This window comes from Rutidosis leptorrhynchoides, chromosome 10, assembly GCF_046630445.1.
Source record: "Rutidosis leptorrhynchoides isolate AG116_Rl617_1_P2 chromosome 10, CSIRO_AGI_Rlap_v1, whole genome shotgun sequence".
Taxonomy (NCBI): Eukaryota; Viridiplantae; Streptophyta; class Magnoliopsida; order Asterales; family Asteraceae; genus Rutidosis; species Rutidosis leptorrhynchoides.
In genome coordinates, this window is record NC_092342.1 from 132,290,629 (window position 1) to 132,362,717 (window position 72,089).

The following is a 72,089-nucleotide window of genomic DNA, read 5'->3' on the forward strand; positions in this document are numbered from 1 at the left end:
TTACCTACCGAGTCTTACTGATCATACCGAATCTGCCTAATCTACCGAATCCGTTCCTCTGTTTCTTCAAATCTTTGGTATAATTTCATTTTAATCATTGCTTTAGATACATACGTGTAGATCTGAGATAATTAAATGTTTTTCAACCAGAAAAGATCAAAATAATTAGATTGTGATTCTTAATTTTGAAATTCTGTTGTTTATACGGAGTCTGAGTCATATTCTTTTAATCTTTGATTAAACTCAATTGATTTGGTTAATTAACATGAATTCTTGTCTACTCTGAGTTATATTGATTGATCTATCATTTGACCAAGCTTGATTACATGTTTAATTGATTGTTTGATGGATTCTGTATCTACCGAATATGTTCTATCTACAGTATCGAGTCTGTTCATACGATTAACATGTTCTACTTCTAATTGAGTGGTTAATTGATTATGGTTGTGATTTTACATGATAGAATATGCATGTTTAAGTGTCTTTATGTTAATTTTGGAGATACCGAATCTGTTCTTCTCTTGATACCGAATCTGACTTTTGGTACCTTGAAAATTTCTGATTTTTATCTTCAAACACTTAACATGTTTATTCTATATCTTTCTGATCTGAAAACTCAAGCTTATTTGGTTACAGAATCTCAAGTTTTCATGTCTACCGAATCTGCTTGAAATGTGTTTAAAAATTGACCAAGTGTTGTTCTGATTCTTTGTGTTATATAATTGATTTTGCATGATGAATTTGTATTGTGATAAATATCATATGAATGTCATGATTGTCAATTACTTGTTCATATTTGAGAATAAAGGATTTTTATATCTTAGAAAAACCATAAAAATCATAAAATATAAAAGATAAAACATATACAAATGATTTCAAAAGGCAAATAAGAGTAGAGATATATGCTTAATATTAAACATCTTGTGGTCTTTTATTTCTTATTTATACAGCTAAATGACGAACAATCACTTCATCAACTCTGAAACCAACATTCCCTACAATTACTGGACTGCAATTCTAGAGAGGTACACTCTATGGCCTGCTCTAAACTCTACAGTCAGTGTACCTGTAACAGATCTGGAGCTACTTAACAGAACAATTAGGTTTGTGGAAGCTACACAACCTACTACTGAAAATCCAGAGGGAACATAAGCTCATTTTGAATTTCAACTGAGAGGAGTTCAAGGAAAGAGGAGTATCACAAAAGATGATATCAGGAGGATATTCAGACTTCCTGTTGTGCAGAATGCTCCTGCTTTTCCTGCTACTCAACAGATGATGTCATCTGTCTTTGATCTTGGTTATATTGTAGCCCGCAATGTTCCTCCAGCTAAGTTTCAGAAGAAATATCTGCATTCAAGGTGGTACGTGATCTTCTCAATCATCAACCGATGCTTGCTGATGACAAGGAGTGGATCCGACAGCCTGATTGTGCCAATGCTGAAGTTGTTCTACTCTTTCATAAGAGTAGAAACTCCTGACTATGCAGAACTAATATGGGATTTGGTTCAAGCTCAAGTTGATAAACCAAGGGGTTCATACATTCCTTGCGAAAGGTTTTGCTGTATCTTTATCCATGATGCTATAAATGCTTGCAGAAATGCAAATATATTTGTACCAGGTACACATGGATTACAGATGAAACGATTTGCGGAGCTGAAGATGAATACCTCGATGGTATCTGATAATCAATTCACTGCACCGATTCCAAATTGGCTAGTGAGGCTAGCTGAACCCCAAGACGCTCGTATGAATTCTTATTTTGAGGCTGTAGGAATACCTCTTCCGAATCTGGTACAACAAGAACAAGTTGAACCCGCCGCGGTTCCAGCCCCAGAGGTTGTAGAGGAACCTGTAGTTCAACCACCCGGGCCAGCTAATCCTCCACTTAGGGTGAACCTTAAACGATCTAGGGCAGCACACCAAGCTCAACCCGTGAGGATCAGGGAACCTAGTCCAACTAGGATTGAACCAACCCTTTCCACAACACTCGAAGTGAGCAGTGACACCGACACTTCTGCAACAGCATCTGAATCGTCTCCCGAACATTCTCCTAAGAGAACTCTATATATACCTGATGAGATGATTCAGACTCCGCCAACCCAATGAGTAACTAGATCTAGGACTTCGACACCTATCGTTCGCCAAACTGTTACTACTACCGTTGGTGATACGGACCATGACCTAGAACCAATTAGGTCACCCTCACCCATCTCCGTATCACATCCAATAATAACAGTAAGCCCTACGCTAAATGAAGTGCATGTTTCAGTAGGCAAGAGATCTAAACGCACGGATGGTAAAAAGACCACTAAGCCCATCCAATCTAAACAGGACTTAATAATAAGTCCTACAAAGCAAGGTGCTTCAGCATCTAAGGAAGTAAAGTCTTTCTCTGCAGAAAAGTCTGCGTTGACTCAATCGATTGAGGAAACTCAATCATTGAAGTCCAGAACGGCCGAAGGGGAGCCGAAAAGTCTTGAAAAGGCACCCTGCGTATCAGCTGGAAATCCTCCTGTGCCTCAACGTACAACAGGGTCTCGAGGTCCGGCTTATGTTGATGAGGAAGATCTACCGCGTCCTATGGAAACGAGTCAACATGACAATCCTTCGGGATATTTATCAGACTTCCAGCAGACTGATCCCTTGGTTCATGAAAGTGATCCATTGGATCAAACCACTTCTCTTCCGGATTCTGAATCTCAGGGTCTGGAGGAAGAGTTTTTAATTGAAAGAGATTTACCACCTCATGGTATATCAATGATTTCAGGAGTCGGAGATAGCAATATCTCTGCGAGAGCTAAACCGATGGGTAGTTCTGCTACTCTGTCAGAGTCCCATGAGACTTAAGTCATGGAGGCAGATGCTTCGAAAGAAACTTCTCCGGTGACAACTCCGGTTGTTACCCAACCTCCATCAGAAGGGGATATCATGAATCTGCTGTTCCCATTGTTACTTTTCCATCATCACCCTCTCGTTTACCACATTTCTATGATGCTTTGGAGCAAGAATATTTCAGTCGTATGATTTCTAGAGTCAATCTTGATGTTCTTCGATGCACTTCGCTTCAAGCATTGTTTCATGCTCGTGTTCGATATCTACTTACTTCCTGCTCTTCTCCTTTAAGTCCTCACCATGATGATGAACATGACGATTCTGATCCTCAGAATAGTCATGAGGGGGAGATAGGAGTAGATGGAGAATATCTATAGGTGAACATTTCAACCAAGGGTGGTGATGTGAGATCTTCATCAGCTTCACAAGCTCAACGAGTTCAGACGGAATCAGAAATGGTTTCTGTACATGATGAAATTGATGATAAGGAGCCTGAGCAAGTTATAATTCCAATTGTTCATAAAGAGGCTGATAGTGGACCAATAGATGAGGATTTGAACTTAAGTGATTTTTATCTTGAAGAGACGGATGATGATGGGTTTGTCATCTTAAGCTAGTTATCTTCAGTATCTTCAATTCCGGAAGATGTAGAGATTGTAGATGAAGGGAATCCTGATCCTGTAATAGAAAGTGATGATGAAATGGATTCTTCTGATGACGATGAAGACAATCTTTATGTTGATCCAAATGAAGATGATATCTTTGATCATATTGAAGATGATGATGTTCCAAATGATGATGCAACAAATCCAACTGATCATTCATCGAATTCTACACCCTCATCGAGTTCACATCCAACAAATGCTAATGAAAGCTCAACTTCTGGTACATCTACATCAAGTGAAACAGTAAATTCCAGATTCAAATACAACCATGGAATATTCTTTAAGAATCAGAAACAAAGATTGTTATTGGGAGTTGAACATGATTTTATAACGTTACGAAACACATTCATCGAAGAAAATGCTTACAAGATCTTTCGCATCAAAGATACACCAAGGAGTAAAAGGTTTACTTATATAGGTTCACGATTGCTTCCAACAAGTGAAAGGAATTGGTATGAGTTTATGTGGAGGAAACATATCAACAAAGATGAAGATGATTTGTGGCTTTGATGTTATGCGAGGTGTATATGAAATAGCTTATATTTTACTAGGAAATACTATTAAATATGATACAATTTTACACAAGATATTTATTTATTTATAGAATGGATATACCTAAACCTTGCTACAGCACTTATAGGCAGTGTACCTAATCGTACAGTAGTGTAGTTTTTAGTAAGTCCGGTTCGTTCCACAGGAAAATCTTTAAACAAAGCTTAACGCTATATTAGTTTTAATTTATAAAAATACAAATATATATATATATATATATAAGTAATATTATTGATGTTATGAGAGGTGTATATGAAATAGATTTATTTTTACTAGGAAATACTATTAAATACGATACAATTTTACACAAGATATTTATTTATTTATAGAATGGATATACTTAAACCTTGCTACAACACTTATAGGCAGTGTACCTAATCGTACAGTAGTGTAGTTTTTAGTAAGTCCGGTTCATTCCACAGGGAATCTTTTAGACAAAGCTTAACGCTATATTAGTTTTATTTTATAAAAATACAAATATATAAATAAGTAATATTATTATTATAAAGGGGGGTTTTGACCGTTTAATGACCGGTTTGTCGATTTTTAAAACTTAAGTCGCAGTTAAAACCAAATGTAAAATATTAAATAAATAAAAGACTTAATTTAAAGCGTAAAGTAAATAACGATAATGAAATTGCGATAAATAAAAGTGCGATGAAATAAAATACAATAAAATAAAGTGCGATAATTAGAAGTGCAATTAAATATAAAATAAAGGAAATTAAATATGAAATAAAAGAATTATGCTTATTTAAACTTCCGTAATCATGATATTTGACGTGTTGATTTTAGTTTTATGCCCATGGATTAATTGTTCTTTGTCCTGGATTATTTAATATGTCCATACGGATTTGTCCATAATAGTCCATCAGTCATAAATATAAAGAGCGAAAGCCTTCGTCAAATTATTCTTATTCCCGAAGTCAAATATTCCAACTAATTGGGGATTCGAATTGTAACAAGGTTTTAATACTTTGTTTAATGAATACACCAGGTTATCGACTGCGTGTAAACCAAGGTTTTACTACTTTGTTAACAATTACACCAATTACCCTTGAATGTAATTCACCCCTATTTCAATAAGTCTATTAACTATTAATCCAGTTCCGTGTCCGGTATAATGAATAATTATTGGTATTTATAGATATCCCGCCCACCGTACCCAGTCAAGCGTATGTGGTTATATATAAATACGTCGAATTATAAGTTTGTATATTAAATTAACAAGGTATTGTTTAGTCAATATAAAACCCATTAATAGCCCATAGTCTAATTTCCACAAGTGTCGTTCTTTTATCCAAACCCCAATTATGGTACAAAGCCCAATTACCCAATTTTAATAATTAGCCCAACATCATGATTACTTCAGCTTAAATAAGCATAATAATAACTTAGCTACGAGACATTAATGAAAATAATATAAACATAACTTACAATGATTAAAAATAGCGTAGCGTTACACGGACAGAATTTTGACTTACACCCTTACAACATTCGCTAACATACCCTTATTATTAGGATTTAAAATTAAAATATAATATATATATATATATATATATATATATATATATATATATATATATATATATATATATATATATATATATATATCTTACGTATAAGTAAGAAGAAGAAAAAGATTATGGATATTTTTACTCGTCGAATTGCGCTGGCTTTTATAGGGATTTTGGTCCAGGGAGTCTCCGCGACTCGCGTAATTTTTTCACTACAAACTCCGCAACTCGTGGAGTTTGTAAAACCAGCTCACACAAGTTTGTCTTTTAATTTGCCGACGGTTTATAATATATTATATAATATATAAATAATTATAAGAATTATTTAAATATTATATTATATTTATGTGCATAGTTGACTTGTAATTTTTAGTCCGTTGCGTCGAGCGTTGACAGTTGACTCTGGTTCTGGTTCTGGATTTTCGAACGTCCTTGCGTACAATTTAATATCTTGTACTTTGCGTTTTGAATCTTGTACTCTTGTAATTCTGAGACGTTTCTTATCAATAATTGGAACCTCTTTGATTGTATTTTGTACTTTTAAGCTTTTTGGTCGTTTGCATCTTCAATTCGTCGAATCTGTCTTTTGTCTTCACCTTTTATTATTTAAACGAATATCACTTGTAAATAGAACAATTGCAACTAAAAGCTTGTCTTTCTTGAGGAATAATGCTATGAAATATATGTTCGTTTTTAGCATTATCAACTATTATTATAAAAGGGGGTTTTTACCGTTTAATGACCGGTTTGTCGATTTTTAAAACTTTAGTCGCAGTTAAAACCTAATGTAAAATATTAAATAAAAAAAAGACTTAATTTAAAGCGTAAAATAAATAACGATAATGAAATTGCGAATAATAAAAATGCGATAAAATAAAATTATGATAATTAAAGAGTACGAAAATTAAAAGTGCAATTAAATACAATGACAATAAATAAAAGTGTGAAAATTAGAAGTGCAATTAAATACGATGACAATAAATAAAAATGTGATAATTAGAAGTGCAATTAAATATGAAAATAAATGAATTATGCTTATTTAAACTTCCGTAATCATGATGTTTGACGTGTTGATTCTAGTTTTTTGCCCATGGGTTAATTGTTCTTTGTCCTGGATTATTCAATTTGTCCGTCTGGTTTTTGTCCATAACAGTCCATCAGTCATAAATATAAAGTGCGAGTATCCTCGTCAAATTATCCTTATACCCGAAGTCAAATATTCCAACTAATTGGGGACTTAAACTGTAACAAGGTCTTAATACTTTGTTTAATAATTATACCAGGATATCGACTGCGTGTAATCCAAGGTTTTAATACTTTGTTATCAATTATGCCAAGTGTCCTTGTACATAATTTCACCCCTGTTTTAATAATTCTAGAGACTATTAATCCATTCCCGTGTCCGGTTAAATGAACGATTATTCGTACATATAAATATCCCGCCCATCGTGTCCGATAGAGTGTATATGGTTATTTATAGGGACGTCCAATTGTAAATCTTTATATTAAAATTAACAAACTATCATTTAGTTAAACAAATATAAAGTCCATTAATAGCCCATAGACTAATTTCCACAAGTGTCGTTCTTTTGTCCAAACCCCAATTATGGTACAAAGCCCAATTACCCAATTTTAGTAATTAGCCCAACATCATGATTACTTCGTTTTAAATAAGCATAATAATAACTTAGCTACGAGACATTAATGTAAAAAGGTTGAACATAACTTACAATGATTAAAAATAGCGTAGCGTTACACGGACAGAATTTCGACTTACACCCTTACAACATTCGTTAACATACCCTTATTATTAGGATTAAAATTAAAATTAAAATTAAAATATAAATATAAATATAAATATATATATATATATATATATATATATATATATATATATATATATATATATATATATATATATATATATATATATATATATATATATATATATATATATATAAGTTTACGTATGAGTGAAGAGAAAAAGATGTGTAAAAATCGGCCAAATGCTCGGCCTTTTATAGGCCCACGTTTACTGTTTGACCTCCGCGAGTGCGGTGGTTGTTGCCTTTATAAGCTCCGCGAGTGCGGAGCAGTGGAATCCAGCTCACACAAGTTTGGATCTTAGTCTGCCGACGGATTTTATTATATAAATATAATATAAATATATAATTTATATAATTAATTATATATTATATTATATTTATATACATAATTAATTTGTAACTTTTGGTCCGTTGCGTCGAGCGTTGAGAGTTGACTTTGGTCCCGGTTCTGGATTTTCGAACGTCCTTTCGTATAATTTAATATCTTGTACTTTGCGTTTTGCGGCTTGTACTCTTGTAATTTTGAGACGTTTCTCATCAATAATTGAAACCACTTTGATTGTACTTTGTACTTTTGAGCTTTTTAGACGTTTGCGTCTTCAATTCGTCGAATCTGTATTTTGTCTTCACCTTTTATTATTTAAACAAATATTACTTGTAAATAGGACAACTGCAACTAAAAGCTTGTCTTTCTTGAGGGATAATGCGATGAAATATATGTTCGTTTTTAGCATTATCAGGCTTCAAAGAAAATATCGTATTACAGAAGTGTTGAATATTGCTCGAGTCGGAGTAGAGATAAGTGAAAAAAAAGACGTCATCAGTCAGTTCCACGTTATAAGAGAAGATGAGAAAGAGTACAAATTCACAGAAGAAAATTTTCATAATCCTGATATGCTTGACATCATTCACATCTACAACTACCTCAGTATCATCACCATTCGACCTTTTGCTAAAGCTCAAGCTTTGGAAGCTGTGAAAAGATACATGATGGAGACAATTGAACTGATGAGATGTGAAGATTTTCAAATAGGTCTCGAAGCAAATAAGAAAAAGATTCGAATAACGTGTCCGAATCAATTTACGGAGGGACTGAAGGATATGAGGATGTTTCAAATGCAATTCGAACCCGAAGGGTTTGTATTTGTAAATTTTCAAAAGGAAAAGGTGTTCATTCGTACTGAAGAGCTGAACAAATATTCAGATGGAACACTTAAGGCTGCACTGAAGTATCTTAAAATTCGTCAAAGCAAGGTTGATGACTTTGATACAAAAATGGGTCTTGGAGAGTTTATAAAGCATATCAGAGATTGTTTAAAGCTCCAAATCCGTACAAGACAGTTTGAGATTCTTCGTGGCCAGAGAAAGAGAAGGTATTTCAAGGAAATGGATGAATATCCATTACATGAGGGAGATCCAAGGAAAACGTGGGGAGTCTGGAAAACTTATAAGCAAATTTCAGAAAATCAAGTAGAAGTTTCAAAACCAGATGGCTCACGATGGAAACTAACGTTTGGACCTCTCAAGATTTCACAATAGGATTATATTGTAAAGTTCACATTTAACACTAAGGGGGAGATTGTTAGGACCCCGAAGTTGTATAGTGTTAATGTGAATTAAGCTTAAATGAAGGTTCCTTAGAAGAGGGCTATATAAGGAACCTATGTAGTCCTAATTAGATAGCCATTGTATTGTAACTGAGTTCTAGAAGCTGTGGAATTTAATTTGTACCGATTCTCTCTCATACCGAGTCTTCTTCCTATATACCGAATCTCACTATATCTTATCTTTTCTCTCAATCTCAACATGATCTGACCTATCAATTACTAGCAATTAAACAAGTTTCAAATGACATTTATATCAATTTAATCAAGTTCATGAATTTTAGACCTAAAAAGTCTACTTTAATTCTCAAAAATCATGTTTAGGATATGATGTTATGCGAGGTGTATACGAAATAGTTATATTTTTATTGCGAAATACTATTAAATACGATACAATTTTACACAAGTTATTTATTTATTTATAGAGTGGATATACCTAAACCTTGCTACAACACTATAGGCAGTGTACCTAATCGTACAGTAGTGTAGTTTTTAGTAAGTCCGGTTCGTTCCGCGGTGAGCTAGCCAAGTTTAACGCTATATTTTAAAACTATAGTTGTATATATATATATATATATATATATATATATATATATATATATATATATATATATATATATATATATATATATATATATATATATATATATATATATATATATATATATATATATATATATATATATATATATATATATATATATATATATATATATATATATAAGTAGTATTATTATTATAAAAAGGGGGTTTTACCGTTTAATGACCGGTTTGTCGATTTTAAAACTTTAGTCGCAGTTAAAAACTAATGTAAAATATTAAAAATAAATATAGCTTAATTTAAAGCGTAAAATAAATAACGATAATTAAAATGCGATAAATTAAAGTGTGATAAATAAAATGACAATAAATTAAAAGTGCGATAATTAAAAAGTACGATAATTAAAAATGCGATAAGATATAAAATAAAGGAATTATGCTTATTTAAACTTCCGTAATCATGATGTTTGACGTGTTAATTTTAATTTATTACCATGGGTTAATTGTCCTTTGTCCTGGATTATTTGATATTTCCATCTGGTTTTTGTCCATAACAGTCCCTCAGTCATAAATATAAAGTGCGAGTGTCCTCGTCAAATTATCCTTATACTCGAAGTCAAATATTCCAACTAATTGGGGACTTAAACTGTAATAAGGTTTTAATACATTGTTAAAGATTACACCAGATTATCGACTGTGTGCAATCCAAGGTTTTAATACTTTATTATCAATTACACCAAGTGTCCTTGTATGTAATCTACCCCTGTTTTAATGAGTCTATTGACTATTAATCCATTCCCATGTCCGGTTAAATGAACGATTATTAGTATTTATAAATATCCCGCCCATCGTATCCGATCGAGTGTATATGGTTATTTATAGATACGTCAAATTGTAAATCTCTATATTAAATTAACGAACTATCATTCAGTTAAACAAATATAAAGCCCATTAATAGTCCATAGTCCAATTTCCACAAGTGTCGATTGAAATGTCCCGTTCATATTGATTATAAACGTTCCATATTAATTGATTTCGTCGCGAGGTTTTGACCTCTATATGAGACGGTTTTCAAAGACTGCATTCATTTTTAAAACAACCATAACCTTTATTTTATCGATAAAGGTTTAAAAAGCATTACGTAGATTATCAAGTAATGATAATCTAAAATATACCGTTTACACACAACCATTACATAATGGTTTACAATATGAATATATTACCTCAAAAATAAGTTTCTTGAATGCAGTTTTAACATAATATCATACAAGCATGGACTCCAAATCTTGTCCTTATTTTAGTATGCAACAACGGAAGCTCTTAATAATCACCTGAGAATAAACATGCTTAAAACGTCAACAAAAATGTTGGTGAGTTATAGGTTTAACCTATATATTATCAAATCATAAAAATAGACCACAAGATTTCATATTTCAATATACATCCCATACATAGAGATAAAATTCATTCATATGGTGAACACCTGGTAACCGACATTAACAAGATGCATATAAGAATATCCCCTATCATTCCGGGAAATCCTTCGGACATGATAAAAACGAATTCGAAGTACTAAAACATTCGGTACTTTGGATGGGGTTCGTTAGACCCAATAGATCTATCTTTAGGATTCGCGTCAATTAGTAGATCGGTTTACTAATTCTTAGGCTACCAAGCAAAAGGGGCATATTCGGCTTCGATCATTCACCCATATAATGTAGTTTCATTTACTTGTGTCTATTTCGTAAAACATTTATAAAACTGCATGTATTCTCATCCCAAAATATTAGATTTTAAAAGTGGGACTATAACTCACTTTCATAGATTTTTACTTCGTCGGGAAGTAAGACTTGGCCACTGGTCGATTCACGAACCTATAACAAATATGTACACATATATATATATATATATATATATATATATATATATATATATATATATATATATATATATATATATATATATATATATATATATATATATATATATATATATATATATATATATATATATATATATATATATATATATCAAAGTATGTTCAAAATATATTTACAATATTTTTAATACGTTTTACTGTTTTAAATTTATTAAGTCAGCTGTCCTCGTTAGTAACCTACAACTAGTTGTCCACAGTTAGATGTACATAAATAAATCGATATATATTATCTTGAATCAATCCACAACCCAGTGTATACATGTCTCAGGCTAGATCACAACTCAAAGTATATATATTTTTGGAATCAACCTCAACCCTGTATAGCTAACTCAAACATTACTGCATATAGAGTGTCTATGGTTGTTCCAAATAATATATATACATGGGTCGATATGATATGTCAAAACATTTGCATACGTATCTATGGTATCTCCAGATTATATAATATATTAGAATACATGTAATACAATATAAGTTAGCTAGCATATGATTAATATAGATTTGTTACCAATTTTCACGTAGCTACAACAAGAAAAATTATCCAATCTTGTTTTACCCATAACTTCGTCGTTTTAAATCCGTTTTGAGTGTTTCAAATTGCTATGGTTTCATATTGACCTTAAGTTTACGAATCTAAATAGAAAAAGTATAAGTTTATAGTCGTAAATACAGGTTACAAGTCATTTTTGTAAAGGTAGTCATTTTTAGTCGAAAGAACGACGTCTAGATGACCATTTTGGAAAACATACTTCTACTTTGAGTTTAAGCATGATTTTTGGATATAGTTTCATGTTCATAAGAAAAATCATTTTCCCAGAAGAACTACTTTTAAATCAAAGTTTATCATAGTTTTTAATTAACTAACCCAAAACAGCCTGCGGTGTTACTACGACGACGTATATCCGGTTTTACGGTGTTTTTCGTGTTTACCGGTTTTAAATCATTAAGTTAGCATATCATATAGATATAGAACATGTGCATAGTTGATTTTAAACAAGTTTAGAATTAACTAAACTATGTTCTAATGATTTCAAGTTTAAACCTTCGAATAAGGTAGTTTTATATATATGAATCGAATGATGTTATGAACATCATTACTACCTCAAGTTTAGTAGGTAAACCTACTGGAAGTGACAAGAAATGATCTAGCTTCAAAGGATCTTGGATGGCTTGAAAGTTCTTGAAGCAGAATCATGACACGAAAACAAGTTCAAGTAAGATTATCACTCGAATTAAGATAGTTATAGTTATAGGAATTGAATTAAAGTTTGTATATGAGTATTACCTTGATTTAGAATGATATCTTACTGTAAACAACAAGGATTTCTTGAGGTTGGATGATCACTTTACGAGATTGGAAGTGAGCTAGTAAACTTGGAAGTATTCTTGATTTTATGAAACTAGAACTTGTAGAATTTATGAAGAACACTTAGAACTTGAAGATAGAACTTGAGAAAGATCACTTAGATGAAGAAAATTGAAGAATGAAAGTGTTTGTAGGTGTTTTTGGTCGTTGGAATATGGATTAGATATAAAGGATGTGTAATTTTGTTTACATGTAAATAAGTCATGAATGATTACTAATATTTTTGTAATTTTATGAGATATTTCATGCTAGTTGCCAAATGATGGTTCCCACATGTGTTAGGTGACTCACATGGGCTGCTAAGAGCTGATCATTGGAGTGTATATACCAATAGTACATACATCTAAAAATATGTCTCGTTTCGAAATCCTTAAGTTAGTAGTCTTGTTTTTACATATGTAGTTCATTGTTAATATACATAATGACATGTTTACTTATCATTTATCATGATTAAACATAGTGTAAAAATATCTTAATATGATTCATATGTAATTATTAAGACGTTGTTATAACGATAATCGTTATATATATCGTTTCGAGTTTTTAATTCAATAAACTCAATTTTATGTATATAACTCATTGTTAAAATACCTAATGAGATACTTACTTATCATAATATCATGTTAACTATATATATAATCATATATATGTCATCATATAGTTTTTACAAGTTTTAACGTTCGTGAATCACCGGTCAACTTGGGTGGTCAATTGTCTATATAATACCTATTTCAATAATCAAGTCTTAACAAGTTTGATTGCTTAACAAGTTGAAAACATTTAATCATGTAAATATACCAATATCATTTAATATATAAACATGGAAAAGTTCGGGTCACTACATCGATCTTTTGTCCAAACCCCAATTATGGTACAAAGCCCAATAACCCCGTCTTTAATATTTAATCCAATATCATGATTACTTCGATTTAAATAAGCATAATAATAACTTAGCTACGAGACATTAATTTAAAAAGGTTGAACATAACTTACAATGAGTATTAATAGCGTAGCGTTACACGGACAGAATTTCGAATTACACACTTACAACATTCGTCACTATAACCTTATTATTATTAATCTTAAATTAAAATTAAAATTATAAATATAAATATATATATAAATTGAGAGAGAGATAGATGAAAGGTGATGTTCATCGAGCAGAATTCGCTGCCTTTTATAGGCCCACGTTTCACTGTACAGCTCCGCGAGTGCGGAGCTTTTGTGCTTCACAGCTCCGCGAGTGCGGAGGTACGATTTCCAGCTCACACAATTTGGATCCTAGCTTGCCGACAGTTTTTAATATATAAATATAATATATATATATATATATATATATATATATATATATATATATATATATATATATATATATATATATATATATATATATATATATATATATATATATATATAATTTTATAGAATTAATTATATATTATATTATATTTATGTGCATAATTAATTTGTAATTTTAGGTCCGTTGCGTCACGCGTTGATAGTTGGTTCATGTATCGGTTCCGGATTTTCGAATGCCTTTTCGTGTAATTTAATATATTGTACTTTGCATTTCGCGACTTGTACTCTTGTAATTTTTAGACGTTTCTCATCAATAAATTGAACCACTTGGATTGTATCGCACTTATTTATTTAAACGATTATTACATAAAAATAGAATAATAGTAACTAAAAGCTTTACATATTGGAAGGATATTGATACTAAATATATGTTCATTTAGAGCACTATCAAATATCCCCACACTTGAACGTTGCTTGTCCTCAAGCAATACAGAACTTGAAATAAAATCACACTTCACTCGAATCATTTTTTTATTCTCGTACTTTATACATCAGTGATTTTGATACGACGGTATGAACAATGATAGTAACGATGTGGTTTACAGTCCCACATGACTATAAAAATTTAGATCCTTTAAGGAAATTGGATCTTTATGAAAACATTTGATCTTTTGAAAATTCATTCTAGATTTTATCCTAGATAAGTTTTTCGGAATAACCCTTCACCGGTGTTTGCAAATTGTTTTTGTGAGTTTGGTGGGTTTCAGATTTGAAAATTTTAGCTCAAAACTTATGGTTTTGTGTCACCCACTTGCTAACCTTGTATTAGGAAAGCAACACGTCCAGTATACTTGCTTCGTATATTACCTTTCGGTTAACTACCATCCGGTTGTAAAGGAAAGCGTTGAACAAGCAACTATTAAGGCAATGTCCCGTGACATGCTTTTAATTGTGGTCAAAAACGTGTCGGATACAATTACTATCCTTTGTAGGAGCAATAGCAAAGATCACCCTATAATTTTTTGGTCTGGCACAAGGTCCTGTCTTTGACCATGCTATGCAACCACCGTTCTTATGGTTGACACCCGATTTGGTTCAGGTGACCTAATGAATTCTAGGTGAATTCCTAGGATTTTACGTTCAATGGTAATGAACGCATTGAAAATGAGTTTTCAGAAAACAAATCGGTTTTAATTTTGATCAAAATATTTTCTAGTTCAAGCTCGAGTTTAGATATCATTGAATTCCATGAGTTTGTAATTCTCAATCTTTAAAGTCAATCTCAAGGATTGAGTAATATCAGGCTTAAAAGCTAATTTTTAATCTTTAAGGAGATTATCCTTTCTGGGGGTCTGATTAATTAGTCTTATCAAGCTAATTTGCACGGCGCCCTCCCCATTTTATGAGAAAAATCCTTCTCATGGTTGGGATAAATCTGACCACTTGGCGACCCTGTTTGATGCTGAGGTCCGTGGATTTCCTACTGATTTTAGAGATGACTTTTCTAGATTTTTCGTCAACCTACAGCTGGTCTGGACGACAACTTCTTGACCTAAATCAAGAAGCGCGTGTCTTTTTCAGAAGACTTTACTTCCTTTTAATGATGGAATTCATTCATCATGTAGATCCATCTTTCTTTCAAATATATATTACCGTAAATTAGGTAAAACTGATTAAAATCGTCCAAAGCAAAAGTACCTGCAATAATCAGTACCAAATATGTGATATGTGTTTTAAAGAAATTGGTAAATTCTTCCCACACTTAGCTTTTATTTTTTTTCTTTGCCTTTTTATTCTCCTCTATTCCATTTTAAATGAATTCTAACGTTTTGGGTTGTTTCTCCATTTATGTTCTCTCCGAGGTAACAATAATTCCGGCATTAACACCTAGTTTTATCGTTCATAAATATGTATAAACATGATTTTGAATTCATTTAGTTGAAAATTTTTCAAATTTTCACAAAATTTGGCAATTAAACTAAGTGTAAACTCGAGATAATTTATAACCCTTCCCCACACTTGAGATCATGTAATGCCCTCATTTGCATGAAATCAGACTATAATTATAAATTCATGAGGGTGATTAGTGTAGAAAAGTGATTAAAAATATCGAGTTTGCAAACATATTATTTTATATCACATTTGATATTTTGCGTCTTGTCATCAAAATTAGTAGCTTTTGCTGAATTTTAATGTCAGTCTTTGAAAGTGCGCTGTTTTACCCTATTTTGTACATAAGATAAACTACAAACATACATATTATTTATAAAAATATTTATTTTTTTATAAAACCTTTATTTTTTAAAACAATTTAAATGAATAATTTTTTTAAAATTTTGTTTCCTTTTACTTTAGGTAGTTTCGGTATGTTACCTAGTCCGTCTCTCGACAAAATTTAAAATTTGTCGTTTTTAAAGCTATTGTTTTATAAGCAAAGATTTTTGGGTTTTTTTAATTTTTTTGGTATACTTTAGATCAATAAAATAAAAAATAATGATAACAAAATTTTTCACCCCGCCCTCGGGTAAAGCAATTTCGATTCTATGATCTAGTCTTTAACTTACGACGAATTTTAGAAATCATTTTTTTAAACTTAAAGAAATAAAGTAAATTTTGTTTTTAATTTCACACAAAACTTAAATTTAAAAAGCGTATTAATTTCATACAAACCTACAAAACAAAAACAAAAATCAGAATGGAGGGAGAAAACTAGTTATTTAGTGTCTGCTAGTGGAAAAGACCAATCGGATTCCATTCTTGGAACTACACGAGAACATAACAACTAACTCTAGACAGCATTTTATTTTTAGAACATTTGAATCTCCCCACTCTTAGGTAGCTGTGGTGTCGAAATTGTGATTAACTTCATTGTCAATTTCTCTTGGACCATAATCAACTTGCATATTTGTGACTTTTGCTTTAAGCCATTAGTCGGATTCCTGTGTAATATCCAAAAATTCAACTAGTTTTGCCTTTTTTTTAGGTGATAGATTGGATACTAACCGGTTACATAACTTAAAGTTCCCCTTGGTTCTAGCATCAGGAATCCGTTTAATAAGTTTCTTCATTGAACTGTTAATAACGGGATCATTTAATTTCGTATCAACAATGGGGTTCTTTGTTATCAGCTCATCATTAGGTGTTACTTCATCTTCCCCACACTTAGGTGTTTTATTATTGTTAAGCACTACCGTTGGAGTTGGTAAAACAATATGGTTTTTACCAATCGTTTTTGGTTCAACGGTTTTGGTTGGTGGAGATTTAGATTTTTGACTTACAAAGGTGATTGATTTTTCATCATTACTAAGTGTCATTCTACCCTCTCTTACATCAAATAACGCCCCGGTGGACGCTAAGAATGGTCGACCTAAAATTAGAGGAATGTTTAAGTCCTCTTCTATGTCAATGACAATGAATTCGACTAGAAAGGTTAATTTATCCACTTGAACGGGTAGGTTGTCAGCGATTCCAACTGGGTGCCTAATGGTTTGATCAAAGAGTCGGAAACTCATCTCTGTTGGACTTAACTCACCTACTCCTAATCTCTTATATAATGAAAGAGGCATAACACTCACACTCGCACCTAAATCTGCTAGTGCATCATACATGACACAATCACTAAGTAGACAAGGAACAATAAATTCACCCGGATCACCTAACCTGGGTGGAGGTTTTGGTGGAACTGTCTTCACCGGGTTTATCTTTACGGTTTTTATTTCTTGTACTTTCTTATTCTTCTTCTTCTTTCCAGAGGTATCACAAACTTTATTACCTATTACTTGCTCATACTCAACTCCTTTTCTTGGAAACGGGATGGTTGGTCTGTATGGTGCCACCACTGGCTTTACATACTCGGGTGGTGGTGGTGTTGTAACTTCTTCATTGTTACTCACATTAAAAACCTTCCCATCTTCTGATGTTGGTTTTTCAGAATTTGTTGAAACCATATTAACATTCTCATTCCGAGGATTTACTTCAGTATTACTCGGTAGCTTTCCTTGTTCCCTCTCACTCATCATGCTAGCAAGAGTACCTACGTGTTTTTTTAGATTCAAAATGGAAGCTTGTTGAGTTCTTAATGACTGATCAAACCTCTCATTTGTTTGGGTTTGAGATGTAATAAATTGTGTTTGAGATTCCATTAGCTTTGCCATCATTTCTTCTAGATTTGGCTTTTTCTCTTCGGTTTGTTGTGGTGGTGGTTTATACAAGCTAGGTCTTTGTTGATTGAAAGTGTTGTTTTGAGTTGGTTGGTTATTCAGACTTTGTTGGTTGTACGAGTTATTGTTGGGTCCATTTGGATTGTAAAGAATGTTTTGATTTCGATTGAAGTTTGGCCTTGGCGGTTGATAATTATTTTGATAATTGTTTCCCGGCCTTTGGTTCATGTAGGAAACATTCTCTCGTTGTTCCATCGTTTGCTCGATGTGACAATCTTTCGTTAAGTGTGATCCACCGCATTGCTCACAACTGATTAGTATTGCGTGAATATCTTTATTCATTTTTTCCATTCGTCTCTCGAAAGCATCTATTTTTGCGGAAACTAAATCAAAGTCATGGCTAGAATCGGCTCTAGCCACTTTAGATGAACGAAAAATATCTTTTTCCTGGTGCCACTCATGTGAGTGGGAGGCTGTGTTATCAATGATTTTGTAAGCTTCGGTTGCGGTTTTCTTCATAATGGAACCACCAGCTGTTATGTCGATGTCTTTTCGTGTAGCAAAGTCGCATCCTTGGTAGAATATTTGTACTATTTGATAAGTGTCTAAACCGTGCTGAGGACATCCTCTCAACAACTTTCTGAATCTTGTCCACGCCTCATATAATGTTTCATTGGGCTTTTGTGTGAACGTAACTATTTCTCCTTGAAGTCTTACGGCTTTAGATGCCGGAAAGAATCTTTTAAGAAATTTCTCAACTAAAACATTCCATGTGTCAATCGCCCCTTCAGGTAACGATTCTAACCAATCTTTGGCTTCTCCTTTTAAAGTCCAGGGGAATAACATGAGATAGATCTATTCATCCTCAACTTCTCTGATTTTGAATAGAATACAAATCCTATTAAATGTTCGAAGATGTTCGTTTGGATCTTCTTTTGGCGTACCACTATATTGGCATTGATTAGTTACCATGAGTAGGATTTGTCCTTTGATTTCATAATCTGGCACATTAATATCTGGTTTAATAATGGCGTGGCCTTGGCCCGTGCGTGTGGCTCTTATTCGGTCTTCCATACATAGAGGTTCAGTTACTTCCATTATTGAAATTGTTGAATACGAATCACTAGAGGATTCTGATTTAACGGTTTGTGGTTCAGGAGGAATAATTAGTGGTTCAAGATCTTAGAATTGTCCTTGAATATCCTCCGGGTTCTCAATTGTGAAGTCGGTTTCAAAAAATGGATTATCGGAAATTTGAATTGGAATACTTGTTCGACTAGATGATGATTCTAAAGAAAAATCAACGACGACAATATTGGCTAGATGTCTTGATCGAGTTACAGGTGGTGAACGTATGAAAGGTGGTGAACGTTTTGCACGGTGCATTCACTGAATATCCTATTAGTTATAAAAATAAAAAAAAAATTATATAAGTTATCAAATTAATAGACTTTTCTGATTTTGCCCACATTTCGAATAGCCAATAGATGCAGCAGGTAGCCAGGACCCTTTAAATCGGAAGCCCACAACTCGCCACTAACAAATCTAACTATTACTACGAACCAGAAAATTTGGATGTCTATCAATTTAACAGCTTAAAATAATTTTCGTCGAAATTTTGAAATAAAAATCTATGTCCTAAAAACTAGAGCGTAGAAATGAGAAAGAAAAAGAGTGCGTCGAAAAACGTCGAAAAATAAAAATAAGAAAGTAGAGCGTCGAAACTTAAAAGTCTAAAAACTAAATATTAAAACTTGTGTCTAAAGGTATTAAAGCTTAAAGGAATTCTAAACGGAAAACGGCAATTACTTAAAAGGTACAAAAATCTTAAAACGGCGTCGCAAAATTCTAAAGCACCTAAATCTTAGTCTAAAGAAAAAGCACTTAAGGTATTTTACGGCAAAGCCTAAAAATCTAGAAATAAAAATAACTATGGCAAAAACTATATCTTAAAACTAATTACGAACGATAAAATATACAATATACGAATAAACAATTAAAAAGATACAAAATTTAAAAATAAAACTAAAGTTTAAAAAAATATATAATTTGTATAAAAACATTATTTTTATATTATTATTTTATAAAAGCATTAATTTTATAAATTAATAAAACTAATTAAAACTTAAAAATACAAATTTAATTAAACTAAAACTAATTAATATTAAATATAAACCCTAATTATAATTAATAATAATTATAACCCTAATTTTGCAATTAATGCACGTACTAGGTTGCAGATGTCAGACGGCTCCGTGAGTGCGGATGTCTTCTGCCCAAAAACTCCGCGAGTGCCGAGGATGCAGGCTCAGATGAGGTGCAGGCTAAAATTCGCAGGTTCAGTTTTCTTTTTCTTTTTTTACTTTGATTTAATTTTCTGATATTAAATTTTATAAAATATAACTTAAATAAAACTTATATTTTAACAATTACTTATTAGTTTTTGTAACTAAAAATAAAAACTTTTTAATTTTAAACACTTAAAAATATAGATATATAAATATATATATATTTTTTATGTTTATATATATATTTTTTAAAAAACTAATAACTTATATAAATATATTTTTACAAAATAACTTAAAAACTAATTTTTTTATAGCGTTTTGCTTCGGCGTTTGAGTGTTTCCCGGCAGTGGCACCAAAAATACTTGATGTTATGCGAGGTGTATACGAAATAGTTATATTTTTATTGCGAAATACTATTAAGTACGATACAATTTTACACAAGTTATTTATTTATTTATAGAGTGGATATACCTAAACCTTGCTACAACACTATAGGCAGTGTACCTAATCGTACAGTAGTGTAGTTTTTAGTAAGTCCGGTTCGTTCCGCAGGGAGCTAGCCAAGTTTAACGCTATATTTTTAAACTATAGTTGTATATATATATATATATATATATATATATATATATATATATATATATATATATATATATATATATATATATATATATATATATATATATATATATATATATATATATATATATATATATATAAGTAGTATTATTATTATAAAAAGGGGGTTTTACCGTTTAATGACCGGTTTGTTGATTTTAAAACTTTAGTCGCAGTTAAAATCTAATGTAAAATATTAAAAATAAATATAGCTTAATTTAAAGCGTAAAATAAATAACGATAATTAAAGTGCGATAAATTAAAGTGCGATAAATAAAATGACAATAAATTAAAAGTGCGATAATTAAAAAGTACGATAATTAAAAATGCGATAAGATATAAAATAAAGGAATTATGCTTATTTAAACTTCCGTAATCATGATGTTTGACGTGTTGATTTTAATTTATTACCATGGGTTAATTTTCTTTTGTCCTGGATTATTTGATATGTCCATCTGGTTTTTGTCCATAACAGTCCATCAGTCATAAATATAAAGTGCGAGTGTCCTCGTCAAATTATCCTTATACCCGAAGTCAAATATTCCAACTAATTGGGGACTTAAACTGTAATAAGGTTTTAATACATTGTTAATGATTACACCAGGTTATCGACTGTGTGCAATCTAAAGTTTTAATACTTTATTATCAATTACACTAAGTGTCCTTGTATGTAATCTACCCCTGTTTTAATGAGTCCATTGACTATTAATCCATTCCCATGTCCGGTTAAATGAACGATTATTAGTATTTATAAATATCCCGCACATCGTATCCGATCAAGTGTATATGGTTATTTATAGATACGTCAAATTGTAAATCTCTATATTAAATTAACGAACTATCATTCAGTTAAACAAATATAAAGTCCATTAATAGTCCATAGTCCAATTTCCACAAGTGTCGATCTTTTGTCTAAACCCCAATTATGGTACAAACCCCAATAACCCCGTCTTTAATATTTAGTCCAACATCATGATTACTTCGATTTAAATAATCATAATAATAACTTAGCTACGAGATATTAATTTAAAAAGGTTGAACATAACTTACAATGAGTATTAATAGCGTAGCGTTACACGGACAGAATTTCGACTTACACACTTACAACATTCGCCACTATAACCTTATTATTATTAATCTTAAATTAAAATTAAAATTATAAATATAAATATATATATAAATTGAGAGAGAGATAGATAAAAGGTGATGTTCATCGAGCAGAATTCGCTGCCTTTTATAAGCCCACGTTTCACTGTACAGCTCCGCGAGTGCAGAGCTTTTGTGCTTCACAGCTCCGCGAGTGCGGAGGTTCGATTTCTAGCTCACACAATTTGGATCCGAGCTTGCCGACGGTTTTTTATATATAAATATAATATATATATATATATATATATATATATATATATATATATATATATATATATATATATATATATATATATATATATATATATATATATATATATATATATATATAATTTTATAGAATTAATTATATATTATATTATATTATATTTATGTGCATAGTTAATTTGTAAATTTATGTCCGTTGCGTCGCGCGTTGATAGTTGGTTCATGTATCGGTTCCGAATTTTTGAAAGCCTTTTCGTATAATATAATATCTTGTACTTTGCGTTTCGCAAATTGTACTCTTGTAATTTTTAGACGTTTCTCATCAATAAATTGAACCACTTGGATTGTATCTTGTACATTTGAGCTTTTTGGACGTTCACGTCTTCAAATCTTCGTTTTCTTCTTTTGTCTTCGCACTTATTTATTTAAACGATTATTACATAAAAATAGAACACTAGTAACTAAAAGCTTTACATATTGGAAGGATATTGATACTAAATATATGTTCATTTAGAGCACTATCAGGATCAAAGTTTGGATCATTTAGCTACCTAAACATGTTACACTACTTAATTTAGAAATAATTCATGACAAAAATCGGCCATAACCAGTTTATATCAAAAAGCCCCAAATTGCTCAAGAACACAAACCCTAGATTTCTAAAAATTTTGAAGTTTTTGGCTTCAAATCATGTTAAATAGAATCAATCTAGGTTATACATGCATAATATGAAATGTCCCGTTCTTATTGATTAAAAACGTTCCATATTAATTGATTTCGTTGCGAGGTTTTGACCTCTATATGAGACGTTTTTCAAAGACATCATTCATTTTTAAAACAAACCATAACCTTTATTTCATAAATAAAGGTTTAGAAAGCTTTACGTAGATTATCAAATAATGATAATCTAAAATATCCTATTTACACACGACCATTACATAATGGTTTACAATACAAATATGTTACATCGAAATCAGTTTCTTGAATGCAGTTTTTACACAATATCATACAAACATGGACTCCAAATCTTGTCCATATTTTAGTATGCAACAGCGGAAGCTCTTAGTATTCACCTGAGAATAAACATGCTTTAAACGTCAACAAAAAATGTTGGTGAGTTATAGGTTTAACCTATATATATCAAATCGTAACAATAGACCATAAGATTTCATATTTCAATACACATCCCATACATAGAGATAAAAATCATTCATATGGTGAAAACCTGGTAACCGACATTAACAAGATGCATATATATAAGAATATCCCCATCATTCCGGGACACCCTTCGGATATGATATAAATTTCGAAGTACTAAAGCATCCGGTACTTTGGATGGGGTTTGTTAGGCCCAATAGATCTATCTTTAGGATTCGCGTCAATTAGGGTGTCTGTTCCCTAATTCTTAGATTACCAGACTTAATAAAAAGGGGCATATTAGATTTCGATAATTCAACCATAGAATGTAGTTTCACGTACTTGTGTCTATTTTGTAAATCATTTATAAAACCTGCATGTATTCTCATCCCAAAAATATTAGATTTTAAAAGTGAGACTATAACTCACTTTCACAGATTTTTACTTCGTCGGGAAGTAAGACTTGGCCACTGGTTGATTCACGAACCTATAACAATATATACATATATATCAAAGTATGTTTAAAATATATTTACAACACTTTTAATATATTTTGATGTTTTGAGTTTATTAAGTCAGCTGTCCTCGTTAGTAACCTACAACTAGTTGTCCACAGTTAGATGTACAGAAATAAATCGATAAATATTATCTTGAATCAATCCACGACCCAGTGTATACGTATCTCAGTATTGATCACAACTCAAACTATATATATTTTGAAATCAACCTCAACCTTGTATAGCTAACTCCAACATTCACATATAGAGTGTCTATGGTTGTTCCGAAATATATATAGATGTGTCGACATGATAGGTCGAAACATTGTATACGTGTCTATGGTATCTCAAGATTACATAATATACAATACAAGTTGATTAAGTTATGGTTGGAATAGATTTGTTACCAATTTTCACGTAGCTAAAATGAGAAAAATTATCCAATCTTGTTTTACCCATAACTTCTTCATTTTAAATCCGTTTTGAGTGAATCAAATTGCTATTGTTTCATATTGAACTCTATTTTATGAATCTAAACAGAAAAAGTATAGGTTTATAGTAGGAAAAATAAGTTACAAGTCGTTTTTGTAAAGGTAGTCATTTCAGTCGAAAGAACGACGTCTAGATGACCATTTTAGAAAACATACTTCCACTTTGAGTTTAACCATAATTTTTGGATATAGTTTCATGTTCATAATAAAAATCATTTTCTCAGAATAACAACTTTTAAATCAAAGTTTATCATAGTTTTTAATTAACTAACCCAAAACAGCCCGCGGTGTTACTACGACGGCGTAAATCCGGTTTTACGGTGTTTTTCGTGTTTCCAGGTTTTAAATCATTAAGTTAGCATATCATATAGATATAGAACATGTGTGTAGTTAGTTTTAAAAGTCAAGTTAGAAGGATTAACTTTTGTTTGCGAACAAGTTTAGAATTAACTAAACTATGTTCTAGTGATTACGAGTTTAAACCTTCGAATAAGATAGTTTTATATATATGAATCGAATGAAGTTATGAACATCATTACTACCTCAAGTTTAGTAGGTAAACCTAGTGGAAGTGACAAGAAATGATCTAGCTTCAAAGGATCTTGGATGGCTTGAAAGTTCTTGAAGTAGGATCATGACACAAAAACAAGTTCAAGTAAGATTTTTACTCGAATTAAGATAGTTTATAGTTATAGAAATTGAATCAAAATTTGAATATGAATGTTACCTTGAATAAGAAAGATAACCTACTGTATATAACAAAGGTTTCTTGATCTTAGATGATTACTTGGAATGGATTAGAAAGCTTGGAAGTAAATTAGTAAACTTGAAGGGATTTTTGAAGTATTCTTGAAGTGTTCTTCCTATGATGATTATAGCTTGATTCTTGAAGTGATTTTTGATGAAGATGATGATTAAATACTGGAAAAATACGTTCATAATAGTGTGTGTGTGTTGAGAGAGAATTAGAAAGAGAATTGGAAGTGAAATGGAGTGAATGATGAGTGGTAATTGGTGAGTGGTGAGTGGGGTTAAAAGGAGTTCTAGTTAGTTGACTAGCTCATGGTAGAAGTTAAAATTGATTAGTCATACATGACATAATCAAGAGTAGAATCCCATGCTAGTTCCTATTGGTATATACTCATAGTAAGTACGTTTTGAAGCTGTGTATAATACGGGTAAGAATACGACTAGAATTCTTGATGAAAGAAAAGAATGGAAAAGTAACTGTAACCATTTTCGTTAAGTATGAGTGTTTTGATATATGTCTTGAAGTCTTCCAAAAGTATTTTAATACATCAAAATACACTACGTGTATATACATTTTAACTGAGTCGTTAAGTCATCGTTAGTCGTTACATGTAAGTGTTGTTTTGAAACCTTTAAGTTAACGATCTCAATTAATGTTGTTAACCCATTGTTTATTATATCTAATGAGATGTTAAATTATTATATTATCATGATATTATGATATATTAATATATCTTAATATGATATATATACATTTAAATGTCGTTACAACGATAATCGTTACATATATGTCTCGTTTCGAAATCCTTAAGTTAGTAGTCTTGTTTATATGTATATAACTCATTGTTAATATACTTATGGAGATACTTACTTATCATAATCTCATGTTAACCATATGTATATCCATATATATATATATCGTCATGTCATTTTTACAAGTTTTAACGTTCGTGAATCGCCGGTCAACTTGGGTGGTCAATTGTCTATATGAAACATATTTCAATTAATCAAGTCTTAACAAGTTTGATTGATTAACATGTTGGAAACATTTAATCATGTAAATATCAATCTCAATTAATATATATTAACATGGAAAAGTTCGGGTCACTACAGTACCTACCCGTTAAATAAATTTCGTCCCGAAATTTTAAGCTGTTGAAGGTGTTGACGAATCTTCTGGAAATAGATGCGGGTATTTCTTCTTCATCTGATCTTCACGCTCCCAGGTGTACTCGGTTCCTCTACGAGCATTCCATCGAACCTTAACAATTGGTATCTTGTTTTGCTTAAATCTTTTAACCTCACGATCCATTATTTCGACGGGTTCTTCGATGAATTGGAGTTTTTCGTTGATTTGGATTTCATCTAACAGAATAGTGAGATCTTCTTTAGCAAAACATTTCTTCAAATTCGAGACGTGGAAAGTGTTATGTACAGCCGCGAGTTGTTGAGGTAACTTAAGTCGGTAAGCTACTGGTCCGACACGATCAATAATCTTGAATGGTCCAATATACCTTGGATTTAATTTCCCTCGTTTACCAAATCGAACAACGCCTTTCCAAGGTGCAACTTTAAGCATGACCATCTCTCCAATTTCAAATTCTATATCTTTTCTTTTAATGTCAGCGTAGCTCTTTTGTCGACTTTGGGCGGTTTTCAACCGTTGTTGAATTTGGATGATCTTCTCAGTAGTTTCTTGTATAATCTCCGGACCCGTAATCTGTCTATCCCCCACTTCACTCCAACAAATTGGAGACCTGCACTTTCTACCATAAAGTGCTTCAAACGGCACCATCTCAATGCTTGAATGGTAGCTGTTGTTGTAGGAAAATTCTGCTAATGGTAGATGTCGATCCCAACTGTTTCCGAAATCAATAACACATGCTCGTAGCATGTCTTCAAGCGTTTGTATCGTCCTTTCACTCTGCCCATCAGTTTGTGGATGATAGGCAGTACTCATGTCTAGACGAGTTCCTAATGCTTGCTGTAATGTCTGCCAGAATCTTGAAATAAATCTGCCATCCCTATCAGAGATAATAGAGATTGGTATTCCATGTCTGGAGACGACTTCCTTCAAATACAGTCGTGCTAACTTCTCCATCTTGTCATCTTCTCTTATTGGCAGGAAATGTGCTGATTTGGTGAGACGATCAACTATTACCCAAATAGTATCAAAACCACTTGCAGTCCTTGGCAATTTAGTGATGAAATCCATGGTAATGTTTTCCCATTTCCATTCCGGGATTTCGGGTTGTTGAAGTAGACCTGATGGTTTCTGATGCTCAGCTTTGACCTTAGAACACGTCAAACATTCTCCTACGTATTTAGCAACATCGGCTTTCATACCCGGCCACCAAAAATATTTCCTGAGATCCTTGTACATCTTCCCCGTTCCAGGATGTATTGAGTATATGGTTTTATGAGCTTCTCTAAGTACCATTTCTCTCATATCTCCAAATTTTGGTACCCAAATCCTTTCAGCCCTATACCGGGTTCCGTCTTCTCAAATATTAAGATGTTTCTCCGATCCTTTGGGTATTTCATCCTTTAAATTTCCTTCTTTTAAAACTCCTTGTTGCGCCTCCTTTATTTGAGTAGTAAGGTTATTATGAATCATTATATTCATAGATTTTACTCGAATGGGTTCTCTGTCCTTCCTGCTCAAGGCATCGGCTACCACATTTACCTTCCCCGGGTGGTAACGAATCTCAAAGTCGTAATCATTCAATAATTCAATCCACCTACGCTGCCTCATATTCAGTTGTTTCTGATTAAATATGTGTTGAAAACTTTTGTGGTCGGCATATATAATACTTTTGACCCCATATAAGTAGTGCCTCCAAGTCTTTAATGCAAAAACAACCGCGCCTAATTCCAAATCATGCGTCGTATAATTTTGTTTTATTGAATCTTCAATTGTCTAGACGCATAAGTAATCACCTTCGTTCGTTGCATTAATACACAACCGAGACCTTGCTTTGATGCGTCACAATAAATCACAAAATCATCATTCCCTTCAGGCAATGACAATATAGGTGCCGTAGTTAGCTTTTTCTTCAATAACTGAAACGCTTTCTCTTGTTCATCATTCGATTCAAATTTCTTCCCTTTATGCGTTAATGCAGTCAAGGGTTTTGCTATTCTGGAAAAGTCTTGGATGAACCTTCTGTAGTAACCAGCTAGTCCTAAAAACTGGCGTATGTGTTTCGGAGTTTTCGGGGTTTCCCACTTTTCAACAGTTTCTATCTTTGCCGGATCCACCTTAATACCTTCTTTGTTCACTATGTGACCGAGGAATTGAACTTCTTCCAACCAAAATGCACACTTTGAAAACTTAGCGTACAATTCTTCCTTCCTCAATACTTCTAACACCTTTCTCAAATGTTCACCGTGTTCTTGGTCATTCTTTGAGTAAATAAGTATGTCATCAATGAAAACAATGACAAACTTGTCAAGGTATGGTCCACACACTCGGTTCATAAAGTCCATGAACACAGCTGGTGCATTAGTTAAACCAAACGGCATGACCATAAACTCGTAATGACCGTAACGTGTTCTGAAAGAAATCTTTGGAATATCATCTTCTTTCACCCGCATTTGATGATACCCGGAACGTAAGTCAATCTTTGAATAAACAGACGAGCCTTGTAGTTGATCAAATAAGTCATCGATTCTCGGTAGTGGGTAGCGGTTCTTGATGGTAAGTTTGTTCAACTCTCGGTAGTCGATACACAACCTGAATGTACCATCTTTCTTCTTGACAAACAAAATAGTAGCTCCCCACGGTGATGTGCTTGGTCGAATGAAATCACGCTCTAAAAGTTCTTGTAATTGGCTTTGCAGTTCTTTCATCTTGCTGGGTGCGAATCTGTAAGGAGCACAAGCTATTGGTACAGCTCCTGGTACAAGATCTATTTGAAATTCAACGGATCGATGTGGGGGTAATCCCGGTAATTCTTTCGGAAATACATCGGGAAATTCTTTTGCAATGGGAACATCATTGATGCTCTTTTCTTCAGTTTGTACTTTCTCGACGTGTGCTAGAATAGCATAGCAACCTTTTCTTATTAGTTTTTGTGCCTTCAAATTACTAATAATATGTAGCTTCGTGTTGCCCTTTTTCTCCGTACACCATTAAGGGTTTTCCTTTTTCTCGTATAATGCGAATTGCATTTTTGTAACAAACGATCTCTGCTTTCACTTCTTTTAACCAGTCCATACCGATTATCACATCAAAACTCCCTAACTCTACTGGTATCAAATCAATCTTAAATGTTTCGCTAACCAGTTTAATTCTCGATTCCGACATATATTATCTGCTGAAATTAATTTACCATTTGCTAATTCGAGTAAAAATTTACTATCCAAAGGCGTCAATGGACAACTTAATTTAGCACAAAAATCTCTACTCATATAGCTTCTATCCGCACCCGAATCAAATAAAACGTAAGCAGATTTATTGTCAATAAGAAACGTACCCGTAACAAGCTCCGGGTCTTCCTGTGCCTCTGCCGCATTAATATTGAAAACTCTTCCGCGGCCTTGTCCATTCGTGTTCTCCTGGTTCGGGCAATTTCTAATAATGTGGCCCGGTTTTCCACATTTATAACAAACTACATTGGCATAACTTGCTCCGACACTACTTGCTCCGCCATTACTCATTCCGACACCATTTGTTCCTTTCATTCTATTAACCCCTGGTCCGTAGACCTCACACTTCGCCGCGCTATGACCATTTCTTTTACACTTGTTGCAAAATTTGGTGGAGAACCCCGAGTGATACTTTTCACACCTTTGGCATAGCTGCTTCTGATTGTTGTTATTGTTGCGGTTATTATTGTTGTTAGGATGATTGTTGTAGTTGCTGTTGTTGTTGTTGTTGTTGTTGTTGTTGTTGTTGTTGTTGTTGTTGTTGTTGTTGTTGGCCCGTTTGTTATAGTTGCGATTGATGTTGCGATTGTTGGGATAATTGTTGTGATTATTGTTGTAATTGCTGTTGTTGTTGTATTGGTGATTCTTATCACCGTTTTCCTCCCACTTTCTTTTGACTTGCTTCACATTGGCCTCTTCAGCAGTCTGTTCTTTAATTCTTTCTTCAATCTGGTTCACTAGTTTGTGAGCCATTCTACATGCCTGTTGTATGGAGGCGGGCTCATGTGAACTTATATCTTCTTGGATTCTTTCCGGTAATCCTTTCACAAACGCGTCGATCTTCTCTTCCTCATCTTCGAATGCTCCCGGACACAATAGGCACAATTCTGTGAATCGTCTTTCGTATGTGGTAATATCAAATCCTTGGGTTCGTAACCCTCTAAGTTCTGTCTTGAGCTTATTGACCTCGGTTCTGGGACGGTACTTCTCGTTCATCAAGTGCTTGAATGCTGACCACGGTAGTGCGTACGCATCATCTTGTCCCACTTGCTCTAGATAGGTATTCCACCATGTTAACGCAGAACCTGTAAAGGTATGCGTAGCGTACTTCACTTTGTCCTCTTCAGTACACTTACTTATGGCAAACACCGATTCGACCTTCTCGGTCCACCGTTTCAATCCGATCGGTCCTTCGGTTCCATCAAATTCCAAAGGTTTGCAGGCAGTGAATTCTTTGTAGGTGCATCCTACACGATTTCCTATACTGCCAGATCGAAGGTTATTGTTGGTATGTAGCGCAGCCTGTACTGCGACTATGTTTGAAGCTAGAAAAGTACGAAATTCCTCTTCATTCATATTCACGGTGTGTCGAGTAGTCGGTGCCATTTCCTTCAAAATAGTCAAATGGAACAAGTTAATCATATAGAATATTAAGAGTAGTTAATAGTATTTCGTAGCATAATATGAACTCATTTATAAAAGCTTTTTCTTCATATTAGCGTTTTATAAGTTTAAATTCGGGTAGTACCTACCCGTTAAGTTCATACTTAGTAGCTAATATACAATTCAACTACTACAATTCTATATGAAAAACTGATTGTAATAATATTTCGCGTTCAAACTTTTATACAATATTTTACAAACTTACAATACCGCTTATTTTACATAAAGCATGAAATATAGCACACAATAACTTTGATACAAGATAGTTGTGAAGATAATTCTAGCTAGTACACAAGTCGTTCAGCAAAGGCAATAAAGACACGTAATTCATACGTCCAGAAACAAGTCATGCATTCTGGTTTTACTAGGACTACTTCCCATCCTTGGTCTTGTGGAACATAACCGTTATGGCCGTTGATAAGACAGTGTGTTGTAACGTCGTCAAAGGGACGAGGGTTACGTAATGACCAACAGTCTCGTAATAACCTAAAAACCTCATTTCTTACCCCAATTACCGACTCCGTCACTTGTGGGAACGTTTTGTTTAATAGTTGTAGCCCGATGTTCTTGTTCTCACTTTGGTGAGAAGCGAACATTACTAACCCGTAAGCATAACATGCTTCTTTATGTTGCATGTTAGCCGCTTTTTCTAAATCACGAAGTCCTATATTCGGATATACTGAGTCAAAATAATTTCTTAACCCGTTGCGGAAAATAGCATTTGGGTTCCCTGCAATATATGCGTCAAAGTAAAAACATCGTAACTTATGGATTTCCCAATGTGATATCCCCCATCTTTCGAACGAAAGCCTTTTATAAACCAAGGCATTCTTGGAACGTTCTTCGAATGTCTTACAAACTGATCTCGCCTTAAATAGTTGTGCCGAAGAATTCTGACCGACTCTAGACAAGATTTCATCAATCATGTCTCCGGGTAGGTCTCTTAAAATATTGGGTTGTCTATCCATTTTGTGTTTTTATACTGTAAAATAGACAAGAGTTAGATTCATAAAAAAAAAAAATACTTATTAATACAAGCAATTTTTACATATATCATAAAGCATAAGCACACTATATTACATATATTACACCACACGAATACAACTATCTTATTCTGACTCGCTCGTTTCTTTTTCTTCGGTTTTGGTTCGTTTTGCCAAGTTTCTAGGGATATATGATGTTCCCCTAATACGAGCCGTCGTTGTCCACATTGGTTTAGAAAAACCTGGTGGTTTAGAGGTTCCCGGGTCATTGTTACAATTAAGGACTTCGGGGGTTGACGATACATATAAAGTTCATCGGGGTTGGAATTAGATTTCTCTATTTTTATGCCCTTTCCCTTATTATTTTCTTTTGCCTTTTTAAATTCAGTTGGGGTAATTTCTATAACATCATCGGAATCCGATTCATCGGAGAATTGGTAATCCTCCCAATATTTTGCTTCCTTGGCGGAAACACCATTGACCATAATTAACCTTGGTCGGTTGGTTGAGGATTCTCTTTTACTTAACCGTTTTATTATTTCCCCCACCGGTTCTATTTCTTCTTCCGGTTCCGATTCTTCTTCCGGTTCCGATTCTTCTTCCGGTTCCGACTCTTCTTCCGGTTCCTCTTCGGGAACTTGTGAATCAGTCCACGAATCATTCCAATTTACATTTGACTCTTCATTATTATTAGGTGAGTCAATGGGACTTGTTCTAGAGGTATACATCTATCACATAATATCAAACACGTTAAGAGATTAATATATCACATAATATTCACATGTTAAAAATATATAGTTTCCAACAAAATTTGTTAAGCAATCATTTTTCAAGTAAACACGGTCGAAGTCCAGACTCACTAATGCATCCTAACAAACTCGATAAGACACACTAATGCAAAATTCTGTTTCTCTAAGACCAACGCTCGGATACCAACTGAAATGTCCCGTTCTTATTGATTAAAAACGTTCCATATTAATTGATTTCGTTGCGAGGTTTTGACCTCTATATGAGACATTTTTCAAAGACTGCATTCATTTTTAAAACAAACCATAACCTTTATTTCATAAATAAAGGTTTAAAAAGCTTTATGTAGATTATCAAATAATGATAATCTAAAATATCCTGTTTACACATGACCATTACATAATGGTTTACAATACAAATATGTTACATCGAAATCAGTTTCTTGAATGCAGTTTTTACACAATATCATACAAACATGGACTCCAAATCTTGTCCTTAATTTAGTATGCAACAGCGGAAGCTCTTAGTATTCACCTGAGAATAAACATGCTTTAAACGTCAACAAAAAATGTTGGTGAGTTATAGGTTTAACCTATATATATCAAATCGTAACAATAGACCACAAGATTTCATATTTCAATACACATCCCATACATAGAGATAAAAATCATTTATATGGTGAACACCTGGTAACCGACATTAACAAGATGCATATATATAAGAATATCCCCATCATTCCGGGACACCCTTCGGATATGATATAAATTTCGAAGTACTAAAGCATCCGGTACTTTGGATGGGGTTTGTTAGGCCCAATAGATCTATCTTTAGGATTCGCGTCAATTAGGGTGTCTGTTCCCTAATTCTTAGATTACCAGACTTAATAAAAAGGGGCATATTCGATTTCGATAATTCAACCATAGAATGTAGTTTCACGTACTTGTGTCTATTTTGTAAATCATTTATAAAACCTGCATGTATTCTCATCCCAAAAATATTAGATTTTAAAAGTGGGACTATAACTCACTTTCACAGATTTTTACTTCGTCGGGAAGTAAGACTTGGCCACTGGTTGATTCACGAACCTATAACAATATATACATATATATCAAAGTATGTTTAAAATATATTTACAACACTTTTAATATATTTTGATGTTTTAAGTTTATTAAGTCAGCTGTCCTCGTTAGTAACCTACAACTAGTTGTCCACAGTTAGATGTACAGAAATAAATCGATGAATATTATCTTAAATCAATCCACGACCCAGTGTATACGTATCTCAGTATTGATCCCAACTCAAACTATATATATTTTGGAATCAACCTCAACCCTGTATAGCTAACTCCAACATTCACATATAGAGTGTCTATGGTTGTTCCGAAATATATATAGATGTGTCGACATGATAGGTAGAAACATTGTATACGTGTCTATGGTATCTCAAGATTATATAATATACAATACAAGTTGATTAAGTTATGGTTGAAATAGATTTGTTACCAATTTTCACGTAGCTAAAATGAGAAAAATTATCCAATCTTGTTTTGCACATAACTTCTTCATTTTAAATCCGTTTTGAGTGAATCAAATTGCTATGGTTTCATATTGAACTCTATTTTATGAATCTAAACAGAAAAAGTATAGGTTTATAGTCGGAAAAATAAGTTACAAGTTGTTTTTGTAAAGGTAGTCATTTCATTCGAAAGAACGACGTCTAGATGACCATTTTAGAAAACATATTTCCACTTTGAGTTTAACCATAATTTTTGGATATAGTTTCATGTTCATAATAAAAATCATTTTCTCAGAATAAGAACTTTTAAATCAAAGTTTATCATAGTTTTTAATTAACTAACCCAAAACAGCCCGCGGTGTTACTACGACGGCGTAAATCCGGTTTTACGGTGTTTTTCGTGTTTCCAGGTTTTAAATCATTAAGTTAGAATATCATATAGATATAGAACATGTGTGTAGTTAATTTTAAAAGTCAAGTTAGAAGGATTAACTTTTGTTTGCGAACAAGTTTAGAATTAACTAAACAATGTTCTAGTGATTACGAGTTTAAACCTTCGAATAAGATAGTTTTATATTTATGAATCGAATGATGTTATGAACATCATTACTACCTCAAGTTTAGTAGGTAAAACTACTGGAAGTGACAAGAAATGATCTAGCTTCAAAGGATCTTGGATGGCTTGAAAGTTCTTGAAGTAGGATCATGACACAAAAACAAGTTCAAGTAAGATTTTTACTCGAATTAAGATAGTTTATAGTTATAGAAATTGAATCAAAGTTTGAATATGAATATTAACTTGAATAAGAAAGATAACCTACTGTATATAACAAAGGTTTCTTGATCTTAGATGATTACTTGGAATGGATTAGAAAGCTTGGAAGTAAATTAGTAAACTTGAAGGGATTTTTGAAGTGTTCTTGAAGTGTTCTTCCTATGATGATTATAGCTTGATTCTTGAAGTGATTTTTGATGAAGATGATGATTAACTACTGGAAAAATACGTTCATAATAGTGTGTGTGTGTTGAGAGAGAATTAGAAAGAGAATTGGAAGTGAAATGGAGTGAATGATGAGTGGTAATTGGTGAGTGGTGAGTGGGGTTAAAAGGAGTTCTAGTTAGTTGACTAGCTCATGGTAGAAGTTAAAATTGATTAGTCATACATGACATAATCAAGAGTAGAATCCCATGCTAGTTCCTATTGGTATATACTCATAGTAAGTACGTTTTGAAGCTGTGTATAATACGGGTAAGAATACGACTAGAATTCTTGATGAAAGAAAATAATGGAAAAGTAACTGTAACCATTTTCGTTAAGTATGAGTGTTTTGATATACGTATTGAAGTCTTCCAAAAGTATTTTAATACATCTAAATACACTACATGTATATACATTTTAACTGAGTCGTTAAGTCATCGTTAGTCGTTACATGTAAGTGTTGTTTTGAAACCTTTAAGTTAACGATCTCAATTAATGTTGTTAACCCATTGTTTATTATATATAATGAGATGTTAAATTATTATATTATCATGATATTATGATATATTAATATATCTTAATATGATATATATACATTTAAATGTCGTTACAACGATAATCGTTACATATATGTCTCGTTTCGAAATCCTTAAGTTAGTAGTCTTGTTTATATGTATATAACTCATTGTTAATATACTTATGGAGATACTTACTTATCATAATCTCATGTTAACCATATGTATATCCATATATATATATATATATCGTCATGTCGTTTTTACAAGTTTTAACGTTCGTGAATCGCCGGTCAACTTGGGTGGTCAATTGTCTATATGAAACATATTTCAATTAATCAAGTCTTAACAAGTTTGATTGCTTAACATGTTGGAAGCATTTAATCATGTAAATATCAATCTCAATTAATATATATAAACATGGAAAAGTTCGGGTCACTACATAATATACTAACAATTCAACTCTAATTACACTAGAAATTAACAAAATCAAATTAGGTATAAACTAGCTCAAGAACACTAAAATTCAATTTTAAAGAGTTTTAGGGGTGAAATCTTTACCTTTCTTGAGAAACTTCTTAACAAATTCATGATTAAAGCGGATTATAGCAAGAGATTTGGGTGAATTTGGTGAAAATTTGATGATTTTAGGGTGATATGTGTGTGTATGTTCGTATATGTGTGTGTGTTGTTTGTGAAGACAGAGAACTCGCTGAGCTTTTAATACCTGACCAGTATTTGGTCCCCATGCGACTGCATGGGTTCCAAGTGCAAACCCCATGCGATCGCATGGGGTGTAGGGTTTTTTTTTTTTTTTTAATAAAAAACCTTCACTTAATAAAACATAAATTAATAAATTTTAAAAATTTGTTTCTTTTAAGAATGAGGGCGTTTCGGATCATTGTCCTAGTCTGTCTCTCAACAAAGTTTTAAAATTTGTTACTTTTTAAGCGTTGTTTTAAAAGCAAAGATTTTTGGGTTTTTTAATGTTTTTGGCATACTTTAATTCAATAAGATTAAAAATAATGATAATAAAAGTTCTCGTCCCGCCCTCGGGTAAAGCAATTTCGGTTCAACGACCTAGTTTTCAACTCACGACGAAATTTAAATATCAAATTTTTAACTTAATGAAATAAAGTAAATTTTTGTTTTTTAATTCACACCAAACTTAAATTTAAAATGCATAAAATTAAAAATTCATATTATTAAAATTAAAAATTCACACCAAATTTAAATTTAAAATGCATAAAATTAAAAATTCATATTATTAAAATTAAAAATTCACGCCAAATTTATATTATATTTTTGTTTTTATACATACAAACTTATATTAAAAATATTAATTTTTTAAATATTTACAAACTTAAATATATTGATTTTAAAAAGTTTACAATATTAATTTAATATTTATATATTAATTTTAGAAACAAGGTAAAAATTAAAATTAAAATTCTTTTTGGTCTTTTATCCCACTTTAATCAATCAAATATTATTAAAAATATACACCCCTCTTTTCGGTAAAGTAATTTCGGTTCCATAACCTAGTTTTACTCCTGACGAATTTTTGAAATATTTTGGGTTGATTGATTAAAGATATTTATACCTTAAGAATAAACGGTAAATTTTGCAGTGATGTAATAAATTTTTGTATGATATCAATAATTTCGGTTACGCATACCTAATTTTATTAAATACCAATTTAATAATTTATAGCGAACGATTCAGCGTTTATTATCAAAAGGTTAAAAGCAATAAATAAAAACTGTACATACTTACCTGTGAGATAGAATTCTCAGAGACCTGCTTTAGCTGACTCATAGGAGAGTCGTGTGATTTGGTTTTCCATAGCTACATAAGCGTAACCTCGATTCTTCAATATATTTTCTTCTAAACATATAAACGATCCTTCTCTGCATAGAGTAACAAATTCGGTATTAGAATATGTTTGATTAATTGAACATTTACCTTCATGTGACCATTTTCCGCATTTATGACATCTTTCAAGGTGTCGTGCTCTTTTTTTGTTGCGAACTTTGATTTGCCTTTACCAAATGTATCTTATGATGATCTTTCCTGAGTTCTTTTCTTACTCCGTCCATTTTGTTTCTTATGAATGATACCAATTCACTCGGAAGTGTGTCATTATTATGTTTAGTAATCATAGCGTGTAGCATTAGACCATGGTTCAGATTAAAGGAATTCTTCATCTCGTAAAACCTAAAAAAAAATTAAAAATTCAGAATGGAGGGAGAAGACTAGTTCTTTAGGGTCTGCTAGGGAAAGACCATTCGGATTCCATTCTCGAGAACTACACGAAAACAGAATATCTAACTCTAACAGAAATAAATATTATCCTTAAAAGATTTGAACTTTCCCACACTTAGTTAGATGTGGTGTCAAAATTGTGATTAACTTCATCTTCAACTTCCATTAGATTATCTATGTAATGTTTAACTCTGTGACCATTAACTTTAAATTCAATCCCATTTGAATTTATTAATTCTACCGTTCCGTATGGGAAAACTCTTTTGACTATGAATGGTCCAGACCATCTTGATTTTAATTTTCCAGGAAATAGCTTGAATCGTGAATTGGAAAGAAGGACTCTGTCTCATTCTTTAAATTCTTTTGAACTTCTGATTCTTTTATCATGCCATTTCTTCGTTCTTTCTTTATAGATTAACGAATTTTCATATGCTTCATGTCTTAATTCTTCTAATTCATTTAATTGACTTAACCGTAGATGTCCGGCTTCATGTAAATCAAGATTACATGTCTTCAAAGCCCAAAATGCTTTATGTTCAATTTCTACTGAAAGGTGACATGCTTTTCCGTAAACGAGTCTAAAAGGTGTGGTTCCAATTGGAGTTTTGTAGGTTGTTCTAAAAGCCCAGAGTGCATCCTCCAATTTTATGGACCATTCCTTTGGATTTGATCCTACGGTTTTCTCTAGAATACATTTTAAAGCTCGGTTGCTATTTTTAACTTGTCCACTTGTTTATGAATGATAAGCAGTTGAGATTTTATGAGTTACTCCATATCTTTTGAGAACTTTCTCAAGTTGATTGTTACAAAAATGAGTACCCGATCACTTATTAAAGCTTTCGATGTTCCAAACCTTGCAAAAAGACACTTTAAAAAGTTGACTACAACTCGTGCATCGTTAGTTGGGAGAGCTTGTGCTTCCGAACATTTAGATACATAATCAATGGCAACGAGAATGTAGAGATTATTATGAGATTTTAGAAATGGACCCATAAAGTCAATACCCCAAACGTGAAATACTTCACATACTTGAATGACATTTTGTGGCATTTCATCACGTTGACTTATTTTTCCGGCCCTTTGACATGCATCACAGGATTTGCAAAGAAGGTGTGCGTATTTGAAAATTGTAGGCCAATAGAACCCAGCATCGTAAACTTTTCTTGCTGTGAGCTGAGGCCCATAATGACCTCCTGTTGGTCCTGTGTGACAATGGTTTAAGATTTGACTAGCTTCATCTCCGAATACACATCGGCGTATTATTCCATCGGGACAACTTTTAAACAAATGTGGATCTTCCCAGAAATAGTGTTTTATATCACTAAAGAATTTCTTTCACTTTTGGTACGACAACCTTTTTTCAAGGAATCCACATACTAAGTAGTTTGCATAGTCTACAAACCATGAAATTTCATTATAATCTATCTTCAATAGATATTCATCAGGAAAGTTATCTTGTATGGCCGATTCATTTAGAACTTCTAATTCGGGATTTTCAAGACGAGAAAGATGATCAGCGGCGAGATTTTCTGCTCCCTTTTTATCTCGGATTTCAATATCGAACTCTTGTAAGAGTAAGATCTAACGGATTAATTGTGGTTTGGCATCTTCTTTTAAAAATAGGTATCTAAGAGCAGAATGGTCAGTATAGACCACCGTTTTAGCTAGAACGAGATATGAACGAAATTTGTCAAAAGCAAAGACAATAGCAAGGAGTTCTTTTTCAGTAGTTGTGTAATTCGTTTGTGCTCCTTGTAATGTCTTACTAGCGTAATAAATAGGTTGAAATCGTTTTTCAATCCTTTGCCCTAAAACAGCTCCCATTGCAAAATCACTTGCATCGCACATAAGTTCAAATGGTAAATTCCAATTTGGAGTTATCATGATCGGCGCATTAGTGAGTTTTTCTTTAAGAATATTAAAAGATTTGATTCATTCATCTGAAAAGATGAATGGAGCATCCTTTTCTAGGAGTTTATTCATAGGAGTGGCAATTTTAGAAATATCTTTTATGAAACGTCGGTAAAAATCGGCATGCCCTAGAAAACTCCTAACTCCTCTAATATTGGTGGGATGTGGAAGTTTAGCAATTACATCTACTTTAGCTCTATCCACTTCAATTCCTTCTTCTAAAATTTTATGACCAAGAACGATACCTTCTCTAACCATGAAATGGTATTTCTCCCAATTAAGTACTAGATTTGATTGTTCGCATCTAATAAGCATTCGTTCAAGATTAACTAGACATGATTCAAATGTATCACCGAAGACTGAAAAATCTTCTATGAAAACTTCCATGCATTCTTCTATCATGTCGTGAAAAATCGACATCATGCAACTTTGAAAGGTTGCCGGGGCGTTGCAAAGTCCAAATGGCATGCGTTTGTAAGCAAAAGAACCATAAGGGCACGTGAACGTGGTTTTCTCTTGATCTTCGGGTGCTATTGGAATTTGAAAATATCTGGAAAAACCGTCAAGAAAACAATAGTAACTATTTCCGGCTAATCTTTCCAACATTTGATCAATGAAAGGTAAAGGAAAGTGATCTTTTCTGGTGGCATCATTTAATTTTCTATAATCAATACAAACACGCCATCCTGTTACAGTCCTAGTAGGAATAAGCTCATTTTTTTCATTTGTGATGACAGTCATGCCACCCTCCTTAGGTACACATTGAACTGGGCTTACCCATGGACTATCAGAGATTGGATAAATTAAACCTGCATCTAGCAGTTTAATAATTTCTTTCTTAACAACATCTTGCATATTAGGATTTAGTCTTCGTTGGCGTTGCACATACGTTTTATGACCTTCTTCTGTAAGGATTTTATGTGTGCAATACTAAGAACTTATTCCTTTATTATCATGAATCTTCCATGCAATAGCTGGTTTATGAGCTTTTAGCACAGAAATGAGTTGAGATTTTTCATTTTCAGTAAGAGAAGACGATATTATTACAGGTAATTCAGATTCACCATGTAAATAAGCATATTCCCAATGGTTTGGAAGTGGCTTTAACTCTAATGTCGGTGGTTCTTCTATCGATGATTTGTATCGATATCTGTCTTCTTCTTTTAGCATTTGAATTTCGTCTGTTGTTGGTTCATAATCATTAGCCATAAGTGCGGCTAACATTTCAGCTTCATCAATTGGTTTAGTTCCTGCTCCTAAAGAACATTCTCCTGTTCCTTGTAATTCTAGAAATTCTTCTAACAATTCTGCATGTGAATCTATAGTTTGAATATAATAACATGTATCATCTGCAGATTGCGGTTGTTACATGGCTCTATCAACAGAAAAAGTAACACTCTCGTCCTCTATACTTAGGGTCAGTTTCTTACCGAACACGTCTATTATTGCTTTAGCCGTGTTTAAGAATGGTCTTCCTAATATGAGAGGAACTCGAGAATCTTCTTTCATGTCCAAAATAACAAAATCTACTGGAAATACTAAAGTACCAACTTTAACTAGCATGTTCTCCATTATCCCTATAGGATATTTTACTGATCAATCAGCTAGTTGTATGCTTATTCATGTTAGTTTCAATTCTCCAAGGTCTAGTTTAGCGTATAGTGAATACGACATTAGATTTATACTAGCACCTAAGTCTGCCAATGCTTCTATTAAAATAAGACTACCCAGAAAACATGGAATTGTGAAACTTCCTGGATCAGAGAGTTTTTCTGGTATCTTATTCAACAGCACTGCAGAACAATTAGCATTCATAGTAACAGCCGAGAGTTCTTCCATTTTCTTTCTATTTGTGATTAGATCTTTTAAGAATTTAGCATATCTTGGCATTCCTGAAATTACATCAATGAAAGGAAGATTTACATTTATTTTTTTTAAAAATATCCAAGAATTTAGATTGCTCGGCTTCAAGTCTTTCTTTTCCCATTTTACTCAGGTAAGGAAGTGGTGGTTGGTATGGTTTAACATAAGGTTTAGCCTTAGCTGTGTTATCTTCATTAACCTTTTCAACTACCAGTTCTGTTTCCTTTTCTTGCTCAGGTTGTGGTTCTTGTGGAGTAGGAATAGCGTCATTAGAAATTACAGGTATTTCAGGTGGTTTAAGTGTAATACCACTTCTCGTGGTAATGACTTTAGCTGTTTCATTCCGGGGGTTAGCATTTGTATCGCTAGGTAGACTTTCCGGTTTTCTTTCACCTATCAACCTTGCTAGGTTACTCACTTCTTGTTCCAAATTTTGAATAGAAGCTTGTTGATTTCTAAATGCTTGAGCATTTTGTTCATTGGTTTGTTTCTGAGATGTAAAAAATTGAGTTTGAGATTCAACTAACTTTGACATCATGTCTTCTAAATTTGGCTTTTTATCATCGGTTTGTGGTGGTTTATTTTGAAAAATAGGTCATTGCTGATTGTACGTACTGTTGGATACTTGTTGATTCCTAGGACCTTGTTGGTTGTTGTATGGAACATTTCGGTTATAATTCTGGTTTTGATTGTAAATTGGTCTTGGCGGTTGATAATTATTCTGATAATTATTTCCAGGCTTTTGGTTTATATATGAAACATTCTCTCTTTGTTCCATTATTTGTTCAATACTGAGACAATCTTTTGTCAAATGCGATCCACCACACTGCTCACAACTAATTCGTATTGAGTGAATATCTTTAGTCATCTTTTCCATTCGTCTCTCGACGTCATCTATTTTTGCAAAAATGGAATCAAAGTCATGGCTAGAATCGGCTCTAGCTGCTTTAGATGATCTAACGATATCTTTTTCTCGGTGCCACTCATGTGAGTGGGAAGCGGTGTTATCAATAATTTTGTAAGCTTCAGTTGTGGTTATCTTCATAATGGAACCACCAGCTGCAATATCGATGTCTTTTCTTATAGTGATGTCACATCCTTGGTAGAATATTTGTACTATTTGATAAGTGTCTAAACCATGTTGCAGACATCCTCTCAATAACTTTCCAAATCTTGTCCATGCCTCATATAGAGTTTCATTTGGCTTTTGTGTGAACGTAACTATTTCTCCTTGAAGTTTCACTGCTTTAGATGCCGGAAAGAATTGTTTAAGAAATTTTTCAACTAAAACGTCCCATGTATCAATCGCCCCTTCAGGTAACGATTCTAACCAATCTTTGGCTTCTCCCTTTAAATTTCAGGGAAATAACATGAGATATATCTGTTCATCCTCCACTTCTCGGATTTTAAATAGAGTACAGATCCTATTAAATGTTCGAAGATGTTCGTTTGGATCTTCCTTCGGTGCACCACTAAATTGGCATTGATTAGTTACCATGTGTAGGATTTGTCCTTTGATTTCATAATCTGGCGCATTAATGTATGGTTGAGTAATTGCATGACCTTGGGGAGTGCGTTTAGCACTCATTCGGTCTTCAATACTTAGAGGTTCCAGATTTTCCATAATTGAATTTGTTGAATCTAAATCACTAACGGATTCAGATTTGATGGTTTCTTCCTCAACAATCTCTGGATGAGTGATTTGTGGTTCAGGAGGAATGATTAGTGGTTCAGGATCTCGGAATTGTCCCTGAATATCCTCCGGATTCTCAATTGTGAGGTCGGGTTCAAAAAATGGATTATCGAAAATTTGAATTGGAGTACTTGGTCGACTGGATGACGATTCTAAAGAAAAATCAACGGCGACAATATTGGCTAGATGTCTTGATCGAGTTACAGGTGGTGAACGTATAAAAGGTGGTGAACGTTTTGCTCGGTGCATTCACTGAATATCCTATTAGTTATAAAAGATAAAAATTATATAAGTTATCAAATTAATAGACTTTTCTGATTTTGCCCACGTTTCGAATAGCCAATAGATGCAGCAGGTAGCCATGACCCTTTAAATCGGAAGGCCACAACTCGCCACTAACAAATCCAACTATTACTACGAACCAGAAAATTTTGGAAGTCTATCAATTTAACCGCTTAAAATAATTTTTCGTCGAAGTTTAAAGAAATTTTAGAGAAGAAATAGAAAATTCTATGTCCTAAAAACTAGAGCGTCGAGAAATAAGAAAGAAAAAGTGCGCGTCGAAAAACGTCGAAAAATAAAAGATCGAAAAATAATAAAAAGAACGTAGCGTGTCGAAACTTAAAAGTCTAAAAACTAAGAATTAAAAGTTGCGACTAAAGGTATTAAAGCTTAAAAGAAATACTATATTCAAAACGAAAATAACTTAAAAAGTACTAAAATCTTAAAACGGCATCGCAAAATTCTAAAGCACCTAAATCTTAATCTTAAAGAAAAAGAACTTAAGGGATTTTACGGCAAACCCTAAAAATCTAGAAATAAAAATAATTACGGCAAAAACTATAACTTAAAACTAATTACGAGCGAAAAATACAAATTACGAATTAAACTGATAAAAAGATACGAAAATATAAAAATAAAATTAAAGTTATAAAAATACAATCTTTTATAAAAATATTATTTTTATATTATTATTTTATAAAAGTATTAAGTTTATATATTTAATAAAGCTAATTAAAACTAAAAATACAAAATAAATAAAACTAAACTAAATATTATTATACTTAACCCTAATCTAAATTAATTAATAATAATAATAATAATTAAAATCTAACCCTAATTCGATGGATCCAAGGTACCAGACCTGTCTTTTCACCTCATGCGACCGCATGAGGTTTCTTTGTTCTGGCCATGCGATCGCATGGTTCTTGGATCCGGGCCAGAAGTTTGGGCTTCAATAGTGTCAGGCCCGATTACTTTTATATATTTTTTTTCTGTTTTATATTTCTGTTTTTATCTTATAAAATATTTATAAAACTTATATATTTTTTTTACCTATTAGTTTTTGTAATTAAAAAAAAATACAAACTTTTTAAATTAAAAACATAAAAATATAGTAATATATATATTATGTTTTTATATTTTGTATATTTAACAAAATATTTTTACAAAATAAGAAATATTATATTTTTACAAAAATATATTAAAATCTAATTTTTTTATAGCGTTTCGCTTCGGTGTTTAAGAGAGTCCCCGACAGCGGCACCAAAAATACTTGATGTGCGTAGGGGTGTATACGAAATAGCTATATTTTTACTACGAAATACTATTAAATACGATACAATTTTATACAAGTTATTTATTTATTTATAGAGTGGATATACCTAAACCTTGCTACAACACTTATAGGCAGTGTACCTAATCGTACAGTAGTGTAGTTTTTAGTAAGTCTGGTTCGTTCCACAGGGATCTAGCCAAGTTTAACGCTATATTTTTAAAAACTATATTTGTATAAATAAATATATAAATATAAGTAGTATTATTATTATAAAATGGGTTTTTTACCATTTAATGACCGGTTTGTCGATTTTAAAACTTAAGTCGCAGTTAAAACCTAATGTAAAATAATAAAAAAATAAATATAACTTAATTTAAAGCGTAAAGTAAATAACGATAAGTAAATAGCGATAATTAAAAGTGAGATAAATAAATTGACGATAAATAAAATTGCGATAATTAAAAGTACGATAAATAAAATGATAGTAAATAAAAGTGCGATGAAATATGAAATAAAGGAATTATGCTTATTTAAACTTCCGTAATCATGATGTTTGACGTGTTGATTTTAATTTATTACCATGGGTTAATTGTCCTTTGTCTTGGATTATTCGATATGTCCATCTGGTTTTTGTCCATAACAGTCCATCAGTCATAAATATAAAGTGCGAGTGTCCTCGTCAAATTATTCTTATATTCGAAGTCAAAAATTCCAACCAATTGGGGACTTAAACTATAATTACACCAATTTTCCTTGTATATAATTCACCCCTGTTTTAATAAGTCCATTAACTATTAATCCATTCCCGTGTCTGGTTAAATGAACGATTATTAGTACTTATAAATATCCCGCCCATCGTGTCTGATCGAGTGTATGTGGTTATTTATAATTACATCCAATTGTAAATCTTTATATTAAATTAACGAACTATCATTCAATTAAACAAATATAAAGCTCATTAATAGCCCATAGTCTAATTTTCACAAGTGTCGTTCTTTTGTCCAAACCCCAATTATGGTCCAAAGCCCAATTACCCCGTCTTAATATTTTAGCCCAAAATCACGATTACTTCAATTTAAATAAGCATAATAATAACTTAGCTATGAGACATTAATTTAAAAAGGTTGAACATAACTTACAATGATTAATAATAGCGTAGCGTTACACGGACATAATTTCGACTTACACACTTACAACATTCGCTAATATACCCTTATTATTATTATTAATCTTAAATTAAAATTAAAATTAAAATTATAATATATATATATATATATATATATATATATATATATATATATATATATATATATATTTGTGAGAGAGAGATTGATGAATGGTATATGAAATTCGGCCAGAACTCGTTCCAATTTATAGATGTGGCCAGATATTTGCTCCCATGCGATCGCATGAAAAACCTTCTTCCTGGCCATGCGATCGCATGACCACTTTTTACAGCTCAGGATCTTTTGTTTTTTATTTGCCGACGGTTTTATTAAATAATATAATATATATATATATATATATATATAATTTTAAGAATTAATTATATATTATATTATATTCATGTGCATAGTTGACTTGTAATTTTTAGTCCGTTGCGTCGACCGTTGAGAGTTGACTCTGGTCCCGATTCCGAATTTTCGAACGTCCTTGCGTACTATTTAATATCTTGTACTTTGCGTTTTGCGTCTTGTACTCTTGTAATTTTGAGGCGTTTCTCATCAATAATTTGAACCACTTTGATTGTACTTTGTACTTTTTATCTTTTTGGTGGTTTGCGTCTTCAAATCGTCGAATCTGTCTTTTGTCTTCACCTTTTATTATTTAAACGAATATCATTTGTAAATAGAACAATTGCAACTAAAAGCTTATCTTTATTGAGGGATAATGCTATGAAATATATGTTCGTTTTTAGCATTATCAGCGGTAATGATCGAGTTAGCTATACAGGGTTGAGGTTGATTCTAAAATAATATATATACTTTGAGTTGTGATCGAGTCTGAGACATGTATACAATTGGTCACGAAACGTATTAATTAATTCGAATATAATATATTAAACTATATATGAATTATTAAACTGCTAAATGTGGACTATCAACTGGGGACTACTAACATTGGACAATTAAAATGAATTAAAATATTGATTATAACATATGAAACTAAACATTTCTTCAAGTTTGCCACTTGATCTCATCTTAAAACTCATTTATATCTTGACGGTTACAATCTGCGTTCAAACCTTTCATTATTCTTGAAAACACCTCAATCGAGAGGATGAACCAACCGCATTTCATCTACGAAAGAAAAGATTGATGCATATAGTTATGCACCTAAAAACACTCGGAACCTGAGTAAACGTTTAACACGTATCTGTGCTAGTTCCTTTGACATTGCTATTACCAAAAATAACAATGTAATTCCTTTTCAAATTAGCCAATTTTGTCACAGCTTCAGCAAGTCAACTACGACTTTTCGTTTGATACTAACTTATTATAACCTTGATATATATGCGTGCTCTTTTATTGTTACTGGGGAACCTTTTATATTCCATCATATTACCAGCAGACGTACCAGCAACCTCGTTGGTCATTGGCTTAAATCTCTTCAACAAATCACTATATTTATCTATTGAAGTCTTATCATGAACTCATCGGCATCTTGTAACGAGAATTGCCATACCAAGTATCGGAAAATCAGCAATCAGAATTTTGAATTTCGCAGCGTTTCTACATCAACAGTTATATGTATACATATAACATTTATCTCTTAGAATTATGATCTTCCATTTCGAAATTTTGAAAAGCACTCAGTCTGCGAACTAATTCTCTAAGTATTAAAAGAGCTGATAAAGCAGCAAAAACTATAGATGACTTTAACAGTCAAAAGTTTGATGGTAAAGAAGGATACGTTGGAAAAGCTCAAAAGAAAATTTGATACTGGAAAACGGATTGAGCAAACCATGAAGGAGGCTGTGGACAAATCACAAAGACTAAACATGCCTTCAAAGAATTCAAATGATTCAATATCTGTTGAATTCATGAATTCATTAACGAATACATTGCTCTTAACTCTAAACCTTTACAAACAATCTTCTTCATCATCCTTCGATCTTAGAAATTCTAAGATATCATCGTATCTTTCATTATAAATATCCTCAATATTTTGAAAGATATTTTCATAACTATTCTTATCCGAAATCATTTATCTTCTCGCGTTATCAGTATTACATCATAAAGGAAACTGTATAGTTTCTATATTATGTAAACATTCGAATTTAAAATACGAATGTTTTGAAGTAGTGTTGGGAACTGAAGCATGAGTTAGTATAATATAATGACACTTGATCAACGTGATTATATAATAATAAGTCATGCTGAGTTTCTAATGGAACTTGATGATTCACAGACCATAACGTAATCAGGTGCAATGTTACACGACACTTACATTTTAGCTAATCACTAAACAAATCAAGAACATATTTTCTTGATAGTTCTATCTTTTCTCTTGAATTCTGGTAATTTAACCAATCAAGATCGTGCTATTACATTTTTTTTCTTAGAACATTAACTATGTTCATTCCAAAGTTCATATCTATGAATTCCTGACCATTACTTGCTTTATTTAAAGTCGGGAAGAGAAAACAAAAGCACGGAGCTATGAAACATAAAGGGGAATATAAAGTCCGATAACAACACATAACTTACAAACCGTGTATGTCAATGTTTATCGCAACAAAAAGACACGGGAGAATTAAAAACACTATAACCCCAAGGGCGAAGTAGAAGAAAATAGATTCTTCCGATGAAAGTTGGAAAAGGAGAATAATTGTTACGATAGTAAGGATAAGGACAAGGATCAGAACTGGATTAAGCATTTTCACAATCTTTTGAATTTGGGAATTGAGTATAGGAATGGGAAAAGTAATGGAACGGAAGAAGTTATTTTATAGTGAAATATCTGATAAAGAAATCAAGGCAGATTTCTGCATTTAATTAGAGAGTTCTTAATTTCCTTAATTACCGAAGAATCAAATCTTATTACGAAGATTTCTCTAAATCCTTTGAACTCCGGAAACCAATCCTATCTACGTCAAAAGATATGACGAATCTACAATTACTCATTTCTTTTTTTACGATATCTTCACTCATACTCTTCACATAAATAAATTGTTTTATTCATATTACTTAATGACGATAAAAATCTAATTTCCAACTCATAAGAGTCATGAAAACATACTTATTGTCAGCCATGATGTAAAAACCCGTCCTTATCCATCTGGACGAAATCTTCAACATTTGGTCCCATTGCGATGATTGACTCCAAATAATGTCCTTAAAATGAGCATATGCACAGCGGAAGACTTAATTCGTACCTGAGAATAAACATGCTTTAAAAAGTCAACATAAAGTTGGTGAGATATATAGGTTTGATGCTAGCAGCGTTATAACTATGGACCACAAGATTTCCATTTATAAAAATATAATACACTCGCAAGTGTATAAAATCATTCTGCTTATGTTGAGGCCTCAGTAACCAACCTTAAAAATAATATAATAAGTCATCTTCGCAAAGATGGATATGTACACTCGCAAGTGTATAAATAATCCTCGAAGTACTAAACATCCGCCCACTAGTTCTTATGTCTAGTGCAGCCTACTGGATGGGGGTGTTAAACCCGATAGATCTATCTTTAGGATTAGCGCTTACATGCTATTATAACATATAACTAAATTACCTAGCACATCAATCCGCAGAATATCATTTTTAATCACTTGTGTCCATAACGTAAATCATTTATAAAAAAACAACGCATGTATTCTCAGCCCAAAATATTTAAAGTTTAAAAGGGACTATATACTCACCATACTGTATTTTGTAGTAAAAATACATATAACATCACTGAACACGTACAAGGTTGGCCTTGGATTCACGAACCTATATTATTTATATAATTATTAACACATAATTGTAATCAAACAATTTATATATGTATATGTAAACCTATTAGTTATATCATTTTTATATGTTTCATATATTCATTTTATATAATAAAATATCAATTTTGTTATGTTATATGTATTAAATATATATCTTGTATATATATATCGTTTGTTTTGTTAAAAAAAAATATAATAATACTAAAATTATATTAGTAATGGTAAAAATAATAATACTTTTGATAATAATAATACTAGTAACAACTATTATAATAATTATAATGATAATAATAATAATAATGGAAATAATAACAATATTAATTATACCTTTGTAGTATTAAAAAGTGTTAAACTGCTCAAGACGAGACTCGAACCCACGACCTCAAGTTAAACACAAGTACCCTAAACCATTCGGCTATCTTGATTTTTCTGATATAATCCCATATGACAGTCTACATATCCCGTATTTTAAATCTTTGGCCCAACAGCAATTACACAGCCCAATTATTTATTATAGGAGACTCGGCCCAATTAATTAACTTTCTTAAGCCCAAGTTCATGGTTTCAATCTGATGTCTGTGAATTGAAGCACAAGTCGACACCCTAAGCAAAATAAAAGTAGCGGTGCTTATTTTTTTTATATATATCTCCAAACTTTACAGCTAAGGGCAATCAATATCTTCATTATTATCATCATACGATCTCATCAATCATTATCTATTCTTTTTTTTTTTAAATACAGCAACTACTATCATCAATTTTTATTGGAACACTATGATTATTAATCATAATCATCATAATTCGATTTATCTCATCATCTTTTATTTTTCTAGTAAATACGGTCCACCCTAATAATATACACCATCATCATTCGTTATTATAATGGAAAACAGACACATAAGGAACATCGAATAACAAAGGAAATTGGTGATGGTTGAAGTATGTTGGTGTTACGGAAATGTTTCAGGTTGCTAGCGACTGCAACAGGCAATGGATTTGGTTGTGGAAATCTTCGAATGGTAGAGAAACAGAAACAAGTAGTAGCAGAATCACAGCATGGATTAAATGGGTTCTATAACGATTTTGTTTGAGGTTCGTAAAATAGAAATAAAGGAGAAGGGAAACAAGTTGGAAGTTTGATGATGTGTTGGGTTTTATTATGAGACGGTCGAATAGAAGAAGAAAGCTAGCACGAGTGTAATATCTAAAACGGTCTAAGTGGGTGTTGCAGGTCTTGAGTTTCGACAGAAAGAGAAACAAGTGCAGCGAAAAATAAATAAATAAATAAATAAAGGAAAGGTGATTGTTGTACTAGGTGGTTCAAGGTATTGGAATATGGTGTGTTAGAAGGTGGTCCGAAGGTTAAGAAGAAGAAGGGTGATATGGTTATCTTTGGTGAGGGTTTGAAGAAAAACATAAGTCGTTTTTAGTTTCAAGGTGATTGACGGGTGTTGGTTGTTTTTTCGTAGTTATTCAATGATAAAGGTGGTGGACGATGGAGGACTAAGGGTGGTGTTTTAATGATTGTTGTGGTGATTCTCGTTTAAGTGTAGTGACAAACAAAGCATTCAAAGATAATTAATATGAATTGTTTTAAATGACGGCTTATATTTAGGGTGTTTAAGATGGTGGTTCTTGGTTGTCACGAAAGGAAAGAAATGAAGGTGGCTGTCGATTTGAAATGGCTATCAAGGTGGTGTCGTGGTTGGTAATAGTGGTGGTGTTTTGTTGGGTTGTTTATTGATAAAATGTAGAAGGAATAAGGGACATAGAAAGCAAGTGAGTTTGAGGGTTGATTTGTGATGGTGTTTACAAATGAGATTTCATCTATAATCAAGTGTGAGTGTATATATAGACTTTGATGCAGAGATAGGAGTGATAAGGAAATGAATTCTTATTAAAGAAAAAGTCATATCATATAGGTATCACAAACACAGTATACGGATAATAACAATTAATTAATAATTTTAAACATGTGCATGAAACTAAAGCAGCCTTAGATATTTAAATTACCTGCCGACAGTTTCCTCCCGAATTGCAATATTGTGTTCATTGCTAAACAGTTAACGTGTAAAAGTGCTCCTATAAATCCCAAATTTTTAGTTTAAATATATTAAAGTATTTCACTCATTACCTAATTGAAACCTGATCAAAAAGGTTCACTAATTAATTATTTTCTGTTTCAATTAACGTGTACGAAGTACTAACACTTAAACTCAAAGGGGGTAAAAATATTATTCATAATGATAATAATATTAATTATAATAATGTCACTATAATCTCATTTTCAATAATTATAGAACTATAACAATTTGTACATATCAATTATTATATCAAAATATTATATATATATATATATATATATATATATATATATATATATATATATATATATATATATATATATATATATATATATGCACATATAAAGCTACAATCAATTGTTCGTGAATTGTCAGGCATGGTCAAAAGGATAATTGATTAACCGAATATAGATTTCAAATTTTCTAGACTCCACATTAGGGTTTTTGCTTATCGTGTCGGAAACATATAGAGATTAGGGTTTAAATTTGGTCGGAAATTTCCGGGTCGTTACAGTACCCACCCGTTAAAGAAATTTCGTCCCCGAAATTTGGTAGAGGTTGTCATAAATAACAATAGGAATGTCTTCATGACGCATATGAGGTAATAATAGAGTTTTATCATTATTGGAAGATATGGATAAAACGATTCGATCATGTGAAGCGTACGAGTGAAGCTATCACAAAAGAGTGAAATGGGTAAATATGAAATTGTTTTAACCGATGGCGTAGTTATGATTGATTTCTGGGATTTACGGAGAGAAAATCTTCGTAATAGGATCTAGTTCCGCGGTGATTTAGGAAATCAAAATCTTCTTTGATTAATGCAATAATCTGTTCTGATTTCTCTGTCAGATATATTGCTATAAATCCACCCCCTTCGTTTCCTTATTCTCCACACCTTTTATTCTTTCTTCCTCTACTCATTCTTAATATGCTACATTCAATCCTGATTCTTATTATACTTCTAACTTTCATATCTTTCATTCTTCTTTTTCATTTGCCGCCAGAAGAATCTATTCACTTTTATGATTTCCTTGGAATTATAATGTTTCTAATTCTCCCGTGTCTTTACGTCGTAATACGTATTGATATACACGGTTTGTAAATCCTGGGTGATTGTTGGTTTTTATTTCCTTCATTATCTTTCAGAACTTCATGCTTTCATTTTCTCTTCCCGACTTCGAGTCAAGCGCGTAATGATCCAAAATTCATAGCTAATGGCACGATTTTGATTTGTTCAATTACCAGAATATCCTGGAAAAGTTCGTATTTATCAAGACAATATGTTCCTAATACGTTTGGGGATTTGATAGAATGTAAGAGCCGTGTAACATGGCACATGATGACGGTACTGCGAATCATCACATTCCATTAGGAACTTAACATGACTTACTGTAATATAATGAAGTTGATCAAGTTTCATTATATTATACTAATTCATGCATCAGTTCCCAACACTGCTTCAGAACATTCCTATTTCAAACTCGAAGGTTTCAGAATTTAGAAACTAACACAGTTTCTTTTATATTGTAACGCAGATATTACGGAAAGATTCATGATCGTAGATAGGAGTAGTTGTGAAAATATCTCCTGAAATATGGAGAATATGTATAACAGAAAATATGAAGATATCTTATAATATCTAGGATAAGGTAATGATGAAGAATATCATCCGGAAAGGTTTAGAATATCGAGTAGGGTTCTTTCTAACTGCTTCAGCAGGTTCTGAATCATTTGGATTCTGTGAAAGCAGATTCAGTTCTTATGATTTATCCACACCTTCCTTCATACTTTGCTCAATCCGTTTTCCAGTTCCAAATCTTTTTCTGAGCTTTACCAACACATGATACTTTATCGTCTTCTTTTGACTGCTAAATTCATTCACAGTTTTTGCTGCTTCATCAGCATTTTAAGAACTACTTCATGGTTCAGGGTGTTTTCAGAAACTTCACATTCGGAGTATGAATTTCTTAGAAATAAATATTATAGATGTAACTGGAGAAATGCTACGAGATTTTCAAAATACTAATTGCGGATTCCGCCGAAGAGATAACGAGCTGCTGGTATATCTGCTGATGATGTCGGGGATATAAAAGGTTCTCCAGTAACGACGGCGAAAGGACAACGTATAAATATCGAGATTATAATAGGAGTAGTCTCGCTGAGAAGTCGAAGTGGAGCTGTGACAAAATTAGCTTCCTGAAAAGAAATTGTGGGGTTGTTTTTGCTAATAAATGACAAAGAATTCAACACGATATGTGTTAAACTATGAATTTGGATTCGAGAGTTTTTCAGGTGCATAAATCTTTTCTTTCGTAGATGAAGTGCGACTGGTTCAACTTCTCGATCGAGGTGTTTTCAAGAATCATGAAAAAAAAATTGAAATGCGGATTGTAATCGTCAAGATACGAATGAAGTTTAAGATAGAATCAAGTGGCAAACTTGAAGATTAGTTTAGTTTCATATGTTATAATCAACATTTTAATTCATTTTTAATTATCCAAAGTTAGCAGTCCAATAGTCTGATTGTCCAATGGTCCAATAAGTTCATATATATAAATTTAATATATAATATTCGAATTAAATAATACGTATCGTGACCCGTGTACCGGTCTCAGCGTCGATCACAACTCAAAGTATATATATATTTTGGAATCAACTCCGACCCTGTATAGCCAACTCCCATCTTCACTTATAGAGTGTCTATGGTTGTTCCGAAATATATATATAGATGGGTCGATATGATAAGTCGAAACCTTGTATACGTGTCCCGACTTAAAATGCGTAAAAGTAAATAACGGAAATTAAATGACGATGAATAAAATTGCAAGAATGTAAATTGCGATAATGTAAATTGCGAGAATATAAATTGCGATAAAATGTAATCAGTTAGCTGGGAACAGTTAGCCGGAACAGTTAGCGTGGAATCCTTAACAGATTTTTAATTAGTTAATTCGTGTGTTTCTAACAATTTTTAATTTGTCCAATATTTCTTCTTTATGCCACTTGTTGGATTCGGGTAGGTAAAATCCAAATATGAAATTTAAATGGAAATGATTAATCTGGAATGAACGGATACGTATATTGGTGATTGCAAGTAGGATAGCAAATGACCGTTGAATCAGATTTGAAAATTGTACAGTGTAACTTATTAATGTGAAATCCAAATATTCCTCGGGTACTACCCACCCGTTAAAATATTTTCATCATTAACAGTTTGTACGAGAGAATTTTTAATTACAATCTTTATGAAAATATACTTGCATATATATTTTCATCGGATGTAATCATGGATTTAATGAGTCAAAAACTCATCTGATTTATCGTTAATACTAGATTACATAATCTCTAAAACTTTAGAAATTACATATTCACCATGTCGAACGAGGAAAAAAAATGAGGTAGAATGATACGTAAAGCGAAGATAGTCGATGTAGATCGATGTGTAGAACGAAGTTCATACTCGAAGTACAGATGGTGATATTGAGGCGTGTAATGTTGATATTCGAGGTACAGATTGTGATGTTGAGAGTTACGGCGCGGTTATGGTTTAGAGATGATAAGGGTACTGTCGACGTCGATGATGGTGGTACTGATTATGCTGCTGGTGTTCGTAACCTTCGCACCAGGTTCTCCAAAGTCGTCACACGAGCGTGTAGTTTGTTAACTTCTTCTAGTACTACGGGATGATTAACGGTTGAAGCGAGCGAATGAATAAGATTCGAAATATGGGATAGTATGTAATCGTGATGAAATACTCGGAAAAAGGGGAGAGAAAATGGTTTCTCGAACAGGTTCGCCGATAAGCGCTTCAGGTTCATCACCAAGAGGACAATTTGGTGGATGGAAGGTATCTTCGACGTGAAATGATTTTCGGATATCAGATGATATTCTAGCTATATAGAATATCTATATATATAATACTAAAGATTTCGTAGACTACAGAGGAACCTACGGCATATGTCAGGCAAGTCTACAGATGTGCTAAGATACGAATTATCAGATACGCTAAGATATGAATTTTGTCTATACACTATCGATGCACTAAATGCAGTAAGACGTGTCTAGACTTAAGAATGATAAGCAGGCAATTCCCTAAGGATGATAAGCAGATGGTTTCCGACTATGACTGATAAGCAAAACTTTTTGACATGCAGACACGGTCGAAGTCCAGACTCACTAATGTATCCTAACAACTTATTAGTTAGACACACTAATGCAGACCTGGTTCGCTAAGACCAACGCTCTGATACCAAATGTAAAAACCCGTCCTTATCCATCTGGACGAAATCTTCAACATTTGGTCCCATTGCGATGATTGACTCCAAATAATGTCCTTAAAATGAGCATATGCACAGCGGAAGACTTAATTCGTACCTGAGAATAAACATGCTTTAAAAAGTCAACATAAAGTTGGTGAGATATATAGGTTTGATGCTAGCAGCGTTATAACTATGGACCACAAGATTTCCATTTATAAAAATATAATACACTCGCAAGTGTATAAAATCATTCTGCTTATGTTGAGGCCTCAGTAACCAACCTTAACAATAATATAATAAGTCATCTTCGCAAAGATGGATATGTACACTCGCAAGTGTATAAATAATCCTCGAAGTACTAAACATCCGCCCACTAGTTCTTATGTCTAGTGCAGCCTACTGGATGGGGGTGTTAAACCCGATAGATCTATCTTTAGGATTCGCGCTTACATGCTATTATAACATATAACTAAATTACCTAGCACATCAATCCGCAGAATATCATTTTTAATCACTTGTGTCCATAACATAAATCATTTATAAAAAAACAGCGCATGTATTCTCAGCCCAAAATATTTAAAGTTTAAAAGGGACTATATACTCACCATACTATATTTTGTAGTAAAAATACATATAACATCACTGAACACGTACAAGGTTGGCCTTGGATTCACGAACCTATATTATTTATATAATTATTAACACATAATTGTAATCAAACAATTTATATATGTATATGTAAACCTATTAGTTATATCATTTTTATATGTTTCATATATTCATTTTATATAATAAAATATCAATTTTGTTATGTTATATGTATTAAATATATATCTTGTATATATATATCGTTTGTTTTGTTAAAAAAAAATATAATAATACTAAAATTATATTAGTAATGGTAAAAATAATAATACTTTTGATAATAATAATACTAGTAACAACTATTATAATAATTATAATGATAATAATAATAATAATGGAAATAATAACAATATTAATTATACCTTTGTAGTATTAAAAAGTGTTAAACTGCTCAAGACGAGACTCGAACCCACGACCTCAAGTTAAACACAAGTACCCTAAACCATTCGGCTATCTTGATTTTTCTGATATAATCCCATACGACAGTCTACATATCCCGTATTTTAAATCTTTGGCCCAACAGCAATTACACAGCCCAATTATTTATTATAGGAGACTCGGCCCAATTAATTAACTTTCTTAAGCCCAAGTTCATGGTTTCAATCTGATGTCTGTGAATTGAAGCACAAGTTGACACCCTAAGCAAAATAAAAGTAGCGGTGCTTATTTTTTTATATATATCTCCAAACTTTACAGCTAAGGGCAATCAATATCTTCATTATTATCATCATACGATCTCATCAATCATTATCTATTCTTTTTTTTTTTAAATACAGCAACTACTATCATCAATTTTTATTGGAACACTATGATTATTAATCATAATCATCATAATTCGATTTATCTCATCATCTTTTATTTTTCTAGTAAATACGGTCCACCCTAATAATATACACCATCATCATTCGTTATTATAATGGAAAACAGACACATAAGGAACAGCGAATAACAAAGGAAATTGGTGATGGTTGAAGTATGTTGGTGTTACGGAAATGTTTCAGGTTGCTAGCGACTGCAACAGGCAATGGATTTGGTTGTGGAAATCTTCGAATGGTAGAGAAACAGAAACAAGTAGTAGCAGAATCACAGCATGGATTAAATGGGTTCTATAACGATTTTGTTTGAGGTTCGTAAAATAGAAATAAAGGAGAAGGGAAACAAGTTGGAAGTTTGATGATGTGTTGGGTTTTATTATGAGACGGTCGAATAGAAGAAGAAAGCTAGCACGAGTGTAATATCTAAAACGGTCTAAGTGGGTGTTGCAGGTCTTGAGTTTCGACAGAAAGAGAAACAAGTGCAGCGAAAAATAAATAAATAAATAAATAAAGGAAAGGTGATTGTTGTACTAGGTGGTTCAAGGTATTGGAATATGGTATGTTAGAAGGTGGTCCGAAGGTTAAGAAGAAGAAGGGTGATATGGTTATCTTTGGTGAGGGTTTGAAGAAAAACATAAGTCGTTTTTAGTTTCAAGGTGATTGACGGGTGTTGGTTGTTTTTTCGTAGTTATTCAATGATAAAGGTGGTGGACGATGGAGGACTAAGGGTGGTGTTTTAATGATTGTTGTGGTGATTCTCGTTTAAGTGTAGTGACAAACAAAGCATTCAAAGATAATTGATATGAATTGTTTTAAATGACGGCTTATATTTAGGGTGTTTAAGATGGTGGTTCTTGGTTGTCACGAAAGGAAAGAAATGAAGGTGGCTGTCGATTTGAAATGGCTATCAAGGTGGTGTCGTGGTTGGTAATAGTGGTGGTGTTTTGTTGGGTTGTTTATTGATAAAATGTAGAAGGAATAAGGGACATAGAAAGCAAGTGAGTTTGAGGGTTGATTTGTGATGGTGTTTACAAATGAGATTTCATCTATAATCAAGTGTGAGTGTATATATAGACTTTGATGCAGAGATAGGAGTGATAAGGAAATGAATTCTTATTAAAGAAAAAGTCATATCATATAGGTATCACAAACACAGTATACGGATAATAACAATTAATTAATAATTTTAAACATGTGCATGAAACTAAAGCAGCCTTAGATATTTAAATTACCTGCCGACAGTTTCCTCCCGAATTGCAATATTGTGTTCATTGCTAAACAGTTAACGTGTAAAAGTGCTCCTATAAATCCCAAATTTTTAGTTTAAATATATTAAAGTATTTCACTCATTACCTAATTGAAACCTGATCAAAAAGGTTCACTAATTAATTATTTTCTGTTTCAATTAACGTGTACGAAGTACTAACACTTAAACTCAAAGGGGGTAAAAATATTATTCATAATGATAATAATATTAATTATAATAATGTCACTATAATCTCATTTTCAATAATTATAGAACTATAACAATTTGTACATATCAATTATTATATCAAAATATTATATATATATATATATATATATATATATATATATATATATATATATATATATATATATATATATATATATATATATATGCACATATAAAGCTACAATCAATTGTTCGTGAATCGTCAGGCATGGTCAAAAGGATAATTGATTAACCGAATATAGATTTCAAATTTTCTAGACTCCACATTAGGGTTTTTGCTTATCGTGTCAGAAACATATAGAGATTAGGGTTTAAATTTGGTCAAAAATTTCCGGGTCGTTACACATGACCATCCTAATCAAATTTCGGGAAGAAAAATTTCTTTAACAGGTAGGTACTGTGACAACCCGGAAATTTCTAATCAAATTTAAACTTGATCTTTATATGTTTCTGACACGATAAGCAAAGTCTGTAATGTTGAAATATCAAAAACTTTGAACTGTGTTCATGTAATCAATTACCCTTTTGACTGTGCTCGATGATTCACGAAAATTTATGTGTGTATATATATATATATATATATATATATATATATATATATATATATATATATATATATATATATATATATAAGATATAGTTATATTAATTTAAAATGTTAACAAAGTATTAGATGTATAATACTTTACCCGAACGTATTTGTTTCAATATATATTTAATATATTTGTTGACGGAATTAAAAGATAATATCAAGAGATTGAATTATCAGATACATGGTAATATGATTAAGGTCTCTGTTGTGAGGTCCACATTGATTTGAGAAATCTTTCCCTCTTAACGGTATTCAGAATAATTGGTAAAGTGAATTGCAAGTACGAACAAATGTATCAATTAACAGTAACTAGACAAAAGTTAGTGGAGATTCATGTTTGATTTCAATATATACTTTACAACAATTAACTCGTGATTTTTAATAAGGTAACTATTTAACTTTCATATTATTTAATGTAAAGGTGAAATTATGAAAGGTAGAAAACTTAGAAGATGAATATCGACAAGTTAAGTAAATCGACATTTTATACGTTTGTTTGTAAATAAATATGTATATATATATATATATATATATAAATGTAGGTATATATAATAATTTAAAATTATAAAATATAATTTAAACATTACATTTAAATATGTAAAATAAGATACAAAATAATTAAATGTAATTAAAAATGAATATATATATATATATATATATATATATATATATATATATATATATAGATATATATATATATATATATATATATATATATATATATATATATATATATATATATATATATAATTTCTATGTATAATTATTATTATATATATATTATAATATATAAAATTTATAAATAATAAATATTCAATAAAAGTTATTATATAATATATTATATGATTATTAAATATTACATAATTAATAATAAAAATAATTACAAGTTTAGATATAGTATTATATCAATATTATTACTATTACTCTCATTATTTTTTATTAATATTAATATTAATATTTTTATTTGTAATATTATAATATATAATATATAGATATAAAGTTTGAAATATATAAATTGATATAGTATTATTATTACTAATATTATTATTCTTATTATTATTATTATTATTAATATTTGTATTATTATAATCAGTATTATTATTATAAGAATATGCAATTATTTAATATTATCATTAATAAAATCATTTTAAACATTATGATAACTATTAATATCATAATCTTAAGTATTATTTTATGACAATAATTATTAACAGTATTATTATCTTATTATTATTAATAATATTTCAGTATTATTATTATTTATAAATATCAATATTATTATTATTAATACAAATATTAATTATTAGTTTTAATTAAGTATAAAAATAATAAAGGTGTCGTATTTGCTTTCCATCAACATCAGATCATCTGTTTGATTGTCCTTCATGTCTGTTGAATTTAACAAGTCGATTCCTTCTAAGTGAATACAAACAATTTTTGTTAATAATCCCACTCATGTTTTATTTTTATTTTATTTTAATTCTGTACCTGATAAGTTAACCTGTCGACTTTCAAATCCTATTTAATTCCATCACATTCTGTTGTTAAGCAAAATGAATTGAATTACCTTATCAATTATCAACTACAACTATTTTTATCAATTGAAATAAACAGAAAAGAAAGAACACTCAGTATATACCTCTGTTCTTGACAAATTTTTCAAAAACATCGAATTTGAGTTTAATTTTGAAATCCTTTATTGCAGTTAGGTTATAAAGCTCTCAATCGAACTACCTGCAAAGCTTCATATCCCAATTCTTTATATCAAACTTTAATTTTGGAGTCAAAGTTTATTTTCAAAAAGTCAAACGGATTGTTCATCGCAAAATTCGAACGTGTTTTTGTATTTTAAGTTTAATTGATTATCCAGAAATTTCTAAATATGATTTAGCACCTCTCTCATGTTGAAATCATGCTCTGTAACAGCCTCCAGATTCGAGTTTGATTTTGAGTTCATCGTGTTCTTTTCTTTAAACAGCTCGATTTTATTTTTATTTTTTTCTCTTTTAAATTAATTCAGTCACACACTAAAGGATGTTTATGTTTCAATTTCTGATATAAATCGAACTTCAAAGCTTGTTAATACGTTGGTTTGAACTTGGGTCTAGTTTTAATGGAAGAAGAAGAAAAAGAAACAGAAAAAGAAATGGGTTAAGGGGAATTAAATCCGTATTAATTCAGGAAAAATAGATATGGTTCTATGGTTAAGGAGTGTTATGTGTTTACGAGAGTTCTCGAGTTAGAGCCTGGGTGTGGACAGCAATTTTTTAAAAAAAAGCTTGTGGGGTAGTTTTTCAATTTTACAAATTATTATTATTAATATTAATATTATTATTATTATTATTATTATTATTATTATTATTATTATTATTATTTTTATTGTCATTGCTATTATTAGTAATTAAAAATCGATTATATATATATATATATATACTAAGATTAATTACATAATTGTTATTATTATGATTATAAGTCTTATTATGATTATTATCATTTCATTATCATTTTATTATTATTATTATTATTATTATTATTATTATTATTATTATTATTATTATTATTATTATTATTATTATTATTATTATTATTATTATTATTATTATTATTATTATTATTATTATTATTATTATTGTTATTACTAGTGTTATAGTTATTAGTAGTACTATTTTTACTAATAAAAGTAATAATTACCATTCATGATTATTATCGTATATACAATTACAATGATGATATTATTATTATTATTACTAAAATTATTATCATTACTAGTATTATTATTAAGTAGTATTAGTATTATTAATATGATTAATATTGATACAAGTATTATTATTATTATGATTATGATTATTATTATTATTATTATTAGTGTTATTACGAAAATAACACAATTTATTATTATTTTCATTAATATTAGCATTAGTACCATTTTTAGTACTATTATTATTATTATTAACAAAAATATTATTAATATGAATATCATTAGTAGTAATGTTATTATCAATATAATTAAATTCAACTTTTATTTATATTAAATATTATTATCTATATAAAAATATACTTATAAATATATTACATATAAGTATAAATTAATTAGATTAACAATCTTTATATAAATATCCATATATAACAAATTAAGTATTTTTAATATATATATATATATATATATATATATATATATATATATATATATATATATATATATATATATATATATATATATAACTATATAGATAATAATCATTTTCATATATATATATACAAATTAATTACGTAATATATAAAGTTATGATTATTCGATTACGAGTATATGTTTTAATACATATATGAATGATATAGGTTCGTGAATCCAAGGTCAACCCTACACTTGTTAAATGACGTCATATGTATTTTTACTACAAAATACAGTATTGTGAGTTTCACTTGCTCCCTTTTTAAATGCTTTTGCAATATATATTTTTGGGACTGAGAATACATGCGCTACTTTTATAACTGTTTTACAAAATAGACACAAGTAATCGAAACTACATTCTATGGTTGAATTATCGAAATCGAATATGCCCTTTTTATCATGTCCAAAGTTGTCCCGGAATGATGGCGAATTTATCATGTCCGAAGTTGTCCCGGAATGATGGCGAATTTATCATGTCCGAAGTTGTCCCGGAATGATGGCGAATTTATCATGTCCGAAGTTGTCCCAGAATGATGGGAATATTCTATATGCATCTTGTTAAGGTAGATTACCAGGTTTTCAATCCATATGAATGATTTTTATCTCTATGTATGGGATGTTTATAAATGGAAATGAAAATCTTGTGGTCTATTAAAATTATGAAATGATTATTTATGATAAACTAATGAACCTACCAACCTTTTAGTTGATACTTTAAAGCATGTTTATTCTCAGGTATGAAAGAAATCTTTCGCTGTGCATTTGCTCATTTTAGAGATATTACTTGGAGTCATTCATGACATATTTCAAAAGACATTGCATTCGAGTCGTTGAGTTCATCAAGATTATTTTTAAGTCAATTATAGTTGGATATATTATGAAATTGTATGCATGCCGTCAACTTTCGATGAAATGAAAGTTTGTCTTTTAAAAATGAATGCAATGTTTGTAAAATGTATCATATAGAGGTCAAGTACCTCGCGATGTAACCAAATGTAATGTATTCATCCAGATGGATTAGGATGGGTCATTTCAACGATGGTCACAGAAAATATCTATTTGACTGAATTGGACTTCGTTAGGACTGTCTAACGAAAGCATCATTTTTTAAATAACGGATGAGCTATAATATACGGAAGTAGTATAATTTATTATGTGATTTGTAAGTTACACATTGGTAACTTAAATTATTTTAATCTCCTATAATATTATAAAGCTTATCTATTATAATTAGTTTATACGGAGTACAAATTATTTAAATTTAGTAAGATTAAATTAGAAACTTAAAATGTGTGGCTCCATGTCTTTACACGTTTACTGTATCTTTGTTGTTTATGATTATGAGCCTATCCTAGATGGTGAGTATGCTACTTAAATTTAGTGACTGTGTTATTCTTAGTTGCTAAGGAGTTAATATTAGGGTAACACGTAACTGAAGCTATAAAATAGCTTTGGTGACATGCACGTTAAAACACCACTATAAATAGATTCGAGATATTTCATCCTTCAAATCATACCTCTTTGAAATGTTCATATAAATACACACATACATATAAAATATAGTTGTAAGTACAATAGTTATTGTTAAGGAAGGAAGAAAGTTAGGACTACAACCATTGCAAAGTGAGTGTTCTCATATTTTATAAAACTAAAATACATGCTATTATTGTGTTAATTGCTATTTGATTGGGTACGCGCTATGTACAATTATTATGAGATATTATTTTGATAATAATAATAAATTATTGGGATAGTGGATAGAGGTTTGATATCGGCTAAAAATTCACGTTTTAGGTATTAAGGCCCAAAAACAAGAAAGATTCGAACTTTATCGGCAAAATACCCACTTCGTCGGTTAGAATTGAAGAACAAGTAATTACGAAGACGGTGCAAAAAGAATCAAGAGAATCGGGGCTAAATCGAAGATTCTAGATCGAAAACGGTGAAAGACAAGAAATCAAGTTACGATCCAGGGAATCAGGAAGCCAAACGGCTTACCAAATGGCTTGCCAAACGGCCTGCCTAGCTCACAAATGGCCTGCCACACGCCCAAGTTAAACGGCTCCTGCAAACGGCTTGGTCTGGCAAACGGCCTGCCAAACAGCTTTCCAAACGGCCTGCCAGCCGTTTGCAGGCAAATTTCTTGCGTATTTAAAGGGTCTTTGTCATTCATTCCAACAAACACTTCAATTAACTTCTTTATCTCTCTTGTACAATATTAGTCATACTTTCAAGTTCTTCAACTCCGTGCGGGAAACCAAGTACCCGGAGAAGAACGCCGAAGATTGTATTAGGAGCGGTCTGGAGTTTGAAGTTGTCACTTTTGTGTTCGGAACTCGTTTAATCTACTAGTACTTCTATCCTTTACCTTTATATAATGTCTTTTATCATTATGTTCTGTGATGTTGTTGCCATGATTAGCGAGTAGTTATCTTTAGTGTATGCTATGATGTAAACAATTACAATGTCGAAATAATGTTATGGTTTGTGTATGTTATTGAAATGCTTTCCGATTATGCTTTAAAATCAATCGCTTTTCCAACTAATAGAACGTAGTTATTGGCTCTGTAATTGGGAAGTCGCGAACCCTGATTCAGAGTAAACTATATGTGTCACCCCTTGGTAAGAGAAGTCTATCGGATACAACGTAAGATCGACTGATGCACACTGGTTGTAGTAAGTTTATCAAGCTTTGGATTTCGACTGAGGATTCTTTCATAGTGAAACATCTGACTAGACCTTTAGTACATTGTCAGTCCCAGACCATGCTAGTGTAGTTACCAAGCATATAAACTTCGTACGTGCATGCTGAAGCACAATGGTTGTTGTAAGCTGTACCTCTACTAAGTAAGGCCATGGAACACGGCCAGTGTTGATTAGTACACTGCACCATAACGCGGTCTCAAGCATTGCACCCCGCTTGAGGGATTCTTAGTTAATTAAGAACTGTTTGGTTAAACACATAAAGGATTGGACTGTTAGAATAACCAAACGTGTTCATGGAAGTCAACCTGGCTTGGCCACGGTGTTCTTTATGGTTGAACTCTTTTTAAGGGCCTAACTATCTTTTAAAACAAATCATTAAGGAAAGCAACGAAACACATCACGTCTCTTGGATATGGTAAACCTTATTCTATTATGCTTAAGAAAGTTTAGACCTTTGTGGAATGTTAATACGTCACCCAACCGAGTCGCTCAATTGGATGAGCCGTCTGAACGTGTATGCCTGTAGTCAGACTGCACGGGCGTCGGGGGTAAAGGATGTTGCTGTCTATTCAGAATCTTCAAGCCTATCGTATTACCCAGTGACATGTCTTACGACAGGGGCGTTTAGGACCAGTGTAATGAATACAAGGTCTCTGCCTATTCATGAGCCAGCATTCCATAATCTCGGCAGAATAGCTGATGAAATCAGAGTATGCACTTGCTTTAACCTTATCTGAATTACGAATTTTATCACATTTACTTTATCTGTCTTATAAACTAGAAAAGCCCAAAATTAGGTAACCACTACTCCTTCATAACTATCTTAAGCTTTAATATAGGTTCGATTCTACTGATATCTTAAAAATACGACTCTAGGTCATACTTTCCTTACTCATAATAAGGAGTAGTACGATTTAGGCCCCGCTAAATATAAACTTACAACAGTACCCCCTCTTGGTTGTTGATTATGACGTGTTGCGACCTAACGACACTGCACAAATAAAACCGTCTGTTTCGGCCATATCAAGGTTAGGAATGCGTTAATATATAGACCCCTAATATTTATTATTTTTAATAGTAATATAAAACCTACGTGTTTGTTATATTACTCATACGCGTGACAAAGTCACACGCGTGTAGGTTTTTACATGTGTGTGATTGAGAACTCTCACGTGTCTGAGGTTTAGTTGGTTTCATCTGTACATATGTTTGATTGAAGTTCTTATTTACTGGGATTGTGTCTGACTTAGAAGTATCTTATTTCCAGGTGACAAAGGTAAAGAGAAGACTCAATAATATTAGATCTCTGAGTTTTGCTGGTTATCGGTGAGTGGAACTCCTATCAGTTATTAGTATAGAGTAGCAAGTTGTGCTACTATTGATATACTGCATGATAGGATTGCCCGATAGTATTATATACTATGTTGATTGTACGCCTGTATGTGCACAAGTTGATTAGCTACCAGGAGTCGACCTTGATTTGTTAGGTTGGACTCAAGAGGTCAACCTTGATCTATCAGGTTGGGTCCATGTGCTACTGTTTATTGAGTATAGTACTAAATGACGTATGCGTTACGTTTGGATGACTATACTGTTGATTCAGTAGTATGGACTATCGGTAAGCCCTAGCCCGATCAGCTAGCGGTTGAAGGCCCGTACAAGCTGCTGATCCTCTAAGGGCGTGTTTATTTGATGTATTTGCTATGGTATGATAGCAATTGTTGTATGATTTGGTAATGTATGCTAGTACCGTTAGTATAGTTTCATTCACTGAGCTTCGTGCTTAATCCCCCACATCTTCCATGTAGGTTGTTGATGATTGCATGCTAGTGTTAGGGGTGAAGATGGGTGGCAGAAGATATGTTTGACAAGACAGCAATACTCTGATGTCGTGTTTTGCTTATATAAGCGTTTGTTTAACGTAACACCAGTTTTTGATAACGTATGTAAATTACATGTGTTTTAATATATGAAATGGTTTGTTATATTACTTTCGCTGTGATTTAAAAAAAGTACGGTGTTACACATTGGTATCAGAGCATAGGTTTGGCAGCATATACACGTGAGTGTTATGTTCCCAAACCCGGAGTTGTGTCAAACATATCAATGAGGGATGACGTTGAGTGAATGTAGAGATTATATGTGTTAGTTGATAGGTACTAACAGTTTATCTATTAAGCTTTATGTGTGAGATGATGTGTAGAACAGGTATGGCTGACCAAGATCGAAACGCTACTGACCCTTTGAACCCTGTAACTTTCCGAGCTCCTGTTGAAAGTGATGTGTCAGAAGGTAATCAACAGGAATATATCTCACAACTGGAAAGTCAGCTAAAAGAATCTCGGGATAGGGTAACGGAACTAGAAAATGCTCAACCTGTTATGATTTCAAATGTAAATGTTGAGCCAACACTTACTGGTTTCCCGATCCCACAATATTCATCTATGCCAATGGGGAACACTTCTCAGCAATCACAAGTCCAAAACCAATTTCCGTCGCAATTCTAGTGCCCTCCACAGTTCAATTACCTTTATCAAAACCCTGTAATGAATCCATTTTCGGAACCGTATAGTTGAAACTAAGAAAAAGTGTACCTTTAAACAGTTCCTTGATTGCAAACCTCCTGAATATTCAGGAAGTTCAAACCCTACTGTAACCTTAGACTGGTTGAGGAAAGTAGATCGGGAGTTATATGTGAAATGTCCCGTTCATATTGATTATAAACGTTCCATATTAATTGATTTCGTTGCGAGGTTTTGACCTCTATATGAGACGTTTTTCAAAGACTGCATTTATTTTTAAAACAACCATAACCTTTATTTTATCAATAAAGGTTTTAAAAATATTACGTAGATTATCAAATAATGATAATCTAAAATATACTGTTTACACACGACCATTACATAATGGCTTACAATAGAAATATATTACATCGACATATGTTTCTTGAATGAAGTTTTTACAAAAATATCATACAAACATGGACTCCAAATCTTGTCCTTATTTTAGTATGCAACAGCAGAAGCTTTTAGTATTCACCTGAGAATAAACATGCTTTAAACGTCAACAAAAATGTTGGTGAGTTATAGGTTTAACCTATATATATCAAATCGTAACAATAGACCACAAGATTTCATATTTCAATACACATCCCATACATAGAGATAAAAATCATTCATATGGTGAACACCTGGTAACCGACATTAACAAGATGCATATATAAGAATATCCCCATCATTCCGGGACACCCTTCGAATATGATATAAATTTTGAAGTACTAAAGCATCCGGTACTTTGGATGGGGTTTGTTAGGCCCAATAGATCTATCTTTAGGATTCGCGTCAATTAGGGTGTCTGTTCCCTAATTCTTAGATTACCAGACTTAATAAAAAGGGGCATATTCGATTTCGATAATTCAACCATAGAATGTAGTTTCACTTACTTGTGTCTATTTTGTAAATCATTTATAAAACCTGCATGTATTCTCATCCCAAAAATATTAGATTTTAAATGTAGGACTATAACTCACTTTCACAGATATTTCCTTCCTCGGAAATAAGACTTGGCCACGGATTGATTCATGAACCTATACAAATATGTACATATATATCAAAGTATGATCAAAATATAATTACAACCATTTTTATTATGTTTTAAAGATTTGAGTGTATTAAGTCAGCTGTCCTCATTAGTAACCTACAACTAATTGTCCACAGTTAGATGTACAGAAATAAATCGATATATATATTATCTTGAATCAATCCACAACCCAGTGTATACACGTCTTAGGCTAGATCACAACTCAAAGTATATATACATTTTTGGAATCAACCTCAACCCTGTATAGCTAACTCCAACATTACTGCATATAGAGTGTCTATGGTTGTTCCAAATAATATATATACATGGGTCGATATGATATGTCAAAACATTTGCATACTTGTCTATGGTATTCCAAGATTACATAATATATTAGAATACATGTATAATACAATATAAGTTAGCTTGGATATGATTTGTATAGATTTGTTAAACATTTCCCGTAGCTAAAAAGAAAAAATACCCAATCTTGTTTTACCCATAACTTCTTCATTTTAAATCCGTTTTGAGTGAATCAAATTGCTATGGTTTCATATTGAACTATATTTTATGAATATAAACAGAAAAAGTATAGGTTTGTAGTCAGAAATATAAGTTACAAGTCGTTTTTGTAAAGGTGGTCATTTCAGTCGAAAGAACGACGTCTAGATGACCATTTTAGAAAACATAGTTTCACTTTGAGTTTAACCTTGATTTTTGGATATAGTTTCATGTTCATATGAAAAATTATTTTCACAGAAGAACAACTTTTAAATCAAAGTTTATCATAGTTTTTAATTATCCAAACCAAAACAGCCCCCGGTTTCACTACGACGGCGTATATCCGATTTTATGGTGTTCATCGTGTTTCCAGGTTTTAAATCATTAAGTTAGCATATCATATAGATATATAACATGTGTTTAGTTGATTTTAAAACTCAAGTTAGAAGGATTAACTTTTGTTTGCGAACAAGTTTAGAATTAACTAAACTATGTTCCAGTGATTACAAGTTTAAACCTTCGAATAAGATAGCTTTATATGTATGAATCGAATGATGTTATGAACATCATTACTACCTCAAGTTTTCTGGATAAAACTACTGGAAATGAGAAAAATGGATCTAGCTTCAAAGGATCCTTGGATGGCTTGAAAGTTCTTGAAGCAGAATCATGACACGAAAACAAATTCAAGTAAGATCATCACTCGAAATTCAAGTAAGAACAACTTGTATTAGAAAGATATCTTACTATAAATAAGAAATATTTCTTGAGGTTGGATGATCACTTTACAAGATTGGAAGTAAGCTAGCAAACTTGGAAGTATTCTTGATTTTATGAAACTAGAACTTATAGAATTTATGAAGAACACTTAGAACTTGAAGATAGAACTTGAGAGAGATCACTTAGATGAAGAAAATTGAAGAATTAAAGTGTTTGTAGGTATTTTTGTTCGTTGGTATATTGATTAGATATAAAGAATGTGTAATTTTGTTTTCATGTAAATAGGTCATGAATGATTACTCATATTTTTGTAATTTTATGTGATATTTCATGCTAGTTGCCAAATGATGGTTCCCACATGTGTTAGGTGACTCACATGGGCTGCTAAGAGCTGATCATTTGAGTGTATATACCAATAGTACATACGTCTAAAAGCTGTGTATTGTACGAGTACGAATACGGGTGCATACGAGTAGAATTGTTGATGAAACTGAACGAGGATGTAATTGTAAGCATTTTTTTAAGTAGAAGTATTTTGATAAGTGTCTTGAAGTCTTTAAAAAGTGTATGAATACATATTAAAACACTACATGTATATACATTTTAACTGAGTCGTTAAGTCATCGTTAATCATTACATGTAAATGTTGTTTTGAAGCCTTTAGGTTAACGATCCTGTTAAGTGCTGTTAACCCATTATTTATTATATCAAATGAGATGTTAAATTATTACATTATCATGATATTATGATGTATTAATATATCTTAATATGATATATATACAATTAAATGTCGTTACAACGATAATCGTTACATATATGCCTCGTTTCGAAATCCTTAAGTTAGTAGTTTTGTTTTTACATATGTAGTACATTGTTAACACACTTAATGATATATTTAAATATCATTTTATCATTTTAAATATAGTGTATCAATATCTTAATATGATACATATATATTTAGTAGACGTTATCATAACGATAATCGTTATATATATCATTTCGAGTTTCTTAACTTAGTAATCTCATTTCTTATGTATATCACACATTGTTAATATACTTAGTGAGATACTTACTCATCATATTCTCATGTTAACCATATATATATGTCTATATATACCACAACATGTAGTTTTTATAATTTTGTAACGTTCGTGAATCGCCGGTCAACTTGGGTGATCAATTGTCTATATGAAACTTATTTCATTTAATCAAGTCTTAACAAGTTTGATTGCTTAACACGTTGGAAACATTTAGTCATGTAAATATCAATCTCAATTAATATATATAAACATGGAAAAGTTCGGGTCACTACAGTACCTAC

General features: G+C 31.8%; 1 non-coding gene across 1 annotated transcript; it reads left to right on the forward strand.

The window, feature by feature from the left end:
• The first annotated feature begins 18,910 nt into the window (after positions 1-18,910).
• LOC139874035 (small nucleolar RNA R71) lies at positions 18,911-19,017 on the forward strand. The gene has a single exon (XR_011767739.1). It is a non-coding gene; the product is annotated as a small nucleolar RNA R71 (small nucleolar RNA).
• The last annotated feature ends 53,072 nt before the right edge of the window (positions 19,018-72,089 follow it).